This window comes from Populus alba, chromosome 6, assembly GCF_005239225.2.
Source record: "Populus alba chromosome 6, ASM523922v2, whole genome shotgun sequence".
NCBI lineage: Eukaryota > Viridiplantae > Streptophyta > Magnoliopsida > Malpighiales > Salicaceae > Populus > Populus alba.
In genome coordinates, this window is record NC_133289.1 from 23109795 (window position 1) to 23181883 (window position 72089).

The window sequence follows — 72089 nt, forward strand, 5'->3', positions numbered from 1 at the left end:
CAGATAATTTGATGATTATAACTAATTAATAAAATTCAAACATAATTGCTTGAGCGTTGCTATGATTGCTTAGAGTAAATGGATCGGATGCTTTCCGAATTTGGATGCTAATCATCCCCTCGATGATGCATATTATATTATTGTCATCAACGCTAATCATGTTTTCTTCTGTAAAACCAAGAAAATTAAACAAAAAGAATCTGTGATTCTTGAATAACCCTCTACTTAACAGTCAAATTATAAAACCAATTTAGCCCTCCTTGTCAAAACTAAGCTTGACTTCTCGATAGTTTTCAAAAAAAAAAAAAAAACAACATTTTTCTAGAAATCATTCTCTCTACTTTTCAATGTTTGACAACTTTAAAGAAAGAAAAAGCATCTACAATAAAAATAAAAAAATCTATAAACCTTTTTATTTTTTTAGTTGGAAATAAAGTGAAATGATTAAATTTTAAAATATATTGTTGTTTATTGATAATTTTAAATCTGGTTTTTTATCTCTTGACTGCTGTATATTTTTTGTTTTAAATTTTTTATATATATTTTTTAATTTTATTATTTTTTAATTAATTTTTTTATGTTAAATCAGGTTTTAATTCTTTTTACTGCTACATGTTTTAGTTAAAGTAATTTAGGAAATTGAATTTTTTTTATCATTATCTTTCAATTTTTTTATTTGTGAGATTTTGTTGCTGTTATTTTAATAAATTTTTAAAAATTAAAAATTTATTTTTCAACTTATTTTTTATAATATCAACAAACATTGAAAAACAATCAATTTTTTAGAAAATTATTTTCCAACAAAAAATTATTTTCCAACAAAAAAATATAAATCAAATTTTATTATGCTCAAGCTATAATTATTAGATACATGCAATATAAATAAAATTCATATTTATTAAATAATAATAATAATTCTCTTACATACCAAAAAAAATTATATTTTTTCTCTCTCATTTTCCTATCAATTTATTTCATACATAAGTATTCAGCAATCGGGTATCATAAGATTTTATACGTATTTATTTAAAAAAAAAAAAGATATTAGAATTTTATTTTTAAATTTCAATATTAAATTTTACTAGGAATGAAGAATACCAAACTTTAAATGACGAGTTTGATGATAAAAAAAATTTCAATACTAAAACTTTAAGGAAGAATACTAAAACTTTTTTGTTTTTAGGTGAATTTCAAAAATATATTTCACTTATAAAAAATATTAAATTAATTTTTTTTATAATGATTTTAATATATATATATATCTAAAATAAAAAAATTAAATAAATAATTATTTTAATATATTTTCAAATAAAAATCACTTTTAAAAAACACATATTAAAACCAATAACACCACCGAATCAAAGAAAAGAAGGGAAAAATGAAACGTAGCCATCACCAGAGACCAGACCCCTTCATGTTAAAGCCTTGCTCGCTTTGCCTTTTCCATGGACGATAACAGTAGATGCAAAGTGGGCTAGGGTTAGATCCAACGGCGAAGAATAGCCGAAGATGGCAAAAGAAGATGTTAAGTTAGGTTTGGTGTCTTTTTATGGGAGAGTTAGAGTTACAGTTGAGAAAAGAAGCGCGTGAGAGACACTGTGTTAATAAACAGTGTAGGTAGTAGGTAGGGTATGATGCCGTACAGATGATGCAGCGATCCTATCTGCCCTATCTGAAACTGTGGAAACAGAGACGTATATTTGCCCGAGGTGCTGCTTCGATCACCAGAAATTTAAGAAATTGCCCTAATGATGTGCCCTTTTCTCTGTTACTAACGTACTGTTTCGTGGTCTTTAGGATCACCAAAAGTCATCTCAACGACTACTTGTGGCGGCCAGTTGCCACGAGGTTTTTTTTTTTTTTAATAAAAGGAAAACCGGTGGTAAAAAAAAGGTTGAAATGTTGGTTTTAAGCAATATCTTCCTGTTGTTCTGCGGTACGGTGCCTGAAAAAACATCCGGCCAACGAATTGAATGGCTTCCGGTAGTTGAGTCATGAAGAGCCAGAGACACGCATGCATGCACCTACAAAAGGCCTCGAGAATGAGGAGACCCGCAGTGTCCCTTGGCAAAGACATTGATTCCAATATCTCAGCGACAAGTCCACGAGACCAAATCTTGCGGGCACATCGAGGATGCACGTAGTTCGCATCTATGATATACGCAATAATCAAGGCATGAGCGAGATAGTTCGAACGTGTATGTTTTTTTTTTAAGAATTTATAGTTACGGGTTGAAAAAACCGTAAATTTAAAAAAATATATATGATTAGATGTGATTAATTTGATTAATATATGTATTTGATAAAAATTATAATTAAAATTTATGTGTAGTAAAATATATATATATATATATATATAATGTTTGATTATTATGTTTGAAAATGTATCTGCAGTTGTTTTTCAAAATGTTTTTTACTTGAAAATACATTAAAATAATGTTATCTTATTTTTTAATAATTATTTTTATATCAATGCATCAAAATGATTTAAAAATATCAAAAAATAATAATTTGAAGCAGAAAAAAAAAAATTAATTTTTTCAAAAGCGATTTTGAAATGCAAAAACAAATAAGGTTAAAATTTTTATGAAACTCAATTAAAAATGCATGTAAAAAATATTTCGTAAAAACTACATTTCAAACTCAATTTTTAATAAGTCCCGTAACATAAAATGCAATATGGTGTGTTATCAAATACTTGTTATGTTTATTTCACTGCAAACACAAAAGCTAGTGGAAAACAAACGCAACCTTATAAGACTCGGTTGATCCAACTAATTTGTAATCTACTAGTTAAATTAAATTTTTATATTAAAATAAAATAATATTATTTTAATAAAAAATAATTCAAAATAAAATTTAAATCAATAAGTGATCTAATTAACTTGTTAAGCTGATTTCTATAACTATGCATAAGGTAAGAAGATATCTCAAAAGACTTACTTAACTTACACATCTAATATATATAGCTTTTTAATAATATTTTTCATAAAAAAAATGGTAGGATTAACATTTTTCTTTGTAAAAAACAATATTTTTATAGAGATTTTTCAAAAATCATTTCCAAGAAAATCCAGGTCCAGTAAGCAAGTGGATCTCATCTAGGGTTCATAAATCAAAGCACGTGTTTTTTTTTTAACACATCGACATCGCAAAAGATTTTTTGTTAAAATTAATCATACGCTTCATTTAATACTCAATAGAATTTGAGAACTATATCTTATCATTAGAGGCTATATCAATTAGCATTTTAACGTGCTAGCTAACATCGCATCGATTGCAAACAATCATATTTATCAAGACAAATACGATTAGTTAACAATTAATTACACGAGATAATTAAGGTACCGGTATAACAATCTCAAGTCAAGATCATATTTATTTGATGTTGTACTGTATTGTATTTTTAAAAATATATTTCATCTTAAAATATATTTAAATAATTTTGTTTAAATTAACATATTAAAATTATCAAAAAGATATCTTTTTAATTGAAATACGTTTTTGGGAGGAAAAAAATAGAGTTACCACAACAATTACTGGCTAGTTCTTGAAAGTTGAAGTTGAATAATTATATCTGTATAATAAATTTCAATTATAGCAATGGGAAGTAAACCTACAAGATTAGTGCAGATGGTTAAGATCTGGTATAAAATTTTATCCAAGTCTTACCAGTTAAATGAATAAATTATGAATTATTAATGCAACAGTTTATCCTTTTAATAAAAAACAGAGCTATTTTTAGGATAAATTGTATTTTTGTGAGTAGAAAAAAGTTTTAAAACAGCAAACACAATATAACAATAATTAAAACACCAATGTAATTACTAAAAACACAATCATCAAAACACCGAACATATTCTTAGTTTGATTGAAATATTATATGTATCCTATACCTTTATTAATAGATTTCTGTTCTAAATTATATTTTTTAAAAAACTTACTTATAACTTAGTCAACAATTGTGATTTAAAAAAAAAAAACATGTCAAAAAACAAACATTTAAGTGTTATTTTTTCTCAATTAACCACGTAATTAATTGGAAATTCACCTACTTCGACGACCAAATTAATTAATAAATAAATAGGGGACCATTAATTACGTCGCTCCTCTCTGCGCCACTCGCGGGAAAAGGACCTTCTAGACACGCGTCATCGTATAGTTGCTTGGACCACAAGTGGTCCCTAGCTAGAGCACGCGCCATGGATAGGTCGAATCAAGTACGTACACGTGGAACGATCAGGAAGGTGGGGACATCTGAGAATTTTTTTAACTTCTCTGACAGCCGCCGGCTTAATCAATGCAAACTGTTTGTGGTCCCCATACTAAAAAATCGTGGGGTCCACGACCGAAGAAAAGAAAAAATCGTGGAGGGTGTGTGGGGCCCTGTTCTATAAGAAGTTGGGTCCAGCAGAGATGGAGAGAGAGAGAGGGAAGGGACTGTTTGGTGTTTACGACAAAAACTGTCCACTTAAAAGGCCCAATGGTCCCCCACCCATTTGCTCTATCTTCTTTTCTTAGGGTTTTTTCTTTCTTTATTGTAGGGGACCAATAGATCCTGCCGTCAGGCAAACGGCAATGCAAGGCATTATGTTATTAAGGCTCTGTTTGTTTATATACCGCGATGTGATATTGTTTGTGTTTTGTTTTAACAATACATATTATAATTTTGTATGGATTTTATAAAAAATTTCTCTGGAAATATTTATTAAAAAAAAGTTAAAATTTATTATTTTTTAAATTATAACCACAGAAACTATTACAATATCAAACCACTATTAAAAAAGAGACGTGCTTTAATAATTTATCAGGGATGTTTGTCTTTTCTTCAAGGTGTTTTGAGGTGGTCCATGGACTTGCATGCAATCTTCCTTTCTTTGTTTACTACAACACAACACCTTTTTGTCCTCGTGTTTTTGTTACTTGTTATATCCTGTGTTTGAATTTAATGCTAGTATAGTTCCGAGGGTTGTATCTGATAGTGCAGTAATTCCCTTAATTTTCAAACTTTAAATCTTAGTGAGATCGACAAGCAATTTATGTAATTTGTTTTCTTAAACACATCACGTTAAGGTCAAGGTTATACATTTAAGATTGTCTTAGAATGGAATTTAATCTCAAATGGTATAAAAAATATCTCTAATCATTAAAAAAGAGAGAGAGAGGAGAATTAATGATCATGATTAACACATTATAGGTCATTATCAACCAAACTAAAATCAAATCCTCCTTGAAATTATTGATTATTCTTGTGTTTATAATAAATAATTGTGTTTGAAAGTATAATTACAGTTATTTTTTAAATTATTTTTTACTTGGAAATGCATTAAAATAATATTTTATTATTATTTTAAAAAAATTATTTTTGATATTAACGCATCGAAATGATTTTTATTTAAGTTGATCATATGCAATGGAGCCATCAACATTCAAATATATAAACATTCATGATAAATTCTTTATAAGTCTCCCTTCGATTTAAAAACAGGAAAATTAGCACTCGAGCCTCCACCTCGACGGTCAAATGCACGGCTGCTAGAAAATTATGAGAATCAAGACCCTTGTGATAAAGATAGTATTTAACTTGACACAAGATAAACATTAATTAAAAAAGTAGCTTTCTCAGGCCTCACGAGGGCATGATTTTCTCGTTCAACAGAGTGTAAAACTCGGTGTGCCATCGAAGAAGTCATCTGTAAAGGTAAAACTGATGGTGATTTGTTCGCTTGCCCAGCTGATTTAGGCGTTCTGCCTGTCATTGATGCTGAGTTGCTGACTATTCCAGCTGAGTTTGTGCGCGCATGTGTGTATGGCTGCATATCTGTTCGCTTTTCTTATCATTGCTACCATCGGAAATTTTACAAAATTAGATGCTCTGTGCCATTGCAATGGTCATAAAAAGTAACGCTCAAGACTTTTGATGTTTATATCTAAAAGTTTCCATGATTATATTGTCACCTGCTTAACAGAACTCGACTAATTTTTAAAATTTTAAATTTAATAACAAGATAATTCTTTGATGATTTTAAAATTTGTAACACTTGAACTAGTAATCTACAAAGAATAAATTTAGAATTTGATCAGTTAAGTTACACCCCTCAAGAATTGTTTCCATTATTCTTATTTCTATTCATTGTTATATTCTTCTTCATCGAGTTAACTTTTATTTTTTAAAATATTTTTTATATTTTAATTATTAATATTAAAAATATAAAATTTTAATATATCTTCAATTAAAAAACAGCTGGTGTATAATCTCAGCTAAAGTTAAATATTGTTTTTGAACAATATCTAATCTTCGTGTAAATCTAATATTATATCCACATGAAAAGAAAACACCTCCTTATCACCAAGTCCACTCTTTAAAGTTATATGTTAAGTTAATGTAAGAAAATTGCTAGTTTCAACTTTGGAGTATTAGTCAACATGAAAGACAAAAAAACTTTCAAGTATGAGTATTTTTAAAAAGAAAATTCTTTTCACTTTTTTCTCGTGGATCTAAAACTTTTAACTACATAATTCATTGAATTGATGTATTTGAGTGATGAAATTTGAATTTGAAATCTAAGGACATAATCAAACCTTGGTTGATTCTCCACCCTTTGAGCTTATCATCGTTTTCACTTCACATCTCAACGCAAATGGAGATAGATTAGTTTACCCAAATCAAGATCCGATCCAACAATCATGTTGGCACCCATACTTTCCACTTATTTCAATACTTTTTAATGAATGGATGATTGAAGAAAAAAGAGATTTTACTATTATAGTTGCTAATATCAATTAAAAATCAGCTCCCGGTTTTTTACTGACACAAAATTAGAACTAGATCAAGTTTTAAAATAAATAAATAAAATAATTTATTTAGTAATTTGATTAAAACTCAGTTGTTTTTTTTTAAATAATATTTTTACTTCTTTAAAAAATAAATTAAAAATACATTATTTTATGTTGACATGTAATATTTGTATGCACGAATACTTTTGTGAAAATATACACATCAAAGACAATCTTAAACAATTACAAATAAAATCTGTCAATGTACTGCACTTTATGAGACAGGATCTTCAATTAATTTATTTTCTATACACATGAAAGTAAAATTAAATAAATAAAGAGCTGTCCTACAGGATTGCTGTAGTATTCAGGTACGAGGCATCTTCCATTGTTCTTGTATGCATCAAATGAACGAGGTATATTCTATCTCACAATTATCCTTTCTTTAGACAGTGACAATAAGAAGCTTGAAAGGCACAGTTTGCAACCTTTTCAATTTCTTCCAGATGTCAGGATTTTAATGAATTAACTAGCTTGCAGCCCCATCTCTCTGATCTCATCCCTGTCTTCCACTTTTATACACATTAAGTATTGATTAAGTGAATTGCCAAAAGTGATTTTTTTAGCTTTTTTTATTGTATCCTTATAGACCAATATTAATAGTTATTTAAAATATATTTATTAATATAGAACAAGATTCAAATATAAAAGATTAAAATAAAAAAAACATGTCAAAAAGAAATAATTCATGAAACTCAATTTTGATCCCAAACTTTTTTTTTAATTATTTTTTGTATTTAATTTGAGAGAGTGACTGGATTCTAATGATAAAAGGAAAAAAATTCATTTGAGACCGATTCTAACCTCGAAAACAAGTGTTTTTTGTTTCAATTGGTTCCTTTTAAGAGTAGAGTTTAAACAAAGTGTTTTTTTCCCTTAAATTTGCTTGAAGTGATGGATCTAAACTCAAAAAAAAATTTGGTTTCAAGTTGATTATGGGTTTTGAAGATAATTTTTGGGTTGTTTGAGGCTATAGATATGTTTTACAAGATATTTCAGGTCAAAATATATTTAAAAAGATATTTTTTTAATCTGAAATACACCAGCATGACTTTTCAATCAAAATATAGCAGAGGCAACGCATAACCTCTATTTTTTTCAAATCATTAAGGGACGGGTTGCTCTAGGCCGCATGCAAGGGTTTTTTTTTTGTGTGGGGATTTGAGAGCTCCATGCCTTTCTAGTACCAACACCAAGATGTGAAAAAATAGCGTATTAGATCTCGCTCCTTTTCAAACCTAGCAACTCGAGTAGTTAATTCAATAATTAACGAATCTTGAATTTGATTTAGGTTGAGTTTAAATTTAAATTGAATGAAAATTAAACCAATTAGATCTCATTAAAATCAAATTTAATTTTAAAAATAATTCAAAATAATGTTGAAATCGATATGTTTTAAATTAATTTGAATTAACTTGTATATTTTGTAATCTATATATTACACCAAACCGGATTTAATATCTTTGCTTTAAATATCAAAGCTTTTACTAGTAATGTTGAACCTATGATGACGAAAGATAATAAGGAAAAATGTATTTTCGGTTAATTATATATTAAACCTATTAGATCTTCACTTGAATCAGTGCCCGTAGCCATTTTGCTCTTGAGTTCGTCTTTCTTTCTTTTTTTACCTTTTTTTTTTAATGTTTTTCTGTCGGTAGAATTTATTTGCCAAACTTATTGTAACAACAACTGTTTTAGCAGTTTTTTATAAGCAATTCATTTGAATAATATATATATATATATAATGCATACAACTTTAATGTTTTTTTTTTTTTTTGTATAATTCGATATCTTCGACCAATTTTTCATACTCTAAATACGAAAAATATATTTTCATGGACTAAAAACTAAATATTTAAAATTTAAGTCCTGGAAAAATAGTAAGTGCTGGGTGTTAAAAGCTCTCTTCTCCTTTTGTCCGTCGCTGTTTATTGCCATGCGTGTGAAAACTAAATTCGATATAGTGTTCTTTTGTCTTTTTATTCTTCTAAAAAAGCCCATTCACGTGCCCATGTTGTAAAATTGGAGGTGACAAACACTCATCAATCATCATCAACTGCCAAATTTGCCACAACAAATTTGGTCAAATACATCTCAGCTTGGATGAGATCTGATGGGATTTTAATGGAAGATTCTAAAATGGCTACATACATTTCCCACTTCGTGTAATCAACCGATTTGGGATTGGGATTTTTTTATATATATATTTGAGGTATTAAATTGAATTTTAGGTGTTTTTTTTTATAATTTAGATGTGTTGATATTAAAAATAAAATAAATTATTTTGATATATTATTAATTAAAAAATAATTTTGTAAAAACACCCTTCACCATGTAACCTCACATTGAGTTTACCTTTTCATTCCGGTTAAAAAATAGGTAGGTTGAATATAGCTTGTAAATTTTTTTTATATAATTGATCCAACTTGTTCCTGAAAAAAAAAAGTATGTAAATTGATAATATTCTAAAATTCAAAATATATAAATAATAAGTTATTTAGTGTTTGGAATAATGGTTAATCAATATATTCATATATTTAGATTTCTTCTATTTAGACTAGGGAATTTCAGGCACATGTAATAACTTGAGTACCTTTAAAAACATTCATAAACAATCCTTATTTGTTGAACAATGTTTATATTAAAATTTAAATTATCCTAGCTCTATAACTCATTTAACTAGGTGTCTAAATAATAATGGCTTGTGAAGAATTTGTCTCAGTAGTTGATCTATCAATACAATGACTTGATGAGTTTGAAAATATGATTTCAACTTCTAAAAAGTGTTTATTAGCACTAGAACTACTTTCTTCACTTTTAAGTATCTTGTTTCTACATCATGGAGAATTCGACTAAAATAATACACATGCCGTTGCACACCTCCATCCTATTTTATTATAATTGAACTAATTGTTGAATCTGTCACCCATAAGTAGAGAATTAGGTTTTCATTCTCTCGTTGTTGAGATAGAATCTTAGTGGAGGATAAATAAATCTTAAGCTTTTCAAAAGTTTTTTGACAATTCTTAGTTCAATCCATTCAAAGTTAATTATGTTTCTCGATATTTTAAAAAATAGTAGAGTGCGTTCCTTCAAATAAACAATGAAATTGATGAGTTAATTTTTCCTTTAAGACATTGTACAAGCATTTTGATTAATTAAATTTAAAAAATAATAATTTTTTTTTTACACCAAGCAATGACCTACCAACCTACTTAAATCTAGTGAGTATTTATCAATGTAATAGCAGTTATTTTTTAAAATAGTTTTTTTTTAAATATATTAAAATAATATTTTTTATTTTTTTTAACATTAACACATAAAAAAATAAAAAAAAATTAATCTTAAATAAAAAAAATCAAAATTTTAAAAATATCGTTTCAAAAGCATTCCTAGACTGCTCCTTGATAACTTTGATTTAAATACCAGCGGGTGGCAGAACTTGATATAGCCCGTTCCAAACGGTGACGTAAAGAGTAGAAGACAGGCTCATTAAAGAGTGCATGCCACGTACTCGAAGGTGAAGGTGAGAGAGAACCTCCTATCATCTAATTGAAAATATCCACAGTTTGAGAATAGTTGGCTAGTGGCCACGTGTTTGACTCGAAACCTAAAATATGTAACAATAAAATAATAACTGGAAAAGTTAAGTAAGACGCGGTCCTGGTTTCGTGGGGTGCCCGTTACTTGTGTCGCACAGCGTGCAATTTGGGGGTGCTGTCACCGTCGATCAATCACAGCCGTATATACAAATTATCTCCATCCTTTTGGACGGTTGTAGGGGTCCACACGTTTTTGAAGAGGCAATAAATTGGGACACCCACGGTGTCCCCTTTTCACACGCTTTTGTATACACTAACAAATAAATTAAGCTATCTTAATAAGAACATTAAACTTTCTTAGTTATTTTTTTTAACCGTCAGATATTTTGGGCTGATATTCATCCATCCCAGTTATAAATTATTGCTTATTCAAATTTTAGGTATAGTTACTAAATTTTTTATGAGAGTTGGATCACATGTTTATCAAGTCAATCTTGATGATTTTTTGATAAAATAATATTATTTTTAATAAAAATAAAAGAAAAATAATTTTTAAAATTGACCCAAATTTGTTTTTATTAAATTAAGTTGATTGGATTAATCTTCAAACCAATTTAAAATAAAATCTGATAGGCTAGATTTTAAGTCTATAGATTTTGAGTAGATTTTAATAACTATAAATTAATTATTTCTATCCAAATGAGTGTAGAATATTCTTTTATTAAAAATTATTTTAAAATCTTAATCATTATTTATTTGCACATACGACAATTATATTCAGAATACTGCTAGAGCAAGAGTAAAAGGTGTTGCACTTGAGGTCTTGGCCCAGTGGTTGAAGGAGATTTATTCCCTTCCTCTGCATCTTGGGTTCAAACCTCATCGTGCACGTTTGTCACCCCCGCGGTGCCTTACATGTTCACTGGGTTTGCAGGATGTTCGGTGAGCCGTGAGATTAGTCGTGGTGCGCGCAAGCTGGCCCGGACACCCACGTAAAAAAAAAAAAAAAAAAAAAAAAAAAAAAAGAGGTGGATGGAAAAACTCTATTGATAAACAAACGATATATATATATATATAAAAAAAAAAACCCATTTTCTCAAGGTGCAAAATATGAAATAAACCCAACCAACCATATAAAAGTACATGTAAATCTGGCTATCTCATGGACATGTATCCTAGACGTAGCAGCTAGTATATCATAGCTTAAATATGGACAGATAAAATCTAAAGTGGTTGCATGTAGTAGCTTGATTAATTATATAATATGATAGAGTAATTAGGTGGGTTTATCATATAATTTTTTTCTTACTAATTTGGCGGGACCAATTTCTACATAGAAAATATTAAGATTGTAGAGGTGGAAAAGATCTTATGTAAGCTTTGTCGATGTCTATGTCTTTGTCTTTGAATTTGATAGGTGGCGACTCCATATAGTCCAACAAATGTTTACATGGGATTTGTGGGAAAGTAGCGATCATTTCACCCACAAAAGACATTAGGCGACATGAAGATTGCTTTCTTCCATGATGCAATTGCAATCAAACAAAAAGATTGGTGCTATTTCATGTGCTTGCCAAAGTTGTACTCCTTTGTGGAAGCATTGATGCTCATGTACCTCTTTTATTATTTATTTATTTATTTATTAAGTTTTCCTTCTTTCCTTTCCTTTTTTTCTCTCTTTTTCTCAACTCTTGTCTGAATTCACGAGCCTTCGTATACCTACCTTGTACAAGGAGAAGAGCATTAACATGTAAACGACAGCTTCCACACGGTATCACTAGTGATTTCATTAAATCGCACTTGATATCATGGTAGTGGAGAAAGGGATTTTTTTTTTATTTTTTTGTACTGAGTTTGATTTTTTCTGTGTATGCTTGTCATTCTGTAGTACTTTACTTGTTTACTGAGCTTACATGATATTCAATGGACCAAAAAATTAATCGTGGTGCGTAAATTGACTTAAACACCTTAAATTATAAAAAAAAAACAAGTGATATCATTAAATCTTAATGCAAAGTTTTTAAATAATATCATTTAAATTTGATAATTAACTTATTAAATGATTGAGACAACTCCAATCCAATTTAGTTTCGAATCTAACTTGGATTAACAATGGACTCGCGGGGTTGGACTGGGTGTAATTTTACGTGGAAATACATGAGAAAAATAGAAAGCAAGTGGCTTTACTTGTATTGTTATTTTCTCATGTTTGTGTTTGACATTAAGGGTTTAGGAAAAAGTCGGAGAAATTTCTGAAACATAATAAAAAAAAAAACTTGATCTTGATATATAAAAACAACCCAAGACATCATGAATCACGATTGTGTAGATCATGAAGAGAGATTTGAAAAGAAAGGTACTTTTTATTGCAACGCATGAATCCATAAAAAAAAAAAAAAAAGAACCACTTGTAGATAGACTTGTTCTTTTGTTGTCACTTTCGTAAACTTTAATTAAGATTTTGAATCCCTTAAAGAAATAATTGAGGAGTTGAATCAAAACCCAATGATCTTATTAAAATGCTCGAGAGTTTTGGCTTACTAGACACACACCAAGATCATAGATTCCAAATGCAAACCACAAGATTATTCCATCAACGCTACGAGGGCTTGGATACATAAGAAATTGCAAGGGATAATAACATTCCCAGCAATCGAGGACGACAAACCAGGTTTTTCAGAGATTATTCTTAAGATTTCTGAAATCTTTTTTTTCTCTGAATAGATATTAATAATTGGAGGCTGAGCAGCACAAAATCTATGAAAGAATATGAACAGTCTAGAACCCAGGAGAGAACTCTGGCTTGTAGAGAGTGATTTCCACGTGGCAGGATTTGAAGGATGTGGGGGGTGGGGCAGGATTCTTTTTGGAAGAGTATAGAGAAAAGGTCCAAGGAGGCAGCAGCGAGTTAGAAGAAAAGGACTATCATTGAGGATGTGAAACGTTTGTGGATTCCAATTTCATCATCAGTACATAACTGGAGAGTTTGACTACTTTGTGTGAAAATGAAAGTACCAACAGCAGCATTGGATGATGGATGGATGCCATGAACATTGTTGAAGATACCCACAATGGTGAATTATGCCTACCTACTAGCTCTTGGTGATAAGAGTGCCTGTCTTGCAATTGTGGGGAGCAGAATTGGGCTAAAAGTGGTCGCGTTTTTATCAAAATTCTAAGTTGTGAAATACCCTTCTATTTAAAAAAAAAAAAATAAAGAAAAAATCTCTGATTTTGTCCTTTAAATAGTATGATTTTTTTGAGGAAAAAAAATGATGGAAAAACCCTTACAACGTTTTTTCTAAGTTGGTAGAGAGAAAAAGATGGGAGGGATTGAGAGGATTTTTATGGGTTTGGTTTTTTGCCATCAATTTCTCTTAAAAGAACCCTTACAATTCAAGTTCAAGAGAGTATCTTGCAATTTAGCCTTATCAAAATCACATGCTCCAGATTTGCAATAGCATGGTAAGGTAAATTGATCGGAATCCGGTAGCCAGTGAATATCTGACAGTACTTTGAGTAAGAAAGAGGAATTCTTGAAATTAACAAGCAAATTAATTTCATGCACTGATCAGGGGGGGGCCATGATTGACCAAACCAAACATGGCCCTTTCAACCCTTTAAGAAGAATAGTATGGAAAGTAGAAATTCAGTAGCAGTCACAAACTTTCATTGTGTGAAGCTGACTCTTCTTTTCCATGATTAAATATATATATATATATATATATATATATATATATATATATAATCTGATACATTAAGGAGAATAAAAACAACAAACAAACCTTCTTAATCAAGGGATTAAATCAACCATCGGAGCTAAAAACACAAAAAATCTGTCCAATTCATGGGCATGGAAGTGCCTAATTCCGTTACGCGTGACAGTGGATGCTATATTACACCCACCACCGAGGATGTGATTGCCTTATCCATAATATGATGAAACATCTTTGTGTTCCTTGCTGAAGACTTCTATTTTGTATTGATCTGGAGGAGCACCTGTCGGTTGAGATTGATAGTGCAAAATCAAGGAGAAAAATGGCATCAAATAAGGACAATTATGGAGTGGGAATTTGGCAAAAAGGGACTCCCAAAAGAAATGCTAAATGATGCACTGTTACTAGATAGCGATCCATCAATCTCTGATCATCAAGTTTTCCTCCATAAATACCTCAACAAGATGCTCTTATCCTTGAACAAGTGAAAAGATTTGAGAGGAAGACATCACGTCATTAGGGTTCATTGTTACGAGTCCAACTTTTGGGTTCTCTTCAACCTTTTGAAAGGATGAGGAATGTGCTCAAGCTCGTCCCATGGTGCCATTTTAGGGTAGCCCACTCTTTGGCATTTTCCCACTTCCATCTTCTCTCCCTTAAATTAGGCTTTCTCCATGGACCACAACAGCACTTCCAAAACACTACTCCTCCTTCATGGACCACTCCCCCACCTCCCCTCTTCACCTCTCCTGTGTGAAGTTCATCTCACTGTTACAATTATATTACATCTTAATTATTCTGCCCTATACGCCTTGCATGGCTATCTTCTCTTAATTATCTTCCAAAATACTTATCGCCCAGTTCTCAACTTCATTCCAAAACATAAAACATGCAAGAAATGTTTGCAATCTTTAAACCCTATATTCGATAATATATTTGTTCTGGGATGAAAATTAGTAATGGATAATTAATCGAGATACATCTTAATTATAGCGAGTGCCCATTTGTCCACGCGATAATTTCATTTTTCAGATCATATTTGATCTGAAAATTATTATTTTTTTATGTTTTTACAAGTTAACAACAGTTGAACCGCGTGAACAAACATAAATATTCTAAGAGCAGGCGAGATCTTAACTCATATACATACACACACACACACACACACACACACACACATACTTGTTCATCTCCCGTGTATCACATCTTTTCATTCATGATGTTTACATGTTCTGGCCTATAGTTACAGGGACCCTGTTCATGGCGTGTGGCCAGACCCGCAGTCGCCACCATATACACTGTAACGAGTTTGGAACAACAATCAGAACAGGTAAAGGCACCAATTGTCCCACCGGCAAATGTAGTGACATGATGGATGAGGAAAAGGGGATCAAACGACATGTTATTTTGGGCATGATGATATGTTTTTTTTAGTCTCTCTTTGTGGTGTCGTACCATTTGCTTGCTAGGAAGAAATTGGGGAACTGGTCACACAGACAAATACTATCGCTTGATGTTGATTGTGCACACCTACACTTGGGAGAAAGAGAGGATGTCATGAGCATTGTGAAGTTCTGCACACAAAAAATAAAATAAAAATGTAGCAATGAAGGATAGCACTTGAAGAAATCTCGCATTTTGGACTGACAAGTTTGGAGAATTGAGGACCAAATATGCATGGTGCTAGACAAAATAGGACTAGCAAGAAACACCATATGGTTTCAAATAGATAATCAAGATTTTCTAACATATATGTTTTTTCTTAAATTTTGATAAACTCTATTCATGATGTTAGTGATTTATAACCGAGTTAATGATGATCTTTTATCCAACATCTTGGTCTAATATTTTTTTAATTTTTTGAGGTGAAATTGTTGCTTCAAGGCAATACTTGGTGTAGGGTAGGGCTAGGAGAGTAGTTGGAAATTGGAATAAGGTCAATTCTCAATTACCACTTACCAATTAGCGAGTGATAAATATGATCTTTCTTGAAAATGAATATGGAGAAGGCAACCTAAAGGATGTGGAAATTGCATTTCAAGAAAATTCCAACCCTTGCAACACTGCTATTATATAGTATTTATTATGGGGAATATTAGGTTAATGAAAACAACTCATCAATCCAATATTCCATCAAAATTTATTGCTTCTCTACCTTCATTTTATTTCCCATTGTTCCCTTCTTCTCTTCCCACTAAAAAACATGGCCTTGAAGACTTTTCTCAGTTTGTCGTGGCATGTTCTTGCTAGTGCCTAGTTATCCAATTGGGGAGGAATTATTACACTATAAATACATCAATTTTTAACATTTTCTCAATTAAGTACATAAATTTTATTTCTTTTCGTTTGAGCACACCAACCTCTTTAAAACAGCCAATCAAGTATTTCTCCTCCAACTTCTATCAATTACTCCATTGCTTGATGACATGTCATTCACCTTAGATTACAAAATCATGATTTTGCCTTCTCATTCTTGGAGAGAACTCCCCCTTCTAATTTTTTTTTGCCATTATTACCCCTTGAATATAGCCACAATTTGGGTTTTTACAATATAAAAGTAGAAAATGACAGTAATTTGGGAGGAAAAGCCCCCTCTAAGAATGAAAAAGGAAAGGGCATGTCATCAGATAACAGAGCAGTTGATAGAAGTCTGACGAAAAACACTTGATTGGCTGTTTTGTAAGAGTTTGTGTGCTAAAACGAAAAGAAAATCAAAGTTAATGTACTCAATTGAAAAAACATCAAAAGTTGGTGTGGTTATAATGTAATTATCCATATCCAATTGAGAGGCTCCATTTCCAGGTCCAATGGATCTCAAGGGAAAAACTAGGCACTTGAGAATAAGAATGATGACGAAGACCAATCATCCAACCAATCACATCAGCCATTGCCATCGAGCATTCTCAGTCATGAAACTTAAGGTTAAAGATGTTCATCATGTACAAACAACACAAGGTTGAATGGTCTCTGATAGAGAGAGTAGAAGGAAGGGGGCCAGCTTTCAATCGGTCATCCTCCTAGCAACCAATTGCTGGAGGTTTGATTTCCATCCTTCATTTTTAATCCAACTTGAGGTTCCAATACTAATTTAACAAGAAATCCCATAAATAAATAAATAAATTGAAAAAAGAAACACATAAAGGAGGGTGTGATTTTTTTTTCATTTTTTTTATAAATATTATTTAATTAAAATTGTATAAATTAATGATATTGGAACCGTGAGAAATTATTAATTAAATGAAGTATTTTTTAATCAAGATATTATTTAAATTTTAAATTAAAATTAAAATCGAATAAAAATATTATTTAATGAAGGTTATACGGTGTTTCCACAGTTTATAGCCCAAATTAGGCGTTGCTTAATGTTTTCTAGGGTTGTGTTATTGTATTTTTAAGGTTGGATAATCCCAAAAACAACCCTAACCGGCACTCGAGGCTTCAATGTCCATTGCCATGTATAGTTGTGTGAATTGAGTTACAGATAATGGCAGAGCCAAGATGCTGAGTTCCTTATTAAGCAAGCAGCTGATTAGCCGAGCACATTTCCTACAGCTTTAAAGCCGGCCCAAGATTCTTATAAAACTCCGGCCCAAATGAGTGAATACAGGCTCACCACGCTGAAAGACCCAATTCAAATGCCAGCCTTTGAGTTCGAAAATCCTAACCTGCTCCGAAGCTCAAGTAGGCCCACAGTTTTGATTGGGCTAGTTGAGGCCTGGCTTACCTAATTTTATGCAATTTTTAGTAAAATAAGTTGTTTTAGACAATTTTTGTTTTTTTTATTAAAAAAAAACCTAAAGCAACTTCATTTAAAATAATAATAAAAAAATTCATTCACGTTTCACCACCTGCAGGTAGACTCGTAAAGTCACCCAAACTACGACCATATAATCTCCTCGAGTGGTTCAACAACAAACCCGGCTCAAGTCTGACTCTAAATCAATCTCATCAAGCCGAGCAAGTTTGATAACTACGGTGTTGAGACAGATCGCATAGCCGAAATAAACGGAACCAATAATCTTTAATAGAGTGTACCATTTCGTGGTATGATTGAACAGCGGATTTACAAGCACATACAAATGACAAATACACACAGTAACACTAATCGAATTGACTAAGATATGAATTAGGATAGCACAACAAGATTTGAATTGTTGACCAAACTCGAGAAGACTGTAAATCGCAGTGATGCTACAAAAACCCTCTGCATTTTACTGTGTCGAGCAGCACTCCTTAGCTGCACAATCCAGCATAAGTTCATTCATCATTATGGTCAAGGCATAATGGTCATGCCGTCCCAATGACACGGACACGGAAAGGGGGGCCGCGACAGAATATCGGTTCATCAGGTGAATTGGTTTTCGCTCGAGCCCTGAGGATGTCATTGGCATCTTCAACCACAGCAGCAGCTACTAGAGTGTACTCCCCAGGTACAAGGAAATACAAAGAGAAAGAATGCTGAGATTCTTTAAGGGGAGGAGCCTCTATGGTTATTCCATTCAGAACACCTACCAAAAAGCAACAGCAAGCACACAGTAATCAATTATATTTGTCATGGTATTAGTAATATGAAGAGTTTGTTCTCCACCTGAGCAAGTAATGATGGGAAGCCAAACACAGATTAAGCTAAATACCAAGAAAATCAAAATGAAGTGGAGAAGATGGGCAGAATTGAACTTTTGAATGCAAAAGGATATTTTATGAGCGAAACAAATGGATGCTACATGAAAATTGCGAGTAGTGGAAAACGGCAGAAATAAAATGAAAAATAACATCCCTCAACACAGGAAAATCTTACCAGACCACAAGACAGTTGCCTTGGTATCCTCAACGCAATTTTCTCCCGCCACATCCCTGCATGTAATACTAAGACTCATCCTGATCATTTCCTTGGTGTTATTTCGAACCAGAACTTCCATAGGAGTCATGTCATGTGCCAAAACAGAACCTTTAGGCCTAGAGTCATTGGATTCCTGTGAGAGATTGTTTCTAACAAGCCTGAAGCCAAATGTCAATGGATCTGGTAGCAGCACATCCATAGCAGATGTCTTAAGCGCCGCCTGTATGGCATCCTTGGTATTTAATTCTCCCGAGCTGTTCCGGCCTGATTGCCATCGGACCTTTATCCTGGATATCAGATTATTAATAGAAGCTTTTAGTTCAGCCTTGGCACTCTTTTCTGAAAAGCTTGAATTTCTGCTGCCAGCAGCCTCATCAGGCTTAAAATCCTTCATGAAAAAAGAACCATCAAGGATAGGTAATTTAAAATGCTCCAGTGGTATTAATACCCTAGCAGAGAAATCCCTATCGATTCTTGTTTTTGGATAACCATATACAGTAGCATCTTGACCAACAGAAAGCTCATCATCAGTGCTATCCAGCTGGACAGAGACAGTGATTTCAAACACAACATCAGTTGGATTAGACAATTCTAGTTCCAGAAATCGCAGTCCCCAACTTCCCCTGAAAGGATCAATCTTTACCAATCCATCCATCTTTGTTTCAGAAACATTAGCTTCTTTACTAGCACTATTCTCCACATAAACTGGTTTTGGAAGATTTTCACCAACATGAGCAGGAATTTCCATCGACAGCAAACGAGCCTTTACAAAAGACAAACCTTGCAAAACACATATGTTCAATGGGACAACCAAGCGTCTACCAGGAGGCACAGCAGATCCTTTTGGAGGATCTTCACAATCTGTTAACGGCCCTGAGCAAAGAAAATTGAAATTTTTTAACTCAAATGCTGCTGTGACGTTCAGAATACTAATGCTAGGGGAATAAGGAAATAAAGAGTTTCAGAAAGAGATTTTCAAACTATCAGTAGAACAAATATAAAAAATAATAACAAAGTCAACTCTCAACAATAGACATATATCAAGTGCAGATTCAAATGCTGTGAAAGTGAAGGATGGCTAAACAAAACCATCAAGAACTCAGGACCAGACTCAAACTGATAATAAAAAATATAGGAGCCAAATCAAGGGTTCAACTGACTAAAAACTCAAGTCTTTTTTTTTTTAATTTCAAAGATTAAGAGTGAATTGAAACAGGCTGGACTCTTAACTTAAGTGGCAATGACTACCAACAAGCTAAAACTCAGATAACAATTATTTCATATGTTTAAATAATTCACAAACAGAAAAGGTATGGGCTAAAGACACCTGACTGTCACATTCCTTGAATAGTCTAAAAACAACCTAACAAAGAAAAAGCATAAGCTTTAACCTACTGCAGGCCTAAACTATAGTTTTATGATAGAATAAATCTTAGAAGGGGAGAACCCACAGGATTATTTCACGTAAAATAATATGGCTCGAACATAAAATAGATAAACAAAAGGAGTTTCTGTTAGCCAATGGCTTTCCCTTTTTGTTCTAAGTCTGCAGAATTAAATATCAAAGTTGGGGGTTTGGGGGGGTGCACATAATGAAAATTACCCGCATAATGAATCAGCAGTGAGGGGCTACTACTGTCCTTCAACTGCCTTCCCATGCTTCCAGAAGCATTATCAAGGTCCACTAACCCGAGCTTCCAGGCCTTCAAGGTCACAGGTAGGATCACCTCGGCACCAGGTTTTAAAGGAAGAACAGAATTTAGAGTTTCATATGGAATTGAGATAACAGAATCTTGGTTTTTTCCTGAGAGTGAAACATGTGCCTGTTCAACTGGAACAGTGCCTGCATTAGCCAGACTAATATAGATGTCACGTATCTCACCTTCATATAAAATTATGGCACCATCACCCCCTACAAAATGTGAAACTAGCAAAGGCAGTGGTGGTACAACAGAAATATTTGGGACAGGTACATTTTTCAACCTTGGAGAACCACAAGATCTGAATGGATCAGAGAGCACAAGTCCTTCTGCTGCACCATGGAGCAAATTATCTACATCCCTGAAGAGGTGTTCAGTAATAACACCAAAACAATGAACAATGCACCCTGGAATCGTCACTAGCCCCACTGAAGTTGGGATTCCAGATAAGGCGATCACCTTTGATGAATTAGGAGGGAGATCTACACTGATGGGAAAAGGATCCAAATTTCCTGAATGCACTGATAAGTATATACTATCAACCTTTAAATTAAAGCCACATGGGTTTGCCAACTCCACTAAAATCTGGACTGGCTCTCCAACAATCCAAATCAGCTCCTTCTTGCTGCTATCATTTGGTTCCCCTTTGCTGAATGGTGTATAAATAAAAGGCCCTGAAGGAGCAGATCCAGCCCACCAATCTTCTCTTGCTGGATTGCATTTAACAATGTCCATTTGAGAGGAATGTAGAGGAAAAGAATACAACCTGAAATAAATAAACAGATCAATTGAACAATGATTACCAACTTCTTAAACTGAAGTGAAAAGAAAAAATGAGACTCCAAAAGCAGCCTTTTTGTTGATCAATTCAGTAAATACAGGACCATCTGCTATAAGTTCTTAGACACATTCTTTGAACACCCAAACAACAATGGGCAAAAAATGAAAGGACCCACAATACATTTACCACTAAGCTGCTTGGTAAGGAAAGATGGCTAAGATTCCAAGGATGAAGCTAAACACCTTACAAAAGGTAAGGCAGGATCACTGGATCGAGTCCCAGAAGGCAACCTCTCAGATGAATTAGCAAGTGCACGAGCAAGGCCATTTTGTCCAACAGGTGTGATTAGAGGGTAATATGATCTTAGAAGCCGGGCAGCAGCACTCCAAGCAGCAAGAGGATCTCCTGCACGAACAGCAGATAGCAGTATCTCCCTCAGCACAACCATTTGGAGCGTGCTCCATTGAGACTCAAATAAAGAAACTACTGACTGGTGATGCATTTTCCCACTATCAGCATGACTTGATCCAACCTCCTATCAAAAAGAAAAAATCAACGAAAGTTAAAAAGTTTAAAGGATGCAAGATACACTAAATCACATTTCTTTCACCCATTGTTTGGGCTATATGACAAGTTTAATTCTTCTTTCCTCTTTTTCAGCCAGATTTGATCCTGATCCTCTTGAGACAATGCTAAACGACTTAACTAGCAAATCAGTTATATGAGGACTTTATGTACTTATTATGCAGCCTTTTTCTTCCTATAAATTGAGAGTGCTTCTACATGTTTCTATGCAGAACTAGATCGATTAGTTTGGGGAAATAATGTAGTTAACCCAGAGGAAACCACAATACAAGACTACACCCTACAGCCAGCAAACAGTACAAACAACCCAGCAACCAATACATGCATGGTTTCAATTTTTCACATGGCTTGTATACTCACGTTGATATGAGAATTATCAGAGATTGATGCTCTGCTCTGAACACAATATGCTTTGGTGGTCAATGCCAAAACTTGCAAAGCACTAATAGCAGCCAATTTGTTGTCTTGTTGCAGATACAGCTGAGCGACCTGCCTAGAAAAAAAGGCAGCTTTCCTCTGGTAACCAAGAGTTCCAAATAAACGAGCTATTTCAACATATAATATGAGTCTATCAGTGGCATCGATCAAAGATTTTGCACCATCTGCAGCACTTGTCAACAATTCTACTACTTCCTTAGCCAGTTCTCTTCTGCAAAAACGAGTACCATTACTACAAAATTGCTTTCAAGAAACAGAAGCTTCAGCGTCTTATTTTAAGATCTCTCTTTTGTGTATATCTTCTTACAATGTAATAAAGTTGAGAAAAAAATATTTACCTGCAAAGAAATCTTGCCAATTTCAAATTTGCTTCAAGTTCAAAGCTTAAAGGTGAAACCCTGCATCCAAAATATTACGAGAAATTTGAACTTAATATGATTAATTAAAGAGTGAAAATAAACCTACTAATATATGGATAAATATAATATAATTGCAGTTATTAGGGAAGCATGCCTAGAAATTTATATTTTATACATGTGATTCATAGAACAAGATTAGAGAAATTGAAAAACATGCATGCTATTGTGAGAAACTCAAGAGTTTCACTTACAAGCATACCAAACCAACAGTTTTGATTTTTGTACTATTTCACATCGATTCAGAAAAAGGTGATTTAAAAAGATAATCCATCAACAAAAATGAGAGAAAATTACCTCTGAGCATTCTCTTGTATAAATGACTTCTTGTAATGCAATATCACACTGTCGTACCGGTCCCTAACTTCATCCTCTAAAGCTGGATTGTTTTGGCTTATCTGGTGTATCTGATAACAAGAAAAAAGGGAAGATAAGTAATTGCATAACTGCATGGTAAGCCAAAGACATTAGACACATGGGCGACATGATCCATCATTCAAGAGGAAATATAGACAAAACCTTAAACCAATCAGCTTCAGCAGAAATGTAACTACGGAAGAGGGAATGGTCAACGACTCAACGTATTCATAGACCAACAAATGGATGCATTTGACATGAAAGTCATTTTATCATTTAATTCAAAAGATGCACACACCAGTAAGGCACAAATGCTACCCTCCAATGCTCCAGCATACCAGAAGTAATCCGTAGTCAGTCTGGCTAGGTCCAATGCAGTAGAATAGTGAGCATTGGCATCAACAGGTGATCCTGCCAATAAACAATAATCCCCTATAGTCTTTTGCGCACGACCAAGCCTTCGCTTTTTTGCCTTGATCACCTGAAATTTTGACAGGAACCAAAACCATCAACCTACAAGGTACAAATACATGGCATCCCATTGCAAACTTAAAACTTTCTATGCAAAAATTCCAGATTCAAAATCCTTAGGACACCTAAAAATAAACCTCCTCTGAGCTTAAACTAGCTTGCGAATCCAAAGGTGTCTTGAGTATAGTTCCAGAAGATTCCGCTTGAAAAACATACTTCTCAAATTCCATCAACAATGAAGCTGCTATCTCTTGCATCATTGTCTGTAAATGCATCTCCTGCGTTTGACGATCTGCTGGTGGAAACAATCTCAAATTATCCCCCTTTTTACCACCATCCTCTAACTGTAACAAAACAATTAAATCAATGATCACCCAAATCTGAAAGACAATTGCTTGGTAATACCATTTAAACGAAAATCACCTTGAATCAAAACCATAACGTAACATTTGATTTTGAAATTGAAACTGCACATGCAAAATAGGATTCCAGTTTCGAATCCGCTTCCAAATCAGCTTCATATTTTGGTTTTATTCAATTTCAATTCCATAACAATAATAATAAAAAGGATCAATTCACAAAATCAAGAGCAGAAATGTCACATTTTTTGCGCGATCATATCCTCCTAGTTAGGAAACTAATTCACATTAAATTAAAAAATCACTTAATATCTACAAGCATACATAAATCTTCTACTGCCTAATCCAATAAACACGAAACCATTGCGTCACATTTCATTCTCTTAGAACTGAAAGCAAAAAAAAAAGCTGCAATTATCATTCCTTCCTTAGAATTTAGTTCAATCATAATCGAAAATTAAAACCTAATACAATTCCAAATCCAATTAATAAATACAAAATTACTAAAATATGAAACAAAAACCAGCTAACTAACCTGAGAATCACAAGGAAAAAAACCGAAACAGCGAGCAACACGCGCAGAAGCGTAACCTTTACAAACTCCATTAAACTCTTCGATAACTGAATCAAGATCGGGCGATAACGGACAATGACAAACACCAATAACAGCCAAGATCTTACGATTTGACTGGAAATCTTCCCAAGGACTAGGCGGCGAACCGCCGAGAATGAATTTGAACCGGAGCGAACCGGTATCCCAAGGTTGGTTAGCGAATGGTGATTTTTGTTCTTCAGTGTAGAAGGAAGAGATTGAAGAGAGTGGGATTGTGTGTTGGTGAAGGAACATTGAGTAATAGTCCCGTAGGGTTTGGTGAGGGATTTGGCCGATTGGGAGGATGGCGATTCGGATCATGGAGAAGGTTTCTATGCTCACGTCTGGTTCCATGATGGGATCAGACGGTTATGAGAAGGTGAGGTGTACGGAGAGAGTTATGGAGGACTGAAGCTTTTTGGTGGTTGAGTTAGAGAGAGGGGGGAAGAGAGAAGAGAGGGGCTCTGGGTGTGTTTGGATATAGTTGGGTGTTAACAATCTGTTGAGAAGAGAGTGGTGAGTACTTATAGTTTACACAATGTTTAATTGAGTCCTTTTTCTTTCATGGATTTCTAATCCATCCATTCAATTTTTTATTCGCCCTTTTTAATGATAATTTTTCAAAATTAGTTGCATTGACGCACACCATGGCAACAGAAACCAGTAAGCCTCGCGAACCCTCCTCCTCCTCCTCCTCCTCATCTACGACCACTAAGAATCCTCTAATTCTTCATCTTCACGAGAAACTCTCATCTTGCTCCACTGTAAGTCTCTCTCTCTCTTTATTTTTCCTAGAAAATTCTTTACTAATCTGTTTGTTTGCCTAGAAAACCCAAAACTCTCCATTTCTTATGGAAACTAATCGATTATTCGATACTTCTATTCATGCGTTTTTAAGTGAACGAACTGGTTGCTTTAGTTAATAGAGATTAATTAACTTACTTTTTACTGTTAATTTGAAGTTAAATACAGTTTTATTTAATAAAAATTGATTATTATTATCATTATTATTATTATTTTAGTTGATTGAAAGTGGAGATGAGAAATCAGTAGCAGAGCTGGTAGATTTTATAGATTCAGTTTCCGATTCTGCCGTATCGAATCATGAAGACAGTGATGAACAGGGCAATGCAGTTGAAGTTCTCTCCGAAACTCATAAATTTTTGCTTTCTCCGTCGCTAGATCAGGTGTTTTGGTAGTTATTTTAATTATTTATATTGTTTTTGTTGTTGTTGAAAGTTTTTTTTTGTGTATGATTTTTTTTTTCTGTGGTATTTGTAGGCGGTTATTGATGCGTTATCATTTGAATTACCGAAGGCAGTATCGAAGTTTGCAGGATTGTCTAATGAGTGCTTGAGGATTGCTGATAGTATTATTGATTTTTTCATTGAAAACTGTAGTCCACGGGATATGCTTCCCATTCTTTGTGAGGTGCTTTGTGTTTTAAATGTGTTTATGGCTGAATTAGGATTAGTGTTTGATAATCATGTGATTTACTTCTGAATAGCAGATTCATAATTCATTCGCTTAATATTGTGATATTACGGCTTGCTTAATGTTTATCATGGATTTATTTATGGCCCTGGTTTTATACTATAAGTAGTTAGTATGATGGTGTGTGTTGTCACTGATGGTTTTAGTTTACCACTAATAGAGATTGGTTTTCATTGGATCAGGCATTAGATTCTTGGAATGGGATGGTTCATGCATATGACTATGTTGCTCCTCTTCTAAGTGGGATCTCAAAAGGTTGTTTTTAAGAAAGAAAGTTGAGGGTATTTTTTTTCATGAAATAAATTCCATTTCTGATGTGCTAAGGTCTCCTCATATACGCATGTCATTCATGAAATAATTTGTTCCGGCTAAGTGTTTCCACTTATAATATCGTGTCATTGAACCATTTTGTACATCTGCATGTTATTCATGAAACAACCTGCTCCAGTGAAGTCTGGTTTTTTATTTTCCTTTTTTTATTTTGCTTATAATATCATGTCATTGCTGCTCTTCTTTTGTATTTATGAACTGTGGGCTTAGGTCCTAGTTACCATGAACGATGTGTGCCAAATTGAGGGGTCAATTCTTGCAGAAGATAGTTTAGCAATTCATTATTTTATTTATTTATTCAAGTTTATTCTCTTTTGGGACATAGTGGAAAAACCTAATTGAGTAAAGCTATGGTTGTGGGTGTTTTTACTATTCTTATGCTTGCTGCTAACCTTATTGAATTTAAGATGCTGACATTCTCTTCTTCATTTTTTTTTCTTAACAGTATTGCTTGCCATACAGAGGCGCCACTTCGAGCAAGTAAAAGTTGCAGTTCCTGTCATCCTAAATGTTTTGAAGGCTGTGTCTTCAGAGTTCAGTGCCAGGGATACAGAATGTATGAATTTGTTTATCAGAGCCTTAGGAATTGCTGATTCTATACGAGCAATTTGTGCAAAATTGGTATGCCTGTTTCCTGTTCTGTTTTCCTTTTCCTTGAGTAAATTGAGTATCAAACCCTGCTAATCTTCACTAACCTACTTTATTGTGGTTGCAGGAGGGCAGAGTACTTGAAAAGCTTCGAGATGTACTTAGTTCATACATTTTACAAATCATGGTTGGCACTCCTGTGTTCAAATGGAAATCAGTAGTGTTTAGTTAGATAAATATTTCCTTTTATACCAGGCTTGTAATTTTGTGCTATTGCTAGTTAAGTTCATGTTGTAGGTGCATATTTAAGTTAACGTCACTACTCTATATTTTGCTTCATGTTTCCTTTTCCTGTCTGCATGGTTATTTTATTGTTTCATATGGATAGGACTGCATGACTAAGTTGCACCCTTGATACGCTGCAGGCTCTTCTTTCTCTTGTCTTAGGATGTGAAATTCCAAGATGCCTTCCACTGGTGTCACGGCTGTCAGAATTCTTCCCATTTTGTGGTTTATCATATCTCGGTTTAATAACTGGATCTGATGTTGATGAAATGACTCGCACTTTTGTTGCAGGTAAAGTCTACAAGGTTACTATATGTTGTCCTTCACATCTTAAAATTTGCAAGCCAGTATTAATTGTGAATTTTTTCCATCAATTTAATTGAACCCGTATGTTTTTGTTCTAATCATTGTAACCTTTTTTCCTTTGATTTCATTTAACGCTTACATTTTAATTGTAATCATGAAATACACAGAAGAGGAGGATGATTATATGAGGTGTTTATCCTACATCAAACATGGTGCAGCAATTTCAGGTCTGTATTTCCAAAAACACATGCTTGTCCTTGTAATTATTTGTGTTCCATTAATGATTATGTTAATTTTACCTCGTATCTGTAGAAAAAGAAACCCTTAGTTTTTGCCTCAATCGTTTAGTCTTTCTTACTCTGTTGTTGCAGTGATCTGGGGTCATATCTCTGTTGATGTTGCTCGGGCTGCTGGGGGGGATGTGTCAACTGTCAAGGATGAAATTCTAAGTAACCAAACTGAGAGGTGGCAAGCCATAGGCATGTTAAAGCACATATTCTCATTTGTCGATTTCCCCTGGGAATTAAAGAAACATGCCATTGACTTCTTGCTTTGCATTACTGATGGAAATATCGCAAGAAACTGCAATGACAAAGACACTGACTGCTCTATATATATGCCTAATCTCTATGCTGCTTTGCAGGTACCCTCCTTCCTTCTGTGTTTGTACATCTATATCTGCTCTCTCCTTTCTAATGATCAAAATTAATATTTCAGGCTATTACAATGGTCATCATGTATACACCAGATACCGAGCTAAGAAAGAATGCCTTTGAAGCATTGAAAAGGGTAAGGGTTTAGAATACAGCAAGTAAACATACAGACCTCTATTTTTTAGACTTTCTCCCAAGTGCCTGGATAATGCTGGGAAATTGTTGATGTTTTCATTTAAGTTTTGCTCCATTTTTGAAAAATGGAATGAACTGGTTCTTGAAATCCTCTTCTTTTTTATGACTGGTTTGTTATTCTCCCTGCTTCTCAACTTAGATGCACTTCTTACATTAGGAGTCCTCATATCACTCTGCCAAATTAAATCAGGTACTTGCTGATATTCCAACTTCTCAGAGGTTTGAAATATTTCAAGCTTTGATTACAAATAGCATGTCTTCTCCTATGGTAAACTCTTGCAAGCTGGTTTACATGATTTAAGAGCTTCAACATTTATTCAAACAAGATGCAAAACTCCCATCATCTGAAATATTTGTTGCAACAATACAGACTGCACTTCTTTTAGATCTTGTTAGAAGCGATTTGTATAAGGAAGGTTTCCAAAGAACAGCAGCAGGGAAAGACGAAGAAAAGCAAGCAAATAAAGCTGCACCACTATGGGTTGCTCGTGCCCTTGAATTGGTAGAGCTAGTTTTCAGGCCTCCAAAGGGAGGACCTCCATCCTTTCCTGAGCATGGTGATGCGGTATGCCTTACCTTCTCAATCATTTTTATTATGTTGTAGCCTCTTTGCATAAAATCCTATGGCTTTTCCTCTTCCCGGCTCCAATTTTAATGTTTTATATAGCAATGTATGGACTTCTACACAGATTGAATTTTTTCCAACTTTTAATGCCCTGCAGGTTCTAGCTGCCCTCAACCTGTACAGATTTATTTTGATGACAGAATCAGCAGGTAAAAATATAGTAGCTTACAATTTTTCATAAGCTAAAACAGAAAGTGTCCAAGATGCGTTAAATGTAAATCATTCTGTTTTCTTCATTTGTGTCATTCCTAAACTGCATAGCAATTTTTCTGTCATTTTTAGTTGGAAAAATACCAAGGTTCTGATCTAGTAATGATCCTATTAATTTTAAGAGATGTATATTGGTAACATATGAGAAACTATGAAACTGATTTGAAGTCTCAGATATCCAAGTAGCTGAACTCATGGCTTGATGAAAATCATAGCTTGAGCCTGTTGTGTGAATCTCATAATTCATCTTGCATATGGAGGGTTAAAGGAGGTTTGCTCTCTGACTAATTGAAGTTCATGTAGAACAATGTAAATGATGAAATGGAAATCATGTAGTAGACCTTACAAATATGACAGATGTTTAAATGAGTTCAATTCATTCAAGTGAACCAAGATATCTTCCCAAATTATAAATTCTAGCTGTCTTGAGTCAAACCCCCAATTTTGGATTTTCGCTGCTATAAACTCTGTTTGCCTTAATATACAAGCAATTCTAAAGTTTAATTTTGTTTTGTTGCTGTCACGATCTTACTGTAAATATTGTCAATGAAACAGGGAAAACCAACTACACTGGAGTTCTCTCCAAGAAAAATTTAGAGAAAGCATTCAACGAATGGCTCCTGCCACTTCGAGCCCTTGTGACTGGCATCATGGCAGAGAACAAGGATGATCATGATCCATTAGTAATGGACACAGTATGTTCTCTTAATCCTATTGAGCTTGTTCTCTATCGTTGTATCGAACTAGTTGAAGATAAATTAAAACATCCAGCATAATCAACCTTCAGTAAAAAGGAAATTCCCATCTCACTTGAACTGTAGAAGGATAGGTAAGATGCTTAGGTGCCAGATGTATTTCATTAGTTCTACAACTTCCAGTCTGGGTATAACACGAGAGTAAGATCACAATGTTGGGAATGGTTTTTGCATGAAACACTTGATTTCTTGTTTGGTTTTTGAATTATTTGTATTATTCACTACTTATTTCTTTTTTTTCGAATCACAGATATCTATGTTGGTTTTAATTGTTAACAGAGTTAAGATGGAGTTTATAAGCGTTTGTCTCCCAATCACATCTAATGAGTTGATTAAGCAAACTCTTTACCCATAATTGCGCTTTGTTATGCATCCATGAATGCCAATAAAGATTATAAATTTGAATGTTATCGATGGTTGCTCAAAATAATGATTAAAGCTAACAATTAAATTTTATTTTACATGGATGGTTCGAAAAACAAAAGCTGTCATTTGACATAGATCATAAACACGAGTCATCTTCATAGTAGGTGGCCAATAGTATTATAGTTATTAAACTCGATCTAAGCTAACAAACTGACCTAAGGACCTGTTGACTTAGAAATTGAGTCGAGTTAAGTTTCATTTTAAATTGATTTAGATATTAACCCCATCAAAAACCTGAATGATCTAGTAGGTCAACCCATAGCCTGGATGACCTAGGCAAACATTGTGAGACTTGATTAAATTAATTTTGAGTTATTTTAAGTTTTTGTATATCTAAAATAACATGATTTTATTTTAAAAAATATATATATTAAAATGACATCATTTTAGAAATGATTGAAAAGATTATATATTGAAATGATATCATTTCAGGAATGATTCGTGATCCGACAATCTAATAACTAGGATTCTTAATCACACAACTATGACCAGTATTAGTTTTTTTATGAGATTTCTTTCCCTGGATAACTCTATAGACTTGCAATTTTAAGATCAACCAAAATATTGGGTACATATATTCCAAACCTTTTCTTTTGCAGTAGTAGAAAAACTAGCACCTAGTCTCCTACTCAGTGTGATGGACCTGTTTTCACGTATTAATTATTGATTCTAGGGATAATTTAGCACATTCTTCATCAAAAAATTTCCCAAATCTACTTTTACATTTAGAAATTTTTTTCTTGCCTGGTTCATCTTCCTCCAACATGAATATGAAGATGCTGTTTCGGCAAGCATGGCCATTTCAAAAGGGAGACAAATCTATACGAATGAGGTACCCAATTTCTTGTCGCTAATTGTAAAAGATGCGAAACCATCCTTTCCCCTTGATTGAAAACAACTTTGTGTCTTTAGCAATTAGCATAGTCTGCAGCTTTAGGAAATTTCTCTTTGTCGGATTGAAATAGTAAACCTACTTCTAGGTGGGACTATTGGCGGGAGAACTCCTAGCATGACAAGAGTTGTTGTCATGTTGTGGACATCTCTCTTGCCCTTTTTTTTCATTGTTCACTCGCTGATGTGGGCTCCTCCCCCGGCCGTGATGACTCTATGTTTGATTGGGCTAAGAGCTTAATCAAATATAGTTCTCTGATCTGATTTGTAACTTGTTCGAAAAAAATATATATATATTATCAGGATTAAGGCAATTCAAATGAATTGTTCTTGTTAAAAAAATATTTACTTCTTTAAGAAAAAATCTCTGATATTGATATGACCGGGTTACTAAAAACATGAATGCATCAATCAACTACGTGGTTTTATCATATTAATATTTTTTATTGTTCTAGCTTGAAATATGTTTCATATTAAAATGATTCAAAAATATTATAAAATAATTTTAAAAAATTAAATTTTTAAATAACATAATTGTACCAGAAAAAAAAAACCAAACATCAAGTTACATGCATAAAATTACAATGGCTTGACCAGAAGGCTCGAAGAACGTGGTTGAAATTGTATTTTTTAAAAAAATTTAAAAGTTTAAAAAAAAATTAATATAATTTGTATTTTTTGAATCGTTTTGATGTACTGATATCAAAAATAATTTTTAAAAAATAAAAAAATTATTATTAATATATATTTTAATATAAAAAATTATTTAAAAAATAACTATTATTATACTGTGGATGGAAATCACAAAGGCACCTATTATCCTCATGAGCTTCAAGCCTAGTAAGTTGATGTTTGTAGCTGTTGAGGTGGCTGTGGGTTGTAGAAATCAAATCAAATGAGTGGGAAGTGTGATGCCGCATGGTGCTCTTAAATGGACCCCACCAACTGGCATTTATGTACATCGAAGATTAGGCATGAACTACATCAAAGTGATTGCATAAATAAACTGCAGCTTCTTAAGCGTTGACAATAATCTCTTCTAAAGATAAAGGCCATCTAATTAAGGTAGCTGACACATGACAACCAAGTTAGATGCTTGCTACATATTAAATTAAATATCAATGCCATTTTTAGGAGTGTTTTATACGAATAAATCTTAAAAATACAAAAGATTAGTGGAATTATCATTGAATCTCGTATTAAAATATCATCCCATAGAATAATTCATTCATTTTTTAAAAATCTTTCCTTACTTAAATATCATTTATCTAAATAAAGTTTGTTTATTTTTTATTTATCTAAATGTTCACTGTGTGTGTAATATTAATATCACTTGGCGATCTTTAAAGAGCAAAGGACGATTTGGAGCTAGCAGCACGAGGTCACGCCACACGTGAAATTTAGCGATAACTTTGTCAGAAAGGTAATCTACTCTACCCAGATTTGTTCTTTCTCCGTTGTTAATGGATTGAAGCAAAGTTACCGTACTTGTCCGCAAACATAGTGTGTGTTTGACTGTTCAGGGTCTTTTTCATTGTTTCAACTCTTTTTTTTTTAATATTTATTTTAAAAAAAATACATTAAAATAATATTATTTTTTATTTTTTAAAATTTATTTTTTATATTAAAAAATTAAAAAAATTTCAAAAAATTAAAAAATTATTTTTAAAAAAAATATAAATCTTTGGCAAATAATATTTTGGCCATAATGCCAAACTCGTTTTAGTATGGTGGTGTATTTTATTTTTTGAAAGTATTTTTTAATTGTTTTGTTTTGTTTTTGTATTGGTATATTAAAATTATTAAAAATATCTAAAAAATATTAATTTAATATTTTAAAAAAGTAGGTTAGAACTCAAAAATAAAAGGTATTCTTTTGAATGTGCTCCATGATGGATTTACTCAAAAACAAATTGGCCAATGCATCATTGAGGCCAATTCTTTGATTGCCGGATAAACCAAGTTCAATTATTTTTATTAAAATTATTATTTTAATTTTTTTAAAGAAATTTTTTTGTTAATATAATTAGATTTAGATTTATATTTGACCGAGTTGTAAATCAACCTGATTATATCAATCAAATTTCACTGTGTATAGCTCTTAATTAAACTTAAAGCTCGGCCCGAAGCAACCTTTAAATCTATAATTTTGTCTTGGATGCTATATATCCCTAAACAGAGGGCCAAAAATTCGTTGAGCAATTTTTAAAGGCATTGGAGAGGCTGTAAGGCATTTATGAATGCAGTTACTGAATTTATGTCAAGAGGGGTAATTCCTTAGGATCATGTTTTTTTTTTCCCTGCATTACTGTGTTGCTTTGTAAAACATTTTTTTGCCTTTTAATTCTTATTTATTGAAGCTCCCTTACAAAAAAAAAAAAAAATTCCCGTGATAAGATCGAAATACTTAATTCGAATCTATTGGTTTAAGAATATTTGTAATTATTGTCATATCATGGACATGCTTCTTATCCAAAGTTCAAAAAATAGAAGGACTGGTCAGAGAGTTAAGAAACCAGAAGGAACCAATCTGAAATTGTGATCCATTCAAGGTGTGTTTGTTTTTACAATTCAATCTATTTTTAAAATTGTTTTTTGCTTCAATCAATATTACATTGTATAAGTAAAAAGTTAAAAAAAACTTCTTTAACCCCAACCAATATTACAATGATCGATTGGTCTTTTTTCAATTATAATATTGCACCCAAAAGCAATGCAAATGAGTTTTTTTTTTAAAAAAAAAAAAAATAGTAATTACATTAATTTAGTCCATGGTGCATCAACTCTAGATGCACAGTGAATTTACCACCCAATCAATTGTTTTTAATAAAGAAAACAAGCAAATATTTTTAAGGATGTAGTTTATAGTTGTTAAATATGACTTCGAGGACCTGATATGTTATTTATGTAATTTGATTGACTTAGTTAAACTCGAGTGAAATTTAATTGGATTAACTTCAAGAATTTAACCAAGTCAACCAAATTATAAAATAACGTTGGTCTTTTTAAAAAACTTTTTAATTTAAACGATATCATTTTATAATATATTTGAGTTGACTTGCAAACTTAGAGTTTAATGGACCAGATATGCACCCCAAACCTTGAACAGATCAACCTTTTGCCATGTATGATAACTATGGTGTAGTTTTAATGGGAAATTGCCTTTGTTTGGTATTGCAGGATGGAATGGATTGAAAAGAGATTATATTTGCATATGTAGGTATGGAATGGGATTTCCCTTTATCCCGATATGGTAAGGGAAATCCAATATGGAAGCTCATGTTCTGGCATTCAACTAATCAAATCGATAATTGGGATAATTTTTTAAAAATAGCATAGTTTGGTAAAAAAAAAAAATTGAAAGAATGACAGGTTCAAAAATATTTGAAAAATAATACAATTTAAATATAACCACGTTTCTAAATATTGATTTTATACAAAATTGCTATTGAAAATAGTGATTAAATACAATTGAGTTTTCTAATCTCAATTATGTACATTACTAATATTGACAATAGCAATTGTGTTGTGATATATTTTTTTTAAAAAAAATTAACTATTTTTATCAAAAGTTAAACTTTTATAAAGATCTAATAGCTAATAAATAAGATTTAAGATCCAATAGTTAAAGAGATAAAATGATGTGACCCCAGAAAAAAATAAAGGGAAGAAAAAAAAAAAAAAAATAGATAGATAATAGGAAATTTGTTTTTGAAATACTCATTACCATTAAAAAAAATCTCAACAAGATAATTTTAAATACATCTTAGAAAAATTGAATCAACTTTTATAGTTATAAATTAATTTGGTTTAGAAATAACTTTTGAAACAACATTAATAATCATGTTCGAACAGTAATATTTTTCAAATGATTTTTTAAATAATGTTAGTTTCTCGCAACTTATGTTAAAGGGAGTTAGAATTACAAAAGACCCCGCTATTTGCTAAATAATTGAAATCCTAACGCAATCAGAGCCCTGCAACAAAATCCTGGATCAAATCAGGTTAGGTGGTAGCATCCTTTGTAAATGCAAGATTTATTTAAAGGGATATTGAAGAGGTTCATACCTGTCCTTGCTTCCTAATGAGGGTGCATAGAGGAAGGGAGCAGAATTAAGTGTTTTTTTCTCCATCATTATCCCTATCCTCTCAATTAGTGAACATGCATCCATTCAATATTTATCTTAATCCCTCAATCCGTCCATGCTCATACATTCTGCCTAAATGTAGCATGACAGAAAGGCAACATTCTTTTCCATAGCTTTAATGCCTTACAAACAAAAATTGGTGTCTGCAGCAACCTTTTCGTTAGATGTCAGGTGCACTTGCAATCTAAGGTTGTCAATAACGCCTGAACATCTACTTCTGTTATTGCTTTTGAACAGCGTCTCATAACAAACAAGTTCTGAAGTCAGTAAACCCTAATAACCCTTCTTTCTCAAATTAATTAAAGAAAAAAAGAAAAAAGGCATTGTCTAGAGGTACAAAACTGTAAAAATTAGTTGCAAGAAGCTTTAACAAGGGAGTCCAGCAGCTCTTTAGTAGACAAAGAATGACCATTTCTTCTACATGGTCCCGAAACACGAAGTAATGAGGGTTTACCCCAAAGAATTTCGGAAGAATGTAGAAACCTGCAGCAGAACTAGAGTCTCTACAGTCTAATTGGGCACAGTGCATCCTTCTTCACGATGGTTTGACTTCTTTTGCCTTCCAGGAATTAGCACATAGAACAGGCGGTTGTTAACCGAGGCTTTCCTCCCAGTTGAATATGCATATATACCAAACAGCTCCTTAGCGGGTGTGAAGATTAACTCTTCTACAATAAGCATGAGGCTGTAGTGACCACATAGCCACAGCCTAAACAGTTAACATGCTGAGATGAGGGGCAGTTTACATGTTTTCCTCAACTCAATCCATATAAAGTTGCAGTACCAGTACCAGTGTCTCCCTCGTCAGATGGCATCATGTTTAGATCAGGTAGCAGGAAAGATCTATCATGATTTGAAATCGCCTTATCTGTTTCAGAAGAGCTTGATTGCAGATGGGAATCACCTTTAGCATGAATGCGCAATGTTGATGGAATGCCGTTACTAGTCGAGGCTTCTAGTTCATTTCCATAAAGCAAATTCAAATCAATCTGCCAAACAGAACAAGTTTTCGTTCCAGGGATCAGGAGCAAACCATAAACACATGATAGGTGAAACAGAGAAGAAGAAATAGTTGATACCTTAATTCTCTTCAAATTCTCATTTCTGACCCTCTCCTCCTTGAATGTTGCACGTACAGTTGATATCTCCTGTTAAAATGAACATAAGATTAACAGGAAATTAAATTTTGATGAAAAACAGGTTGAAACTCAATGCCAAACACTTCCAAATAATAACAGTAAGAAACGTTATCATACCTTTCTAAGATAAACCCCTTCCTTCACGAGCTGCGTTTCCTCCTCTTTAAGTTCAGAAAAAGTCTGCAAAATGTCAATAAACTTTACTAATTACTACATGCTAAATTCATCAAATATTAGTATATATTTGAAGTCCATTTCCTTAAAAAATCCCCAGAAAAAAGATGGTCCATACGGTCACTTCAGTTTGACCTAAACTAGCGTTTGAACATGAATTCACAGGACCACCACGTAGCATACGGATAGGGATTTGTATTATAGCACAGGCAGACAGTGATGTTTGAAAAAAAGATTCAATTTACCTTCTTTTTTCTTGACCTCTTCACTATATTGCTAGAGGTTTCACCAATACCAGCACCCTGAAAGTATCAAAAATAAACATGGTCATTAGTCAGACAACACAAAAATAATCAATAAACATTCCCCGTCAAATTAATGATAGAGCAGTCCTCTATAGCACGAATCTTGGGCCAAAAATGAATCATCACCATTGAATCATTGGACACGCTAATTCAATGGTATTGATTAACTCCTATATATTTCAGCCAATAAAAAAGACGTCAAGGAAGCTGAGTAATAGCGCCAAAAAAACTGCAAAGAAAAAAGAAACCTCCGGTTGCCAAGCAGATAATACCAAGTGACAAGACGTCAAAGGCAGCACCGCAATATTAAGGACAGCTCAATTACACTTAGGGGACCCATGAAAACAAGAAAATGGATAGACATTTCCCAATCCTTGAACACGAGACAAAAACCATAGACGTGGCCAACAACACGCATCATTCTACCCCCACATCCCCCCCCCCAAAAAAAAAAAAAAAAAAAAAAAAAACAATTAACCATCATCAACAATTAACAAATCCCATTTCCATAATTAACAAAAATTTCCAGCAAAGTGTTAAAGGATCAATCTTTTTAGTAATTAACGATAATTAGCTGTGATATTTTATGGTATCAACATTTACTGCCAACCTTTATGAATCTAGTTTAAACAGCTGGTCCACATTCAAATGGCAAACAGATCATCATCATCATCCATCACCCCCAAATTGTTAAGCTGCCTTCTGTAACTCTACACACACCCAATAATTACACGCCACGTCACCAATACCCGCGTGACATCACGTGACAACCCTCTTTTTCTATATTTCTTTTTCTTTAAACAATTTTCATGTGATTCCCTCACATGACCACTGACATGGCCGGCAATTACTGGACTGCCTCGTATACCATTCACTCATACACACATCAACAATGATATGAGCTACGACAACAAATAATCCCCTCCACCCAAGACGGAACCCTTTAGCCCTTGCGGGGAGGAGGAGGAGAACCGAAAAGGTCGTAAAAAGCTTACAATAGACCATCACCGCACGATATAATTTCTCACTAACGACACAATCAACTCACCAAACTCAAGCAAAAACACCTTATCTAGCTAAAACAAACCTCACTTGAAGTGGGCCCCAACCTAAATGGTCAGTGGGCTCCATCATCAGCCAAAAAATCCTCACGTTAAAGCCATAAAAAGCAAGCAAACCCCCTAAAGATTTTGACTCAAAAAACAAAAAAGGGATTCTTTTTATTTATTTTTAGGGCAAAAAAAAATGGAAACTTCGTCGGGTTTTGTTTTTTTTCTCTCATGGGCCAACGGATTTGTGTGGTTCACGAATCAGACAAAATCATCCTTGTTCGAAGAGTTTCACGGGAGAATCTAGTGAAGCCTTGAGTGGACAATTTGGTAGATTAATGATCAGAAAGTCGGTAACCATGAATGACAGGTGACCGGAAAAGAAGCGAGGAGAAAACGTCACCGAGGGTATTTCTGTCCAGGTAAATTGTGGACGTCACCTCCTAACGGTTTTCCACCGATGATCGGGAGGAAAAAATCGTAAAAAGACAGATTTGACCCTTGTCAGATGCTAGCAGGGGTTGGTTTTTTAGCAGCTGGAAAACAGAAACGGATGAAAAATGTTGACGTAAAACGATGGGATAGTTAAAAGTAAATAAGAAGATAAACGAGGGGTAAATTGGTCTCGAAAATAAAAAACAAAAAATTTAAACGAAACACAGCATCAGACCTCGCACCTTCAAAATCAACGAACAGTTTTAACGACTCTGTAAAACAGAGAAGATGATGGCTGATAAAGGAAGATTGGAGAAAAAATGAAGGGCAGATTGGTCAAGTGGTGAAATCGAAAGAGAAGAAAAGGAGCGAGAGACACCATTTGATGAACAAGGGAGAAAAGGAGACTGGCTTAACGTCACGGTGATTAATGAGACTGGAAAAGGGTATTTCAGTCAAAACAGAAAAGGAGTGAGGGATCAGCTCACACCAAATATAACGTTAACAGTAACGAGCAGGAAAAAAAATCAGAAACCGATAGAGAGAGGGAGAGACTGTGTGTGGTTACAACTACCTTGGATCTAACGCCAGGTGGCGGAGGAGAACTGCTGAGGTGGCGGCGGCTGGTTTCTTCAAAACCGTCACCAGTACCGGACGGAGAAGCATCACCATCACCACCACCACTCCATGAAAGAGGAGTGGTAGGACTGCATCTAGTAGAGGAATCGCCGCCGCCGCCTTCCTTACTTTTCAAAACGACATCGCATCTCAATGAAGAAGAATTCGTTGCTGTCATGGTTCCCGGCCTTGACCTCGGAAGCCGCATCCCCCATCGCAAGGGAATGACCGCTGGCACCGCGGAAGCTGATGCCGTCGCCTGTGATTGTTTGAGACGGAGCAGTAGTTTTGCTACTACTGTCTCGTCTGCCATCGCCGCTGTCACCCACTCCTCCATCATCTAAAAAACTGAAAACCCTGTTGGGATTTGCACAGAGAGAAGGGCTAGATAAGACAGCGTGTGTGAAGAGGAGATTTGGGGGTGATGGGCAAAGAAATTAGAGAGAGAGAGGGAGAGAGAGATGAGATGAGAGATTTTTAAAGGAGGGGTGCGTGTGGGAGGGTGAAGGAGCGTTTATATACGGGAGTTGGTTTTGTGGTCTGGTAGTAGATTCCAGTTATTCTGTTTCTTTAATTTTTTTTTCTTGAATTTTTATTTATTTTTCATTTCTTTTTGTACAGTCAGATGCAATTTTTCTTTCTTTCTTCTTCCAGACTTCCACTACTACTTCACTTTCATTGAGTGTGGGGGGATGGGGTGTAAGGTGAGTGTGGGTCATGGCCCTTTATTTCTTTAGTAAGCTACATTTACATCCTTTAAATTGTTTCAATTTTATATTTCACCATGTGTTTGGTATTGTGTTATTTCTTGCGGTAATAATTTGAAAAAAATAGATTTAAAAAGCGCTGAAATCATAGTATTTTCTTGACTATGATTTCAAGAATTTTTTTTGAATAAAATTATAGTATAAGTTGATTACATAACATGTAATATAAGTTGATTAACTATACATTTTAAAATTTATAATCAAAGTAATTAAAAAAAAGTTACAAAAATAAGTGGGGCCTAACATACATATATGTATGTGAGTCACTTTATGAGCTTCGTTTGTATGGTAAGTGGATCTGTTATTGCATTGTCGTCATTGTTCAAATCCAATTAGGATTCTAGAGATGGATTCATATGGGAGGATGTTGGCATGTTTAAATTACAGCGCAAATGTTTTTTATTTTCATTTATGAATATTGATAAGATATATCTTAATTGCTATGATAAAAAAATATTACATTTTAACTAATGTACTTTTTATATATTTTGAATCATAATTAGCATCATACTTAAATAAAATTCTTGAATTAACAACGGTTGTAACTTGCAAAAAACTCTTTGTTAAAAATTTGTACATCCTTAAGATTAGTCGAGTCTTGATCTAGATACCTAGTATTAATTCAAAAAAAATTATTAATCTGAGAAATTTATAATCTAAATTGTAATCCTAATCAGGTTTTAAATATAAATAAAATATCATAAATAGATAAAAAAAAATTATAAGTAAATTGACAGAAAGGTAGATAGTGCATTTAAAGTCCATTGTATAGATATTAAATTTCCATGTAGGAAATACGGTCGAGGCTATCCTAATTGTCAAGAGAAAAAAAATTATAGTAATTTCACCTCTTTACATACTTCCAAATAGCTTGGCAGTGTGATAATAGTTGCTTTTTAAATAGTTTTTCATGTCGAAATACATGTCAATAATGTTTTTTTATTTTTTAAAAATTATTTTTGACATCAGCACGTCAAAACAATCCAAAAGGTACAAACCGCACTCAATTTTAGCAAAAAAAAAAATTTGAAATTTGACCAAACGCAGGTTGAACCGCAGAGCCAAACGGGCTCTTCAAGTAGCATAGTTGGTTTTCACATTTGGCCATGTTTGTTTCCCGAAAAGTAGTTTTTGGGAAACCATTTTTCAAACTTTCTTGTGTTTGTTTGTTATTAGAAAAGTTGGTCAATGGAAAACATTTTATGATCAACGGAAAACACTTTTCAGTCAATTTCAGTCAAAGAAAAATTTGACTTGGTTTTCAGGAAAGTGTTTTCCCTTTAGCTGTGTTTGTTTTCCTGAAAGTGGTTTCCGGGAAATCACTTTCCAAACTTTCTTGTGTTTGTTTGCCAATAGAAAAGTTGGTTAATGGAAAACACTTTTTAGTAAAAGGAAAATTTAGCCTGGTTTTCAGGAAAGTGTTTTCCTAAAAAATTTGAGGGGAAAACACTTTCCGGAAATTATGAAAAATTTAGAAATATCATTATTTGCTAATTATATCAAATTTGATCCTTAAACTTTTGATTGTTATATATATTTTGTTTTGAATATTTATTTTTCAATTTCATCTCTTAAAATTTTATTTTTATATTAACTTTGGTCTTTATTTTTATAATTGTTATTTTCTTTTTTCCTTATCGTATTTTTATTGAAATTTTCTATCTATCAAATTTGGTCCTCATTCTTTTGATTGTTACTTATTTTATTTGAAATAATTTATGAAATGTTGATTATTATTATTTTAATTTCCTCATCTTTTTTTTTTTTAAAATTTTTTAGATTTGATCTCTATTATTTTGATTATTATTTATTTTATTTGAGATAATTTATGAAATTATATTTTTTTTTCAATTTCATTCTCATTCAACTTTTTAATTTGTAAGTTTTGTTCCTCATTATTTTAATAAACTTGACAAAAATAAAATATTAATAAGTTATTTTTTTTCAGCTTATTTTCCATGACATAACCAAACACTGGAAAATGTTTTCTAACTCATTTTCCATTACACTACTAAAATTAGAAAATACTTTATCGGAATTCACTTTTCCCGAAATTCACTTTCTAAAAAAAAACTACTTTCCAGCAAACAAACGGAGCCTAAACATTTTTCATGCTTGTACTTCCAAGATGAATTTCACAAAAACTCCCAATCCAGTACTATCTTATCATTATTGCATTTCAATTATAATTTCATATAACTCCCCTGCTCAAGTTTTTGAAAATCGACCAAGAGAAATGTGTTTCATGATTTTTCTTTTACTGGCAAAGAAAACACACGTAGTTGAGATTCTAGAAATATATTATGGTAGACGAAGGGCTAGAATGCTAAAATTAGAGCTTCAGGGACCAATAGGTTTCTTGTCTTCTATTATTTTTATTTTTATTTTTATCGTCTTGTGGTCAGATGCTATTTATTTCTCTCCTTGTTTCAACTACTAGAAAAGCCCTTTCATCGTGCGAGGCCGGGGTGGATCGAGGTGTAGGGCGGGTGGGAGCCGCGACTTTCTTTTCTTTGGTAAACTACATATACACCCTCCAAATTGCAAAAGATTTACATTTCAAGCCTCAAATATATTGTAATTTTATAAGAGTAAACCGACACATGGATAGATGTCCTGTTTAAAATCCAGCGAAGACGAGTTTAATTTCTATGCATAAAAACTCACCTAGTCTATCTTGATTATTGAAAAAAAATATATACAGCAATGTCACATTTTAAGTATTACCGAAAATAATATACGTGTGTACTAAGTGTATGTATTTGGATATTATGATCTTATATTTTTTTATAATAAATTTCACAAGGATATAATTTTATCATTGTTATATTTGATCGTAACTTCTCATAATTCACCTGCTCAATTCTTGAAAATCAACTAAACTAGTGTTTTTGTTTGGTAACGCAATGGATGTTTTTGTAAATATATTTTTTAATTAAAACCACCTAAAAAGGAATAATATGATGTTTTTTCAAGTAAAAAAACAATCTGAAAAGGAGGTGATTGTGATTTTACAAGACGGAAATGCTGTCCCTTGGGAACATTAACGTGTAAATTACGTTAGAGGAAGGGCTAGATACTAAAACTAGGACTTGGGGGACTAGATTGGGACTGAGTATATGTTTGAGGACCGTACATGTATCTTTCCATCGTTTTCTTGCTGTGTGTGTTTTCGTGGGGCCAAGCTGACATATGGACTGACAGAAAATTATTTAACTGTTCTTGTTTTTGAGGCGTTATGTAATAAGTAAAAGCCGATCGGCAAATGCCATCGATTCCACTGCTAATTTTCATTTTTCAGTGCTGCTTTTTGTACAGATGAGTCTAATTTTGGCAAAAGTGCAAACCCACGAACTTCTCTCGCAAGATTCCCTTCTCTCCATCCATGCTTTTGGACCCGGAAATAGTACACTTTCACTCGGATCATGGCATGCCATCGTAGCAGAGGCTACGAATAGACTGAGCCCTCGTGATTTTTTTGACTTGCAAGATCTTTTGATGTTAATTTTCACCTCTTTTTTCATTGCCAATTTTGTTTGGGTAGTTTGATGGATTTTATGGCTTGATTAGAGTATGGTTGTAGTTCTTATTTTTTGTGTTTATTTTAAAATTATATTTTATTTTAAAAAATATTAAAATGATTTTTTTATGGTTTTGAAGTGATAATGGTGAAAATAAAAAATATTAAAAATTATTTTAATGAATTTAAAAAAAAACTTTTTAAAAACATCTTATTTCATAATATCAAACATTTTTGGAATACAAATTACAGTAGCATTTTCTTTTTAATTTTATTTATTGATTTTGTTGTTCTTAAAAAAAAAAAAAAAAAAGTTTTGGGTGAGCAATGCTTGCTTATCCTAAACAAGCACTGGGTCTTGCCCTCGTCATTACATTATATCCAACTTAAATTCATGCAGTTTAATACATTTTAATATTCCATGTTCTCTCACAGTTTAACTATTTTACCACCAAAGTAGACCGTCTTAAATTTTTTTTTTTTTTTAAAAAAAAAAAAAAAAAACAGAGAAATTATACACTTACATCCGCTACAAACACGTGAGTATATTTTGATGACATGACGGGAATTTTTTTTTTTATTATTGCTTTTGTTAAAAATATTCCTGGATTAGCCAATTAAACGACTAACACTATCTTTTTAATTATCTTCAAGATACAACAGCTCTGCATGATATATTATATTTAAGAAAATAAGACCTTTCCAGATACTAGTCAACAACACTTAAACTCAGCAAATCAAGAAAGAAATGAAGTGTATGTTCGGTAATTTCGTGTAGTATATTTTTCAATTGAAAAATTTATAAAGATAATTTTTTATTTATTATTTACATTAGTATACCAAGATTATAAAAAAAAAAAATTAATTTTATATTTTTAAAACAAACAAAATTTGAAAAGTATATCAAAAATTACCGAGATATCAAATAAATAATTAGGCAAACTCTCTTGATTGACTTACCTATTCTTATCATGTAAAAAAATTCTTTAATAATAAGAACAATGATAATGGTAATAATTCATCTATACTTGTTACTAATATTGTCAACAAACTAACTTCCTTGGCCATATCAAGTTTTTCTGGGGTGTTTGGAAAAGTATGATAACAGTTATTTAAAAAAAAAATTATTAAAAAATATATTAGAATAATATTTTTTTAAAAATTTATTTTTGATACAGCATACCAAAATGATTTAAAATTAAATTAAAAAAATATTAAAATTTTATAAAATACAGATTACATTTCGTTCCCAGATAAATTTTTTAAACGCAACCAATGGATTTCTTTTTTATTTTTCAAAGGTGTGCCAGGTCATCATGAACAATGTGCGAAATGTAATATGTTGGTAACTTGGACACCGGTGATGTAATTCCACCTCTTATTCCTTTTTTTTTAATATTTATTTGGAATTGAGGTTGAATCTATTTTTAAATTTTTTTTTTTTGAATATTTTTTATATGTAAATATCAAAAATTAAATTTTAAAAATAATATTATTTTAATATATTTTAAAATAAAAAAAAATATTTTAAAAAATAATTTTAACACACAATAAACAACACCGTCTTATCCATGCAGGGCAAGCATGTATCAACGGTCAACGACTCAACACCGCCTCTCGATTCTCGGCAGGGTTTCAATGAGTAGTTGAGTTAACGGGTGATTGCATACATGATCTCTTCAAGACCGTCCGTTGTCGGCCACATAATTTCCTACTTGCAGTGAGCAGTCTACTAGTATTCTGACGTCGAGGATTGACCCCACCTTGTCGACGTGAACTCGAGCAAAATATCAAAGTGAGTTTTTTGTTCCAAGATTGTAACAGATTGGATCGCACTAATACTCATGAAAAGTGAATGTGACCTTTTATTTTATTTTATTTTATTTTCAATACTTACCATATGTTTGATTTGGTTTAGATTACAATTGTTAAATCTGATCTGATTAAGTGAGTCTTTGAAAGTGAATAGCTTGTGTCATGTAGTACATGTTTTGTTTAAAAATAATCAAATTAATGCTTTTAGAAAGTTTTAATAAATTGATGTTGTCGAAAAAAATAAATAACTAATTTGATTTATTTTCAAATAAAAAAAAAGTTTAAAAAGCACTATGTGTTTCCGCGTTTTACAAGCGTTTTTAAAAATTTATTAACTTCAAATTAATATGTTTTTAGTATTTTCCAAATCATTTTTATATGTTGATATCAGAAATAATTTTAAAAAAAAAAAAAAAATTATTGGCATGCATTTTGACATAAAAAATTATTTGAAAAAACAACTACAACTATATTGCCAAACAAGCTCTTACAAACACACAATAAGAGTTTATATCATTAGAATGTTAGGCTGATCTTAAAATAATATCATTTTAGTAGTTATTAAATGAAACAATGTCATTTTATATAAAAAATTAAAAAAAATATTGAAATCATACTATTTTGAATAAAAAACAGTCATTAAAGTTGGCTCAATCAAGTTGTATATGTGTTTTGTTGAGTCAAAATGATCACAAATTAATTTACTAGGTCATTTAGATTTGACTGAACCAAACTAGTTAAAAAAAATTAAACTTGGACTCATCTTTGAATTGATAAATATTTGGATCAATATGTTGGACTAGATGAAGTCCCATGACCTGGTTAAACTTTGAATATACTATTTGTGACTAAATTAAAAAAAATATACAAGAAATTATTAGATGTTTTTTATTTTATATATATATCGAAAAGAAATAAAAATCATGATTATATATACATAGCACAGTATCGAAAACATCAAAAGTACCTAGTAATTTCGAGTGCTGGGTTAAATAATCTCTCGAATTGGTTGGGACTCTAAAGTATAGATCGTGCCTTTACGTGTATGGTCCAGCTCATTACATATTCTGCAATTTTAAGATTTTAAAACAAAACTTCCATTAAAATACTTTGGATGAAGACACTATTTGGAAGTCCGGTAACTTGTATTTTTAAGTATTTTTTCAAAGTGTATTTATGTTAGAAAATTATTAAATTAATGATTTTTTATTTTTTTTATATAATTTTACTGATGTTAAAAGTAAAAAAAATCTTTCAAAAAAATTATTTAAATATATTTTCAAGCAATAAATATTTTTTTAAAAAAACATAAACACCATGGTACCAAACACAAACTAAGGGCTTGTTTGAGGGTTTGGTGGAGATTTTTTTTTCTATTTTTTGTTTGTAAATACATTAAAATAATATTTTTATTTTAAAAAAATTATTTTTGATATTAATACATCAAAAAATTTTAAAAAATAAAAAAACTAAATTAATTTAAAAATAAAAAATAAAAACACACACAACCTAGATTGAACAATAATACCTGTCAAACACTAATGTTGAAAAACATTTCGGGTTCATACACATGCTTAGCATGATGGATTTTATTCTGGACGCTTGAAAGTCCAAAGGTATGCATGCATCGTTATAGCTTTTTATGGTTGTAATTTGAAAAAAATAATTATAAAAAATGTTTTTAGTTAAGATTTGTTTGATAAAATATATATTTAATTAAAATTTATGGTTAAAACCGAGAGATTGAACAGGAAACAATTTAATGTGTCTGGTTAAAAATATATTTTAAATCGAAACTTGGTAATAAAATGATTAAAAAATACATATATCAATATCAATAATTTTTAATTAAAATATTATAGGTTTAATTACTATTACATCTTAAAATAAATAATATTTTATATATATTTTTTATTATTTTATTAAACTATTTGTAATTCTAGCATGTACAAAATCTACTTAAAAATACATCTAATATCTATGGCTTTCTGGCATACAACAATATGGACTATAAAATTATCAAAAATAAAATTGAGTTTACTGTTAAATTTTGCAACTGATTTTTTTCTCTTCTATCTTCCTTGTATGTGTTTTTGTCATTAAATCTAGAAAATAAGGCAAGAAGCTTACAACTGGTTTGTCATGTTTTTTTTTTTAAATAAAGGTTCGATCTTAATTTTTGACGAGTCGCACCATTATAAAACACAATTTCAACCCTAATCAAACACAAATTCCCGTGTTTTAATTAAAAAACATCCGCAGCCACGCTCCCGACACTACCGAATGACAGCGGAAGACATGCTCGAAACGCTACTTAGCGTGCGTGATAAGACTGGTTGCCTGCCTTTCGGCTAGTGCCAGTCCCAGGCTACAGCTGTTTGCCCTATGACGAGGCGGCCAGCAGAGAGGGCTTATTTTTTGCCGGTTCAAAATCCAAGTGTAGAAAATCTTGAAATTGAAATAAATGCAATTATAGATGGCAAACGTTGAAAACTCTTGTTTAAAAATGTTAATTATCAATTTGAGCCAATTTGGTGCAGTGCTGTAGTTTTTTTTTAATATGTTTTTTTAGAAAATATATTAAAATAATATATTTTTATTTTTTAAAAACTTATCTTTATATTAGCATATTAAAATGATTTATTTTTTTAAAAATAAAAATTCTTTATTTTTTTCAAAAAGATCTTAAAACACATTTTTAAGTTTGTTGCTGCTTCCAAAACATTACTTTAAAAACTTTATTCGAGTTTTCTTTATTCTAATGAAGGGATATTTTTTAATAGTAAAAATATTTCAAATCAGTTAATATATCTTCCGAAAAGTTTATTTATTTTTGTTTTGAAAGATTTTAAGAGTACATTACCAGTAAAAAGTGTTGAGGATTGAAGAAAATTAGCTAAAGAAGCAGGAGCCTCTCTCTCAAACAAAGGGGCGAAGCTCCGAGAAAATGATTATAATTTTGAGTATGCGGCCAACTACACATGTCAAATTGCGGCTGGCCATGTAAAAAGCATTAAAAAAAATTATACTTTTTGCATAACCAATCGTAGTTTGAAACGCAGTTGACCACGAAAATAAATAGGGTTAGGGATTTCAGGAGGGTAAATGATGACAAGTTAAAGAGGAATTTTTAATAGAAAAATAGATGTTGTTTTCTCAGGTATTTTTTATAAAAAATATATTTAAAAAATATTTTTTAAAAAATATTTTTGATATAATAAATTAAAATAATTAAATAATATTTGATATAGAAAAATAGATGTTGTTTTTAAAAATATTTTTTATTAAAATAATATTTTTTAAAAATTATTCTTGATATAATAAATTAAAATAATTAAATAATATAAAAATTTTTAATTCTAAACATTTTTTTTAAAAGTTTTTTTACCTAACCCTATTTAAAACGCAGTACTTAATCTTCCGTTTCAATTTTATATACCAGAGTTATTTCCAGGAATAATGTTGTGTTGAATGTTATGAAGCTAATTGTAGTGATTGGAGGATGGGATACCTCGAACATGCCTATAAAAACTTCATTTTTTTTTCAATTAAGTCCTTGTTAGTTAAAATTGACAATTAAATAAAATCCCACTTTCAAATTTCTTTCAATAAAGTCCTTGTCAAGTGACAAATATAGTCACATAAACTCCAATTTTCGCACTACAAAACCAGCGAGGTGGGAATTATTACATTCTCTTGTTAATTTAATATATTTTTAAATATAAACTTTCTTTACCTTAAAATAGTCACAGTCCTGAGAGCCATATGGAGTTTGATTGATGTTGACGAAATCTTGGATTTCACTTCTCTCTACAACCAGATTCAAACTTTTAGTTTGAGACGGGATAGATGATATTGAGCTTTGATTCTCTGCTTACCTTCTCTACCTTCGCTCTAAGACTCCAGATCAAACAAAATCAACCCAGGGCAGCTGCCGGAGAATACTCCGGCAGTAACCCCCAAACTTTTTTTTTATTTTTCTTAGCTATTTTATTTGTTTTCTTGTCTCGGATAGACTTTACCTATTTTATGTTTCGAGTAATTTTGTAGGATGCTTTCAATCAATTTTAGTGTGGTTTCACTCATTCTACAGAGGGATGTCCTTTGTGGAATGCAACACATGCATTCAGAGATTTTGAGAGACTCTTTTGCCCAATCCATTCGATGCGTTGTACTTAAATTATTTATATAAATATTAAAGCTATTTTTTTCTTTAATTTAGCTCCTTTTTTATTTTTTTTTATTTTATTATTAGATATTTTTAATAATCATTCGAGTTATTTTAGATCGGTCAAGTTAACTGCATCATATCATGATAACTTACATATAGTTTAATTTTAAACTTGAGCCATGTAAGGAATTCAGTCAAAATATATTTTTTTCTATAAACTTTATTTATTTTTTTAATTTTACTTTCAATCATTTTTACTAGTTGTTGGTTTGATTTTAAAATAATCAAATCAACTAAATCATATCAAAATAACTTTACATGATGTAGTTTTAAATCTAAGTTAGGAAATAAATTAGAGTGAGATGTTTTTTTTTCCATAATAATTCACATTTTAAATTCAAGTTAAAAAAAAAAAGTCAGAATGAAGAGGATTGAAGCTTGACTCAATGAATTGAGTTTAATAATAATAGTACCACCTAGGTATTTTCTCTACATTTCGAAAGAATATTAACTTTTCTAACCAATTGGTCCATTCCTGAACAAATCTGATCATGTATCTTTCACTTTTCTAGTTTAGTTAAAAAGAAATGGTAGTCTATGATAAATAAAAGGTGAGCATTTTTAGATAATCAATTACTTTTCTATTTATCACAACCACACCTCCGAGGCCCTTTTCGATGCTTTTCTATTAACGAAACAAAGCGTGAATGCATCATAAAAAGAAAGCAGCAAGGGGGAGAAAAGAAACACACAGCAAATCACTAGATAATGTCCAAGAACTCTAAATTGAACTGGGATTTATGGCTCCCAATTCTGTGCCCAAAAAGCTGAGACAAATGCAGAAAGAGGACTAGCAATCTCAAAACAGAAGTGTTTCCGACGATCCATCTCTGGAGGACTAGAGACGAGGGTCATAAATCTAGTTGGCAAAAGGAAATCATTGGTTTGAAAAAAAGAGAAAGCACTCAAGCGGCAAGAACAATAATTGAGGCCACCGAAGAAATGCACAGGCTCATAATGGGCAATTGTCAATACGTACACCATTTATATACTTCTGAAGCCACATTGAATGGGGAATATTATCAGCATTTGCTATTACCAAACACTAGGGATTTAGGACACTCTGAAGTCAGGAGTTAGGTGAGGAAGATTATGGAGAAAGAAACTTATCCAACGTTTTATCTTTCTATGTAATCCCCCCCCCTTTTTTTAATGGAAATGCTTTCATTTTCTTTTATGCATTTGATTTTAATTTTTTATAAAAGTAATTAGGTTTTCTCTTGTTGTCATTTTTCACTTCGACAAGAACCGCCATGAACGAAATGTAGTTGTCTATGTCTCTGTTTCTGGGTGTCAATAAAGTACAACTGGGCAGTCTAATCTTGCATCTTAATAAAGTGCAAGGGGGCGGTGCGTTGTCGCTGAAGGCTAATGTTGATTGATTTCGATGACCCAGATGTCTACAGCTACAGACAACTTATTGGGCTTTGAAGCACCAAAAAGAAGAACAGGTTCCAATTTTGATTGAAGGCCTCTCTCTAGCTTAGCATAGTTCGAATTTAGAAAGTCTAAGGTTGCCAGGGAAGCCCACACCAAACAGACAACAATGAAGACGTTAATGATACGACGCCGAAGTAGGGGATATTTGGGACGGTTACTTTTTTATTTAAAAATATATTAAAATAATATTTATTTATTTATTTTTAACAATTGCATCAAAATAATTTTAAAATATATAAAAACAATTAAGTTTAAAATAAAAAACAAAAAAATAGTTAAATGATGATAAAACCATTGTGCCAACTTGTTCCATAAATCATAGTTATAAAACATGGATAAGTCTTTGACCCAACTTAAAAGTTTTCAAGATTTAAAAAAAAAAAAAATCATGTTCTACTAGAGTTTATTTTTTAATTGTTAATATGAATTTTTAGGTTAACTTGTATATATCTTAATTAATTCTATAAGTTTGAAGTTAATAAATTAAGGAAGGTGAAAGGATTGGATCATAAACAGACTTACTGATTTAACGAAGTTTTCCCGAGATAATTTACATCCAGTTTAATAAAATACCTCGTGTGTTATTTCAGGTAAAAAGTCGAAGGGAAACCGGTTTAATCACCCTGGATATATATTTGTTATTTTAATTTAAATAATTGCATTTTTAGATGACAGGGATCTCTCCACCAGTATCCACTGATGCTTCCTTGCACGGTACTCGCGTCATAGCCTCTCAGCAAGAGATGCCTTCATGTCCCATCATCTATCTTCATCTTCTCAATCATCTCTCTCTCTCTCACACACACCCCACTGACAGAACTGTCAGTGTGCTGGCTATACCATAAAAGAGTGTTTGAAAGTGTAGTAGCGGTTACTTTTTAAATAGTTTTTCATGCCGAAAAGTATGCTAATAATGTTTTTTTATTTTTTAAAAATTATTTTTGACATCAGCACATCAAAACGATCCAAAAAATATAAACCGCACTCAATTTTAGCAAAAAAAAATTTTTTAATTTTTTCAAAAAGCCGGTTTGGCCGCAATGCCAAACAGAAACTAAATTAGGAATGGACCCTAAATTCTTCATGTTTCCTAAGAGGAATTGATTTTCCGAATTTTTCTATTTTTAAAATCCTCAATATAAACCCTTATAAATTAACATCACGAGATCATTACATTTTTTTTTTTATTAATCAATTGATGTTATGTTGTGTGCTTGTTAAATTATTTAATAATTGTCCATCCTTGAGGACCTGACCATAGGATGGATCGTAAGAAATAAATTTTTTATTTTGATATATTTTTAATTTTTTTTTGTCCATACAAAATTAATTATGAGTAACTAAATTGTGGCATTTTTCTAACAAGAAAATTCGGAGGAAGTACTTTTTTGAAACTTCATTTCTTGACCTGTTTATTTAAAAATATAGTTGTGATTATATTTTAAAATATAATTATGATTGTATTTTAAAATATTTTACTTGAAAATACATTAAAATAATATTTTAAAAAATAATTTTTAGCATTAGCACATTAAAATAATTTAAAAATACTAAAAAATTATTAATTTAAAATAAAAATTTTTAAAAATATTTTTAAAACATAAAAACAAACTATAACACTTATCTCATTTCACGGCTAGAAATGAGTGTTTTGCTTCCCAGATACTACTGCTAATTTTTTGCACCCTAAAACCTATAATTTGGTACAGATCGGATCTCGTCAATTATAAAAATGCAGGATTTGAGTGATTAAACAATGATCGTGATCCTCCGTGCCTTTAAAAATAGTTATTTTAATAAAAATACATTACAATATAATTTTTTTAATTTTAATATCAATACATTAAAATTATATTAAAACACTAAGTATATATTAATTTAATATTTTTTAAACAAAATTTCATTTTTAAAAAATATCTAAAAGTAAAAGGAAAAGTTGCGTCAAATACCTAGTTGAATTACAACTCCATTACCTTGAGAACCAGATGAAAAGTGAGTTAAGAAAAAACATTTATAGTTATGGTTTTAAAAAAACAGATTTAAAATGAATTTTTGTATGCAAAATAAATGAAAGTCAAGTCTCCATTAATAGAAAGCAGGTCATTTTATCTTCTTACAAAATTAAAATTCAAAACACAATTATGGATGGAATTTAGTGCAAAAGGTAAAAACTATTTAGCCCATGAAAGAGTTTTTCCTATATGATTAAAAAAAATTAGAAATTACTGCAATACCAAACCGTCTCTATAGCATTACTAGCTCAATTTTTTAAAAAAATTTAAAATAATATTGATTTGAATAAAATGATCAATCAAAGCTGGTTTGATGACTTATAATTGACCTAATAAACCATTGACTCGGTTCTAAACCGGGTATAAGTATTTTTAAAGGAAATTATACTTTCTAAAAAACTTATTGAAAACCCACCTGTATAAAACCAGTGGTGGAAGTTGTTTTTTGGAAAATGGCTATGAAGAAACTTAGGATACAAGTAGAATTATTTCTTTCTCGAAGCTTTTGGAAAAAAGCAAATAAAGCAGTAAAGCATCTTCTCTTGCTTTAAGGTTCTCCCCTTGAATTATTGAAGTGGTGATGAAGAAAGGCAAGCAGGATTCCAAATGGTTCTCTCTCTGTACAGAGAGAATTAATTTTTAATAGGGATTGTTTTTTTAAAATATATATTACTTTGATATATATTAAAATATATTTTTTATATTTATATATCAAAATGATCTAAATATACAAAAAAAAATATTAATTAAAAATACATAATAAAATATTAATTTTTTAAAAAAACATTTTTAAAACACAAAATCAAACATCACTTCATTTCAAAGCAAATTTAACCAGGTACGTTTGCTTTCCATAAAGTGGTTTACAGAAAACTATTTTTCAAACTTTTACATGTTTGTTTGCAATTAAAAAAATTTGTCAATGAAAAACACTTTTAAAAAAAAACATTTTTCTGATAAAGAAAAATTTAGCTTGATTTATAAGGAAAGTGTTTTCTTTTTATTTTGGACATAAAACACTTTCTAGAAGTTGTGAAAAAATTAAAAATATCATATCATATGCTAATTATGTCAGATTTAATCCTTAAACTTTTGATTGTTACATATTTTGTTTGAATTTTTTTTTCTTCAAATTCATCCCTTAAAATTTGATTTAATTTGATTTTTATATTAACTTTGATTATTATTTTTATGATTGTTATTTACTTTTTTCTTATCATTTTTTAAGTTGAAATTTTTTATCGATCAAATTTGGTCCTCATTCTTTTAATTATTACTTATTTTATTTAAAATAATTTATGAAATTGTAATTATTATTATTTTAATTTCATCGTCTTTTATTTTTTTATCTATTAAATTTGATATCTATTATTTTGATTATTATTTATTTTATTTGAGATAATTTATGAAATTAGATTTTTTTCAATTCCATTCTCATTTAACTTTTTAATTTATAAGATTTGTTTTTTATTATTTTATTAAAGTTGAAAAAATAAATAAATATTAATAAGTTAATTTTTATTTTTATTTTTCATAACATAACCAGACACTAAAAAATATTTTATAATACTATAAAACATCAAAAAATTATTTTACTTTACTAAAATTTATTTTTAAAAAAAATCACTTTCAAAATAAAAGAAAACTAGTTTATGCAAACGACCATATTAGCGCTGTCTTTCCTTTATTTGGTGTACAAGAGAGGTACTGGAGAACTGACTTGACAGAAATTTGACAGCACACGAGGAAAGCTAATTGGCTTGTTCACATGGAGCCCAGTCTTGCCACATTTGGAAGCAAAGGTAGGCATATCACTGTCTTCCATTTTCCTCAATGATTTTCATATTCAGCAACATATCCTTCATTAACCCTGCATAATTTCATGGTGTTAAAATAAAAGTAAAAGTCGTATCATACTAATTACTTTACTGTAAATTATTGTTTTTTAATTACATTTCATCCATGTTTGGATTGTTTTAAAAATAAATATTTTAAAAACAATATTAAGTAAATATATTTTATATTTTTAATATATTAATATAAAAAGATATTTTGATATATTTTCCAACAAAAATTATTTTTTAAAAAAATGCACAACACCATAACACATCCTAGGTCAAAGAAATCTAATGAACAAATCACAATGCATTTAATTATTTGAATAAATTATTGTTTATTATCATAAAAAATTTTTTTAAAGTGTTTTTTAAAAATATATCAAAATAATATATTAAAAATTTAATAGTTTTTGAAATATAATTTAGTAAAATTTTGAAATTATTTTTGTATAATTTTAATTTTGTGATATTTTAAAAAAAATAAAATTTTATAATATTTATAAGAAAAGAATTGTTATCAAGGGTGGTAAGGTTATCAAGTGTATCATGTGAGCATCAAGGAAAACAGAGGCAAGTTCTCTTTAGAACTATACACTGCAAGCATCAAGACCAGTAAATTGTAAAGCAGAAACCAACGATCTCTCGCCCCAATTGTTCTTGAAGACATGCCCCTAAGCAAACGCAGCAAACAAGCAACTTCATGCCACAAACATAACTTCAATCTTCAACATGTAATTATCAATTTTACCCAGGAAGGAAATTTCGAACAGGCTCTTACTCAACAAACAATTACAACTCTTGATGGAAAACTTTAATATTAGATGCTGGCAACAGCAAGGGAAGACCATGCTCCCTCCTCATAATACAAACCCTATCAGATCCCATCTGCAGATTCATATGCTCCGAGTACTAAATTTAATCCAGGGTTCAAATATTCATGGGTGGCCCAGATAACTCTGTTCACAAACATGTAACCTTGAACAAATTCTAACCCCAAATCATCTGTTAATTATTCCACATGTATCCAAGAACTGGTCTTGTTAGGGATGGTTTTAAAGCAAAATCCAAAATACCAGAATCAAGCTTGACAATTGAAGCTTGAAACAATACATAAATGTTTGATATCACCCCAAGAATTAACACTAGAAATAATTAAAAAAAACTATTATTAAGATAACTAATCGAGTACATCATAAAAAGGGATGAAAAATACCCCTGAATACTGAGGACAGAAGAAGTCATCTACTTGACAGGACAATTACAGACTTAAAAACCTTAAATAAGGGCCGAAACCCCTCATAAACTATCTACTTGACAGAACAATTACAGACTTAAAAACCTTCAAATATGGGCCGAAACCCCTCACAAACTAAACAATAATTCACTTGCACAGCATGATGAACCTAACTGTAACCTTGATTACCCAGAAACATCTACCTAGAGATTCTAATTTCTAACAATTAGCTGACACAAACTAGGTAATAAAGCTATACATAGACACAACACACAATACAAGACATAATTTTAAAGTCAAGCAATCCGACTGCTCCCCTTGAAAAAATAAGGGAAAATCGAAAGCAAAACATCAAAATCAAAACCCCACCACCATCATAACCTCCAACTATCAAATCCCATCCAGCAACTTCAAACCCACCAAATAAAACTAATTCAAGCTATATACTAAGGCCTAGAAGCTTCCTTAGCTCACTGCCTGCATCAGCTACGGGATCGTTTTTCTTTCTAAAAAAACCAGGTAAAGGAAGAGAGCTTGGAGGCGGCGATGTAAAAAAAGCCGATCCAGCATAAAATCCGTTTGACTCAGTAAGCCGGACGCGAGATGGAAACAACACAGGATCCGGACCCAACCTGGCTGTTGAACCCAGACCCAGATTTCCCTTTTTCACTGCCTTCGGAATCGGACTCCCTTTCGGAGCCTCTACCTTCGAGGACTTGACTAAAACTTCTTCGCCGCGTTTGAGGATCTTGACTTGTCCCGTAACAAGGCTATTGTTATTCTTGGGAACAGCGGCGCGTGAAGGCGGGGATGAGTTGGGACTCCGCTTACGGCGACTGGGTTGTGCCCGGTTTGGACGGTGGTCGTTAGGGTTTGGGTTCCGTGGGAACCTCATGCGCGGGGGCTGTGATTGTAAGGGATTTTTCAGGCAATCTTGAGGATTGACAACAAGAGCTCCCATTTCTCACGAAACAAACAGTTCAAAAAGCCGAGATTTCTTTACAAGAAGATCAAAGAAAGGAGAAGACTAAACTTTTGGAGAGAGGAAAGAGGAAAGAGGAGAGAGAAAGAGGCTTGATTTTGTTTGTGCTAACGTGATCTTTCGAGAAGGGATGAACGGGTAGTTTTTATAGGGAAGGAGAAAGGACTCAGTGCGGTCTCGGAGTTTTTCCCACTCTCACTAGGGACGCGTGATAAACACGGATTGGATGATTTGTTAGTTCTGAAAAGATTTTTTTCTTTTTCTTTCTTGAGTGATTTTTTGTTTCACAGGTTCCTTGATATTCAATGTTTAAGATAAGTACTTGATTGTGAAAATTTATATGCTTTGCTGACAAATTCTCTGCAAGAATAAGCTTTATGCAAAGTTAACGACATATTTTTAGCCAATAATTGCATTACAAGCTTACAACACATCATATTCCATTAAAATTAAATATTTTTCTTGAACAATCAAAATTATTTCTAGTCAACTTTGTTGCTAATATTTCCTAACCACTCTACCAATAAAAGTGTCAAACATTATAGTAAATGACAGCACCAATATCTTTACTAATTAATTTTTATGTAACTCTTAATATGAACTGACATGACCAATATATATACATATTTTAAGTTATTAGGTAAATAAAAAGTTGTAATTTTCGTAAACTCAATGATTTATTCTTCAATAATTTATTATTAAATTTTTCTCATTTTTTATTGACTGAGTATCATTGAATTTATAGTTTCATGAAAACTTATTTTTTTCATGAATAATAAAGCTTATTCACAAAGTTTAATTTAAACCCATGTATAATATCTTGGGATTACATCTTATACTTAGTATTTTTCTAAGTTTTTTTCTTCACAATTTTACAAGCATTAATGTTTTTAACATATATGTAGTAAAATAGTTATTTAGTTTTGTGATATATGATGAAATTGTATTTATTAGATATTAATTCTTTAAAAGGATCATATATGTCTTGTTGGTAATATCATAACAATAATATTAATTTAGTTTTTTTTACACTCTAGAATTTGTCTCTGATTTATTCTTGTATTTTAATTTATCTTCAATAAATTTTTTAATAAATATTTTTATACGGACAGACAAAATATCATCACTTGAGAAATTTAAATTTAAAAAAAAAAACAAAAAGAGAATTATAAATTTTGTTGTGTTCGTGAATTGGAAGTTACAACAACAATTAAATAATTGAAATGTGTGGAGGCAAAAGACGTGCTTGTAAAGGCGCGTGTAGCGGTAGGTGGGAGAGGAAATATCACACCAGGACCTAGCCCGATTAACTCGGTATCTGACGTGGTTCAATGCTCGGAAGCCCACAGTAAACTTTAGCTCTTAAAGCTTCTTTTAATTACGACAATGCCATAGGTCAACGAAACCATTTCATGTTCAAATGAGGAGAGTAGCCTGTTCTTTGTTGTCAGACTACCGTTGGACCAATTCCTTTTCTTTTTCTTTTTCTTTTCTTTTTCTTTTTCTTTTAATAATTCGGAGGAAGAGCCAAAAGCCAAATTCTTTTCAACTTTTATTTTCTTTCTTTTGCTTTGTAGTCCGCTTGCCATTTTGCTTTTAAATTGTTTTTTATTTATAAATTTATTGGGTAGTATTTTTTTTATTTTTGATATTAACAAATACTTTTAGTTTTCTTTTAAAAAATAGATTTTATAATATTTTTTAAACATAATTTTTAATTCTATTATTGATACTAGCATGTTAAAATTATTATAAAATATTAAAAAAATTATCAATTAAATATATTTTTTTAAAAATTAAATAAACTCAAAATAAAATACAGTTCAAAACGAGCTTTCAATTCTCTTGTAATCCACTTTAATAAAGTTTGTTCGGTAATCCGGTCTAATCATATTTTTAAAAAAATTTTAATTTTTTCTAGCTTTCATATTATGTTTTAATTGTTTTAATTTCAGAAATAAATTTTTTAAAAAAAAATTATATATTTACAAACAAAAAACACCTTAAAAATCAACATAAAATCTTTTTTTTTTTTTAACATTAAGCTAACTATCACGCAAATTAAACCTACAAAAATATTCGAATTTAAATTCAAAACTATAAATTGTTTTCAAAGAAAGAATTTGATTCACACGAGTTGCTCACGACCATGTTGTTTCATAAGAACTATGAAAAGAATCAAACGGTTGACACGGTTTAGGATCTTTGACATTTACTTTTGATCAAAGAACACGTATGGGAAGCTTCATCTCTTTGTCTAGGAACCTGGTAGATAAGGAAATTAATAAAAGCAAATCACAAAATGCGCGTGAATTTGCATAGGTGTTTTTGTAATTTAAACCAAAATCAAGGGGATGTTACTTTATGGTAATACCGGAAAACACTGGATCCTCGATGATGAGAAAACAGCTGGACCTTGAAATTATCACACGTGTCCATTGTTGAATGGAGTGACGTAACGTTAGAAAAAGACGTGGGTGGCTGACTGGGTCAGCCGACCTTTACCCCGGCTGTTCGGTTGGACCGCTTTGGATTATTATAGAGTAAATGAACCGGTCAAACATTTTTTGGGTGGGACAGGTGGAGACAAGAGAGCTTTCGGTATGGACAGGTGGCAGTTGTCATTTGTCAAGGACGTGTTCAGGACAAGGAAACATGCATTTCTTTTAATAAGTAAATAAATATATATGTTTTTTTTTTTTTTTTTAACTTCTTCTTATCATGTTGTAATTTAAATCATATATTTGTTCTAGAAGATTTATTTTATAATCTTGAAATTTAACTCATGACCCCATTTATATTTTTTATGCAATTCTTTAAGGACTAGTAAAAGGATAATCGTAATTATTTTTTTACAGGATTTTGATGCTATTTTGTTTCCATGCTAGAATAACTCAACCTATAATTTTTTTAACAATAGGTTTTTTTGTTATATTATTTGTCTTGTGTAGCATTGTATATTTGTATGTATACACTAAATGAGAATAATTCTATTTATCATCTCTATTTAACCTTTTAAAATGTGCTCATTAAAAAATAAAAAATTACCTCGATTTTAATGTTTTTTCTTCGTTATTTTTTTTAATAACAATACCTTCGATTGCATTGACTTTGACTACTGAACTTGTTTCGGATTTTTAGGGCATAACATGAGATAAATTTGTCCTTAATTTATTATTCAAAAAACTAATCCTGTTAGCAATATTACACGGATTATCATTTGTTACAATAATATAATTTTGGCTATTTTATCCTTAGCTTTTGCTTCTGGGTTAATAGTGTGATTATTATTTTATCCTTTAATCATTAGATGTTTAACTTTTGTTCCAAGTGCAAGATGGTCCTTTTTGTCTTGACATAAATGTTTTTTTGATGATTATGCAGGATAATTTGGATAAATGTGTTTTGTAATGCACGGTAAAATTATTAATGTAACATTTGAATAAAATAATTTAATGTTTCATACACAATGATTTTTTGTATTTTTCATGTTTTGCATAATAATCTGGTTGCTACTTTACAATTTGAATTTGTTAGCCTTAACTTTAAGTGCTTAGTTATAATTTTATGGTGGTTTGTTTGTTAATATTGTCTAGTTCGAAAGGAATTTTTGATTCATGCACCGAGAAAAGAAAAAACTGTTAACGGGTGTGTCTGGCTTCGGTGGTTGTAACCATGACTATGCCGCATCATTTAACTCGTTTTGGTGTCCCTTTTATCTCGGGGTAATGAATATATGATGGTTTGCCCAAAAATTGTGTTTCTTTTCTTTTCTTCCCTTCTATTTCTTAATCGAATTGCGTGTTGATCATGCAAAAATTCATACCAAATCTTCAATTTAATTTTGATTTTGATTCAGTCCTCCTTATTTTATTTGCAATTGTTCTATTTACATTGATTATTTTTAATTGGATTTTATTTTCGATTTCATCTCTGGTCATTTTTTTTAAAATTTATTTTTAAATTTGATTTTTATTCTTTTAATTTTTATTTGTTTTTTTTATTTTTTTTCAATTCCACCCCTTAATATTTTTTGTTTTTATTTCATTTTATGTCAAATTTGATCATAATTATTTTAAATGCTATTTTTTAATCATTTTTCTTGATGGATTTGTTTCTTATAATTACATCAATAAACATTTAATTTCATTCGATTTTTCCCAAAACATCCAATTCATTTATTTATTTTTATGTCGATTTGCCCTGTCATCATTCTCATGCCCAAGGTAATAGATTTGAAAGACTACTCTAAGTTGATTTCTATCCTTTTTTTCTAAGCATTTTTTTATTATTTTTTTTGCTTTTCTATTTATATGATTATTCAAATTTTATATTCTGGATCATTTGTTTAATTTGTCGCGCCAGATTGGCTGCTGTGTTTGATCAAAGTTTTTTTTTTTTGTTATATTTTTCCTTACCTCGACAAGCGTTCTTAAATTTGTTCATTCGTGATAACATACAAGCAACATGTCTAGTATCAACTAATCGGCACTCAAACCTGAGACCAAGGTGTATAGAACCATTAGACCATCCTGTCAATGACGCTCTCTTGTTTTTTCACTTCTCTCATCCTCGTGGGTGTATTTACTTTAACTTTTTTTTTTTTTTAATATGTGTGTTTTAATGTTTTAACGTAATTTTGTTATATTAATATCACTATTAAAAAATATAAAACTATAAAGTTATTATTTTAATATATTTTTTATTAAATAATATATTTGTAAAAAAAAATATGAAACGCATTACCAGTAACACACTTCCTCTCTCAATTCAAATCACCAAACCAATAACGACCCAGCAACACAATATCTATTTATGCGCTTGAAGGCTAAACAATATTGCCTGTTTGGAGTATAATTATTGTTATTTTGTAAAGTATTTTTTATTTAGAAATATATTAAAATAATATTTATTTTTAAAAAATTAATTTTTATATCAACACATTAAAATAATTTTAAAATATTTTAAAAAATTAATTAAAAATAAAAAATTAATTAAAAAAAAATACTTTTGAAATAAAAAACAAACAGGCCTCCTCTAACATTTTGGACGATCTCGACAAATCTTTTAAACTATCATCGTGATTCGTTCCTCTCTTCCTTTAATGCGAAGGAATTTCTCATTCATAGTAGATCGCAAATCTTACTTAAATTAAAAAGATAAGAATTCATGCTTTGAAAATTATCTAATCAATTAATTTACTTGAACAAACATTGTTACTGTAAAAATAGATGCCACCGTGAAAGATCTATTATTAAGAAATTTAAGAGCGAAGTAAAAAAAGAAGAAGAATTATACCAATCAATAATCAAATAAGAGAGATGCTCCCACATATAAAAAAAGATATCTTTGATTAAAATATAATCATATAAATGATGAATTTTATCATTTATTTATTTATATTTACCTATGCACAGACACTAATATATCGAAAGCAAAAATATAAAGGTACCGTTTAGAGCTGTGTTCCAAATAGCATTTCATGAAAATTAATATTTTATATTTTTTTATGTTATTAAATGATGTTAAAAATATATATTTTTATTTTTTAAAAATTTTAAAAAATATTATTTTAATATACATTTTAAATAAAAAATACTTTAAAAATATTATCGTAAATGTTTTTAATAAAATAATTCACAGGAACCGAAAAAAAAGGAAACAAGGAAAAGAGGCACTGGGCACACTGCATTGTATTGTCACTATAGCATGTGTCAATTATTTATTTCCTGGGCCCAATTATACTTATCTAAATAGATTTTAAATGGGCACAGGCTTGGGTCCTAGACTGGGCAAATTATGAACTGTGTTGCCAATCTCATGAGGCCCAGGCCTAGTCTCTGAACCGGGGTTGTCGTTCATTGCCATGCCAGCCCATGAAGCAACCTGCGGGGAAGAGAAGTCCCCTCTTCTTCAATGTCCTTTTGTGTCCCTCGCGGTCTTGATGCGTTCATGTCTCTCGACTGCTACAGAAAGCAGTGACAGCTCATGCCAGAAATGAAAATGAAAGACTTAGAGATTCGGAGGAGAAAAGGATTATACAGTGGTTGATGTTTATTGTCGAGGCACCAAGGGAATTCGGGTCTCCATGTTCTTTGTCATGGATCCTCAACGAGGATGCCATTGATAAGTCGTTTTCTAAGTTACTGTTAGCACTGTGGTAGACAAGTTTATAAATAAATAGTAAAGATTATAGCTATAAACTCGATTCAATTTGAAAGATTAATTTGAAAAATTCAAATTCAAAACTTGACTCGGACTATATTTTTAACTAATCATGACCAGAAATTAATTTGTCATGTTTTCAAAGACTTAATTAACCCACCCAATCAAAAAAAGAAGAAGATAAAATAATGGTATTTTAATAAAAATAGCTTACGTATTAATCCTACCTATTAAATCAAGCCTTTTTCCCAGCCATTACTTAAATAAGTACAAACTACACACACACACACACACACACACACACACACATATGTATGTATGTATTCTCCAACATTAAACAAAATCTTCGTATTGTTAGAATTACCCAAACTATACGGGTCATAAGTTAATAAATAAATAGCAAAGATTATAGGTATTAAATTCAATTTAATTCGAAAGTTTATATTGGAAAATCCGGGATTCATCAAGACATGACTCAAACCATATTAATTTACTTGTTAATTAAATGAGTTACTTTCATATTTAATTTCCTCATGTATTTTCATACAAACCCTACAAATATCGTTTGTATTTATACTCCCCATTTATCAGTAAAAATCTCATTTTGTACAGTCCCCATCATCCATTTTAATTCAAAGAATTGACAAGCAGGAATGCATGTCCCAGGCTTTGAGAAACTACCTACGTGGCCCTTCATTTAACGAGAGGGTTGTTCATGGCAACTGGCAAGGAGTCTTAATTAGAGGTTGTCAAATATTTTAAAAAGAAACAATAAAGCTTCTCAGCACCAGTAGTGGACTCTATAGTCTCATGTCACCATCTATGAATTGAGAGCTTGTAGACAAGGAACGTTATAATAAAACAATTTGTTTTAAATACGATCAAAACCCTTCTTAATAGAATTCTTACCAAAAACCAGCTAAGTTCTGTTCCCAACTTTTAACGTTAATCATAACAAATAACAAGAGTTTCTCCCACGATCAAGAATATTTCCTGATTAGCTTGTATATTAATAATCTAGATTAAATCATCTTTCCGTAACATTGCAAGAGTTCACCCCCTAGTTTGGTCTCATAAATTTAGAGAAACAAGTTGTTTTAATTTCTAATTATTAATTGTAAGAATGTGTTTGGCATTGAAGCATGAAATTGCAATTAGATAAAAGTGTTTTTTTTTTTTTGGTTTTGTATGTTTATATTAAAAATAAAAAACTATAAAAAAATTATTTTAATATATTTTAAAACAAAAATATTTTTAAAAAATATCATACACCACAATATTAAATACACACTAAAATCTGGTTTTTAAAAAAGCAAATTTCAATCTTAACCATTGACCAATATATTTGATAATGTGATACAAAATATTTTTTAAATATATCTTTTCAATTAAAAAATGTATTAAAATAATTTTTTAAAATTTTTTTACATTAATATATTAAAATTATAAAAAAAACCAAAAAATTAATTTGATATTTTTTAAAACTAGAAAGAATTTGAAAAGTAAAAGTAACTTACTGCAAATCAAACATTAATAGCCCGGTTAAAAAGTTGATAAAAAACTCTCATGGTAGAATTAAAAAATTTAATTAAAAAAGACTATGAAATATTTTTTTATAAATAAAATAAGTTTAGGCCTAACTTAATTATTAGTTAAATAATTAAAATGGTATGATGTTCATCAACCCCATAGTAGCTCAACCTCTCTTAACTATCGATGTAATTATTATTGCTACTCTACGTGATAAATGGCCCTAAAAGATTCTTACAAATTGAATGATCCAAGTCTTTAACTAAAAGCACAATGACTTTTAGCATTTGGAACTTTATTTAACGTTAACTGTCCTTTCTTTTCGAGTGCTGCGAATCTGTAGACATGCCCTACATGTCCACCCACATCACCTTTAATTCATCATTTTAATTAGCCATATGATTAATAATTTAATTTAATTTAAATTCTTAATAGTAATCTTAATTATACCCTACATTTTGGCATTGCCAAAATCTCACTAGCCCCATAAATTATATTTTATGAAATGATTTGAATGATCATCCATACATGCATGCACTTGAGGCTATATATTATTGTAGCATATGTATTTTAGCCAAATTACAACAAGAGAGTCACTTAAATCATAGCAAATTACGCCGAGGGTGTAGCTTCCTTGCTCATAATAGAAGGCTTAAAGGATCATGCAATTTGTCCTCTTATAAATGTCAATTATTGCATGTAAAATCCCTCCAGCGAATTGTTTGATTTCGACACTCTACTTGCTCTCTCCATCTTTGACCATCTTATTAATTCTATGGGACCTTAGTGATCGGCAGCTATGGTGGTTTCTAGTAGTCTTTCATCGACGGTGAGATTGGTCGGCCCGTCGATCATGGATGGTCGAGGCTGTCCGCAGTTGCTTGTGAAATCCATTGCTATAGAACCTGGAATCTAACGATATTAATCAAGTTGAGAGTTGTCTGATTAATTTAGTAAATTAATTAATGATTATTCAAAATTCAAGTAAAACCTAGCTTGATTTGTTTTTTTAAATGACATGGTTTTATTAAAAAAAAAACAAAATCATTTTTGATTGAATTATCCAATCTGTAATTTAGATGTGAACAGAATCATCACTCATGTAAATCCTATCTTCAAATTAAAGAACAAGGACCCTTGATTAGAATTAATTCTCAAAGAGAATAAGAAAAAAAAAATCAGAATTAAAATAGAAACGGAACCCACATGGGGCAGAAATCCAGTAGCTATGATCTGTTTGGACCGGCTGTTTTCAAGCCTACTATTTACCTAACACATGAGAAGTTTATCTTGGAATTATTTTATTGTTGGATAGTCTAATTATTGAAAAATAATCATGAAAATGACAGTCCAGACTTTTAGATCAATGGTGTTTTTCCGCAAATCCATTATTGTAGCAGTCGGTGCTCCAAACTTCATATGGTTTTAAGCGTAATATTGTCATAATTCATTGCTTATAGTTTTGCTTTTTCCATTTTAGTTTGATTGTTAAGGTATTTTTTTCTCATATATTTAGATTGCGTTTATATTTAAAATAAATATTTTTCAAATCATTATAGGTAATTAAGTTAAATTGCTAGTTTTGTATTGTTTAGGGATCAAATTCAAATACTCAAAGAACTACAAGGACTAATCAATGGCGACAGAGATGACAAAATGGGAAAATTAGAAATGGACAGGGAAAAACAGACTCGACGATCCAGCCGTTCTTGCTTCCCGATTATTATCTATGAAAAAATTATTTTTAGTCAAATAATATAAACTGTTTAATCACAAGATAGTTGTTGTATTTGTTGCTTCTCTAAGCAACAAAACTTTATTGAAAACAGATTCAGACATTTAAAAGACTCTGTGTTAGGTTTAGAAGTTAATTGCATAGTTATGATACAACATGGTAGGTTCTAGTGTAAATACAAATCAAATTAAAATAATATTATTTAAATCTTTTTAAAAAATCAAAACACCATTATTTTTAAATTGGTTTTTTTTTTTAAATTAAACCGAGATTTACTTAAATTTTAACAGTTCTATCAAGTCACAAATTGGCTTGCAAGCCATTCTAAGTCATATTAACTTATTTTATGGGATAAGTTTAATTAAGTCAACTCTCAATTTAATTAAACATGAATCTCAACTTAGATCAAGTTTTTTTTTTTTATAACCCGAGGTGTCCGGGGCAGCTTGCGTGCACCACGACTAATCTTCGGACTCATTGAACATCCTGCAAGCCCAGTGAACATGTAAAACACCGTGGAGGTGACAGGCGTACACAAGTGGGACTTGAACCCTAGTGTGGAGGAAGGGAACAAGTCCTTTCAACTACTAGGCCACAACTCCATGTGTAACTTAGATTAAGTCTTGAATTGACTTGTAAGTGCAAATTAACTTGTATCATGATTTTTTTTAAATAATATTTTTTAAAATCAAATCAAGTTTTACTTAAATTTCAAATAATTATATCAAGTCAAAAAATAATTTACAAGCCTTAACTCGATTAAATTTAATCCATCGTAAAACCCGGCATGAATCAATACCTGGAACTACGAGTTTGATGCCCTAACAAGTTTTATAACAAAGGTTCCTCGTAAAAACAAACGTTTCTGGATAAAATACTGCAGAGAGAATGTGGATACGAGCAATGTTGTCAGCTATTAACTGACTTGATAACTTCATATTTACTCCAATAGAATGAACATTTCAGCATCGGTTGGTGCTCAAAACAAAATTGTTTTTGTTACCATTATTACTCAACAAAAATGAAAAGGACATAAGGAACATATTGTTGTTAGGTTTTATTCCCTAGTTGAAGATTTGTTGCATTAAGAATATTACAACATCTATCTAAGCATTCATGCTAGAAAACAATGTCCTAACGATTGACTAAGAGATCAAAGCATTCAGTTCTTCCAACAGATTGTTTGTTGACATATATATATATATATATATTTTTTTTTTTAAAATTGTTGACATTTTCTTAGATATTGAAAGCCAAATTGAATATTTATTATTATTATTAATTCTTAGATGTTATTCAATCATTTTCTTAAATTTATTCCCAGAATTCTAAATTCTTTTTTTTTTGTTTTCCATCGATCTGAGTTTTAATTGAACAAAGCAGGCAAATGGGTTTTAAAAGAGAAAATCTAAATGATATTTACTTGTTTTTCATGCTAGACTATTCAATGATTTTTACCTTCTTAGAACATACCAACGAGTTTTAGTTATTGTTTTGGAATAGAGGATATGAAAACATTAGAGATAGGTGTGATTTCTGTCTTCTTGTACCTTTTATTTTTAAAATATGAAAATTTATTTTATATATTTATATCAGTCTCTTAAATTAAATATATTTTTATTATTATTATTTTAATTTTTTATCTCAAGATATTAACCAAACTCTATACTAATTTATGTTCCTGTTTAATATTTTGGTAGGTTCTCCTTTTTAAATTGTTTTCTGTAAAAAAAATAAAATAAAATTGATATCTTTTATGATATTAATAAAATAATATTAAGAATAATTTTTTTTGAAAAAAACACACACGTAGTAATATAGCCTTCACAACTTTTTTTTGGATATATAACTCTTATTAATCTCTTTTACAACGCCCACATGATTGTTGTGTGGTGGCCCCAATTCAATGGCTCAAATCATAAATAGCTTTCTACGGCCTCTTTTTGTTCCCTTTTCTTTTCCTTTTTAAACACAGAAAAACAGTTTACAAGGAAGATAAAAAGAATTGAAAAAGATTCAAAAAAAAGGAAAGACAATTCCGAGCACTGGAAGAAGACCCAAAACAAAGTGTTAACCAATCTACACACACAAACCCTTCCCATGGTGTTCCACGACTTGCAACCTCTCTCTTTGTTGAACCCACCAAGCTAAGGAACCTCAAAGTCCTAACATATATCTCAATCTTCATGTGTTCTTTCAACTTAGATACAAACAAACAATGAAGCTTCTTCATCTTGTTCTTGCTCTTCAAACAGTTCCCATTTGGTTTTTTCACTTGTGTCCAGTCGTAGTACATGCCATACAAGAAGACCCACTTGTTTCTTCACCACCTCCCTCTACCATTTCTCCCATTTCCACTTCCATGGCTGCCTTCTCTCCAGGTACTTAAAAGGGCCCTTTTTAGTTTTCAAAAGAAATGATTTTGGGGTGGTTTAAGTGATTTCAAAAATTCAAACTTTCTGTGCCAAATTTAAGTAACGACTACATAATCTAGTGCATTTATGGCTTCACACTATATGTAAAAAAAAGTTTAGTTCTTTGGGGCATGATCCCATCTCTCTACAGTGTTGATAGAGTTTCAAGATATAGTTTTTATGGTTCTTTGCTTTTTTTAAAAAGCTTAATAAGCTAAAAGGTTTGCTTCTCTGTATAATTTGACCAGGGGTTGAATTGGAAATGGGAATCAAAGACCAACAAAAGCACGAGGAGTTACACAAGAAGATAATTTTGTTACTCATTGTTTCTTGCAGCATTCTTGTTGTTATCGTCTTTCTTTCTCTGCTTTCTTGTTTCATTTACTACAGGAAGTCTTGTCAAAAGAAGAAAGCTTCTCAGTGTTCAGGTGCTTGGGTTTCCTTTTCTACCAACAACTCATCTTTATTTTACTCCAAAATTTGTATTCACTGTTGTGTTTTTTGTTAGTAATTCTTTGTTCTGATGTGAAGATGTGGAGAAAGGGCTTTCATTGGCGCCATTTTTTGGCAAATTCAGTTCCTTGAGAATGGTTAGTAACAAGGGATCTGTTTCATTAATCGATTATACGATACTAGAGAAAGGAACAAACAATTTTGAAGATGATAAATTGTTGGGGAGGGGTGGATTTGGACTTGTATACAAGGCTGTATTGGAAGATGACTCAAGTATTGCAGTCAAGAAACTAGACTGTGCAACTGATGATGCACAGAGAGAATTTGAGGTGATATCAATTTTCTTGAAGATTTGATGCAATTTTTTTCCTTTTAGCTTTGTTTTCTTGGTGGTGATTTGTTATTAATTCGAATTGCAGAATGAGGTGGGTTTGTTAAGCAAATTTCAGCATCCAAATATAATTTCTATTGTGGGCTATAGTGTTCATGAGGAGATGGGGTTCATTATTTATGAGTTGATGCCCAATGGGTCCCTTGAAGATCTATTGCATGGTAAAATATTTGTCCCATTTTTTTTTAAGGGTTATTGTGTCATGGTAGATGAGTTAAGACATTATGAAATTTAGATATATATATATATATATATATATATATATATATATTTTTTTTTTCCTTCTTCTTTCCTTTCATGGATTTTGTTGATGCTTTAGGAACTTCACGCGGATCTTCATTAAACTGGCATGTAAGGTTGAAAATTGCTCTTGATACAGCAAGGTGAGTTGCTGTTTTCTTTCTGTTGATTTTAAATTTCTTTTGTTTGTTTGTTTTTCTTTGAGTATTTGCTTATTTCAAATTGTTGACTCTAGAGGATTAGAATATCTGCACGAGTTCTGCAAGCCAGCAGTGATCCATAGAGATCTGAAATCATCTAATATACTTTTGGATGCCAACTTCAATGCCAAGGTAAAAATGTATAAATTTTTTTAGTTTGTGTTAAATTAATGAAACTCTCAATTATTTTCTTCTTCCATCACTTCACTTTGCCTTCTCTCTCGTTCTCTTAACTTGTGTTTGGATTCAGCTGTCAGATTTCGGTCTTGCTGTAGCTGATAGTTCTCATAACAAGAACAAGCTCAAGCTTTCAGGCACTGTGGGTTATGTAGCCCCTGAGTATCTGCTAGATGGTATGCTAAACTAAACTGGTTAAAATTTCGATATCAGTAGTTTCAACTTGTTAGACTGGAATCCCATTGTATTTATTTTGCATTTTGCCATTTCCCCCCTCGCAAGAAATAACTTTTTTAAATATTATAGGTGAATTGACAGATAAGAGTGATGTCTATGCTTTTGGAGTTGTGCTTCTGGAGCTTCTATTAGGAAGAAGGCCTGTAGAAAAACTGGCACCAGCTCATTGCCAATCTATAGTAACATGGGTATGTTTACTCATCCAAAAAATTATTTTCTTTTGAGAGGCAATCAATCAAGATTTCAATAAATATGTTTAATGCTATGGCTATTTTAAATGCAGGCCATGCCTCAGCTTACTAACAGAGCTGTCCTTCCAACCATTGTGGATCCTGTGATCAGAGATTTAGTAGACGAGAAGTACTTGTTCCAGGTTTGTAAACCTCAAAAACCATAGTTTACTTTGATTGGATGTGTACTATCTAAACGTGTGAGTGGATTGTTTTGGTATTCTCTGTACATGATTGACTGATGCAAAGCAACCTGGAAATTTTTTCCTTAAAGTAATAAATTTGGATTGGTTTGGTAGTTGTGAGTGGGCACAACAAAATTTTGCCTCAGGTTTGCTTTAGTTCAAGGAAGGTCGAATTGATCAATTCTGCCCCAAGTGTTGTTGGCAAGGTAGGAGAGAAAAAAGGTCTGTTGAACTAAGAAATTTGGCAATGATAGTTGAGCATGTTTGCCTTGAGTTAGGCCAAGCTTAGGTAATGTTAGGGTAGATTAGGAATTTCAATTTGCTTGAGTTGGCTAAATAGATTGCAATTTGTGCAGGTTGCTGCAGTGGCTGTATTGTGTATTCAACCAGAGCCGAGTTACCGCCCCCTCATAACAGATGTCGTGCACTCTCTTGTCCCACTAGTTCCTCTTGAGCTTGGAGGGACGCTAAGAGTTGCACAACCTACAACTCCTGGAGGTCATCGACAAGGCTAAGCATCAGGGAAACTATTTTCGGATGCTGCTGCATCTGCTTTAGTTTGTGTGTGATGAATCATTGATCCACTGCACTTTCTTATGTGCATATTTTGATGTATCATTTGATAATTCATATCTTTTGGTTATTTCGGACAAGATGGTTGATATTGATGCTTTTCAAGAGCATTAGAATCTTTACTCTTTTGTAAATCGAAGCAAAGTTTAGAGATCAAGAAAAATAGCATCCCAAATTTGCACCAAGCTTATTTTCAACCTCTCGGCTGTGTACGCAATCAGTTCATCTTTTCAGCAACTTAAAAGAATCTGTAAAACAGCATTTTACTCATCTCATTAATCTTTTGGATCTCTAGATTCAGCAGAGAGCTCTCTTCTGTGCTGCAATTCTTCTCAGTTTTTCCCTAACAAAGTTGGAGGTGATCGCAGTAAAGAGAATGCCTTGTGAAGAGAAGGTAGAAAGGAAAATTGACACCATGTACAGTAAAACTATAACTCGCGCCAGCTGGAATGTAATA

General features: G+C 31.5%; 6 protein-coding genes across 7 annotated transcripts in view; 2 read left to right on the plus strand and 4 right to left on the minus strand.

Annotated features, from left to right (window-relative positions):
• Positions 1-18091: 18091 nt before the first annotated feature.
• Positions 18092-25135, minus strand: LOC118050120 (trafficking protein particle complex II-specific subunit 120 homolog). The gene is made up of 10 exons (XM_035060372.2): positions 24581-25135; positions 23824-24030; positions 23514-23696; positions 23156-23265; positions 22781-22840; positions 22365-22653; positions 21662-21954; positions 20542-21404; positions 18897-19811; positions 18092-18606 (listed from the first exon to the last, which is right to left on the minus strand). The coding sequence occupies exons 1-10, from the start codon at positions 24989-24991 to the stop codon at positions 18386-18388; spliced, it is 3552 nt and encodes a 1183-aa protein (XP_034916263.1). The 5' UTR covers positions 24992-25135; the 3' UTR covers positions 18092-18385.
• Positions 25136-25249: 114 nt separating this feature from the next.
• LOC118050122 (aberrant root formation protein 4) lies at positions 25250-30322 on the plus strand. The gene is made up of 14 exons (XM_035060373.2): positions 25250-25401; positions 25660-25824; positions 25919-26068; positions 26314-26386; positions 26907-27082; positions 27177-27236; positions 27475-27625; positions 27808-27867; positions 28012-28283; positions 28358-28429; positions 28679-28756; positions 28859-29053; positions 29211-29262; positions 29879-30322. The coding sequence occupies exons 1-14, from the start codon at positions 25285-25287 to the stop codon at positions 30097-30099; spliced, it is 1842 nt and encodes a 613-aa protein (XP_034916264.1). The 5' UTR covers positions 25250-25284; the 3' UTR covers positions 30100-30322.
• A 5418-nt stretch (positions 30323-35740) lies between these two features.
• On the minus strand, positions 35741-39917 carry LOC118050158 (uncharacterized). The gene is made up of 5 exons (XM_035060402.2): positions 39220-39917; positions 37102-37158; positions 36800-36862; positions 36623-36691; positions 35741-36532 (listed from the first exon to the last, which is right to left on the minus strand). The coding sequence occupies exons 1-5, from the start codon at positions 39601-39603 to the stop codon at positions 36299-36301; spliced, it is 807 nt and encodes a 268-aa protein (XP_034916293.1). The 5' UTR covers positions 39604-39917; the 3' UTR covers positions 35741-36298.
• A 16118-nt stretch (positions 39918-56035) lies between these two features.
• On the minus strand, positions 56036-57204 carry LOC118050201 (uncharacterized). Its single transcript, XM_035060462.2, has one exon. The coding sequence runs from the start codon at positions 57079-57081 to the stop codon at positions 56560-56562; it is 522 nt and encodes a 173-aa protein (XP_034916353.1). The 5' UTR covers positions 57082-57204; the 3' UTR covers positions 56036-56559.
• Positions 57205-68485: 11281 nt separating this feature from the next.
• On the plus strand, positions 68486-71754 carry LOC118050195 (probable receptor-like protein kinase At1g80640). The gene is made up of 10 exons (XM_035060455.2): positions 68486-68913; positions 69195-69374; positions 69478-69728; positions 69819-69951; positions 70110-70173; positions 70266-70362; positions 70481-70583; positions 70714-70832; positions 70928-71017; positions 71416-71754. The coding sequence occupies exons 1-10, from the start codon at positions 68751-68753 to the stop codon at positions 71572-71574; spliced, it is 1359 nt and encodes a 452-aa protein (XP_034916346.1). The 5' UTR covers positions 68486-68750; the 3' UTR covers positions 71575-71754.
• Positions 71755-72055: 301 nt separating this feature from the next.
• Positions 72056-72089, minus strand: part of LOC118050194 (aspartate aminotransferase, chloroplastic) — a 4177-nt gene continuing 4143 nt past the window's right edge. For both annotated transcript variants that reach the window (XM_035060453.2, XM_035060454.2), the window contains one exon: positions 72056-72089. This exon is cut by the window's right edge and continues 290 nt beyond it. The gene's annotated coding sequence lies outside the window, so the exon portion shown is untranslated.

What these genes read in the sequence shown, in the direction of transcription:
- LOC118050120 (XM_035060372.2), bottom strand. Translation starts at nt 24,991, where the DNA reads ATGGAACCAGACGTGAGCATAGAAACCTTCTCCATGATCCGAATCGCC. An exon ending in CTAGTTTAAGCTCAGAGGAG is followed by an intron (nt 23,697 to 23,823) that starts GTTTATTTTTAG and finishes TCAAAATTTCAG; the next exon opens with GTGATCAAGGCAAAAAAGCG. An exon ending in CCTGCCTTACCTTTTGTAAG is followed by an intron (nt 21,405 to 21,661) that starts GTGTTTAGCTTC and finishes TATTTATTTCAG; the next exon opens with GTTGTATTCTTTTCCTCTAC.
- LOC118050122 (XM_035060373.2), top strand. Translation starts at nt 25,285, where the DNA reads ATGGCAACAGAAACCAGTAAGCCTCGCGAACCCTCCTCCTCCTCCTCC. An exon ending in AACTCTCATCTTGCTCCACT is followed by an intron (nt 25,402 to 25,659) that starts GTAAGTCTCTCT and finishes TTATTATTTTAG; the next exon opens with TTGATTGAAAGTGGAGATGA. An exon ending in TGCTTCCCATTCTTTGTGAG is followed by an intron (nt 26,069 to 26,313) that starts GTGCTTTGTGTT and finishes TCATTGGATCAG; the next exon opens with GCATTAGATTCTTGGAATGG.
- LOC118050158 (XM_035060402.2), bottom strand. Translation starts at nt 39,603, where the DNA reads ATGATGGAGGAGTGGGTGACAGCGGCGATGGCAGACGAGACAGTAGTA. An exon ending in CACCTGGCGTTAGATCCAAG is followed by an intron (nt 37,159 to 39,219) that starts GTAGTTGTAACC and finishes TGATACTTTCAG; the next exon opens with GGTGCTGGTATTGGTGAAAC. An exon ending in AGAGGTCAAGAAAAAAGAAG is followed by an intron (nt 36,863 to 37,101) that starts GTAAATTGAATC and finishes GACATTTTGCAG; the next exon opens with ACTTTTTCTGAACTTAAAGA.
- LOC118050201 (XM_035060462.2), bottom strand. Translation starts at nt 57,081, where the DNA reads ATGGGAGCTCTTGTTGTCAATCCTCAAGATTGCCTGAAAAATCCCTTA.
- LOC118050195 (XM_035060455.2), top strand. Translation starts at nt 68,751, where the DNA reads ATGAAGCTTCTTCATCTTGTTCTTGCTCTTCAAACAGTTCCCATTTGG. An exon ending in CCTTGAAGATCTATTGCATG is followed by an intron (nt 69,952 to 70,109) that starts GTAAAATATTTG and finishes TTGATGCTTTAG; the next exon opens with GAACTTCACGCGGATCTTCA. An exon ending in GCCAATCTATAGTAACATGG is followed by an intron (nt 70,833 to 70,927) that starts GTATGTTTACTC and finishes TTTTAAATGCAG; the next exon opens with GCCATGCCTCAGCTTACTAA.